The sequence below is a fragment of the Nymphaea colorata genome, chromosome 12 (genome assembly GCF_008831285.2).
Source record: "Nymphaea colorata isolate Beijing-Zhang1983 chromosome 12, ASM883128v2, whole genome shotgun sequence".
Lineage (NCBI taxonomy): Eukaryota > Viridiplantae > Streptophyta > Magnoliopsida > Nymphaeales > Nymphaeaceae > Nymphaea > Nymphaea colorata.
The window spans coordinates 22202580-22273914 of record NC_045149.1 but is presented as its reverse complement, the minus strand read 5'-3'; the positions used below and the strand labels follow the sequence as shown (position 1 = coordinate 22273914).

The 71335-nt window shown below is 38.2% G+C and overlaps 7 protein-coding genes across 7 annotated transcripts; 1 reads left to right on the top strand and 6 right to left on the bottom strand.

The window, feature by feature from the left end:
• The first annotated feature begins 7692 nt into the window (after positions 1-7692).
• On the top strand, positions 7693-8910 carry LOC116265456 (uncharacterized). Its single transcript, XM_031646050.2, has one exon. It carries the CDS (start codon positions 7693-7695, stop codon positions 8908-8910), a length of 1218 nt encoding a protein of 405 aa, XP_031501910.2.
• A 6960-nt stretch (positions 8911-15870) lies between these two features.
• On the bottom strand, positions 15871-19444 carry LOC116265417 (cyclin-U4-1-like). The gene is made up of 2 exons (XM_031646003.2): positions 18957-19444; positions 15871-16207 (listed from the first exon to the last, which is right to left on the bottom strand). Exons 1-2 carry the CDS (start codon positions 19358-19360, stop codon positions 15916-15918), a joined length of 696 nt encoding a protein of 231 aa, XP_031501863.1. The 5' UTR covers positions 19361-19444; the 3' UTR covers positions 15871-15915.
• A 1647-nt stretch (positions 19445-21091) lies between these two features.
• On the bottom strand, positions 21092-24952 carry LOC116266308 (pentatricopeptide repeat-containing protein At1g02150). Its single transcript, XM_031647464.2, has 2 exons — positions 24458-24952; positions 21092-23566 (listed from the first exon to the last, which is right to left on the bottom strand). Exons 1-2 carry the CDS (start codon positions 24815-24817, stop codon positions 22409-22411), a joined length of 1518 nt encoding a protein of 505 aa, XP_031503324.1. The 5' UTR covers positions 24818-24952; the 3' UTR covers positions 21092-22408.
• Positions 24953-26293: 1341 nt separating this feature from the next.
• LOC116266323 (WAT1-related protein At4g19185-like) lies at positions 26294-31505 on the bottom strand. The gene is made up of 7 exons (XM_031647488.2): positions 30993-31505; positions 30417-30479; positions 30217-30333; positions 29826-30111; positions 29073-29228; positions 28642-28793; positions 26294-26739 (listed from the first exon to the last, which is right to left on the bottom strand). The coding sequence occupies exons 1-7, from the start codon at positions 31181-31183 to the stop codon at positions 26544-26546; spliced, it is 1161 nt and encodes a 386-aa protein (XP_031503348.1). The 5' UTR covers positions 31184-31505; the 3' UTR covers positions 26294-26543.
• A 2926-nt stretch (positions 31506-34431) lies between these two features.
• Positions 34432-41652, bottom strand: LOC116266331 (conserved oligomeric Golgi complex subunit 6). Its single transcript, XM_031647497.2, has 11 exons — positions 41087-41652; positions 40884-40936; positions 40065-40212; positions 39864-39971; positions 38543-38610; positions 37188-37311; positions 36933-37079; positions 36588-36851; positions 36231-36515; positions 35708-35860; positions 34432-35155 (listed from the first exon to the last, which is right to left on the bottom strand). Exons 1-11 carry the CDS (start codon positions 41300-41302, stop codon positions 34637-34639), a joined length of 2085 nt encoding a protein of 694 aa, XP_031503357.1. The 5' UTR covers positions 41303-41652; the 3' UTR covers positions 34432-34636.
• Positions 41653-43006: 1354 nt separating this feature from the next.
• Positions 43007-47136, bottom strand: LOC116266101 (NEDD8-conjugating enzyme Ubc12). Its single transcript, XM_031647195.2, has 6 exons — positions 46959-47136; positions 45409-45519; positions 44514-44622; positions 44195-44273; positions 43973-44089; positions 43007-43404 (listed from the first exon to the last, which is right to left on the bottom strand). The coding sequence occupies exons 2-6, from the start codon at positions 45512-45514 to the stop codon at positions 43267-43269; spliced, it is 549 nt and encodes a 182-aa protein (XP_031503055.1). The 5' UTR covers positions 45515-45519; positions 46959-47136; the 3' UTR covers positions 43007-43266.
• Positions 47137-59432: 12296 nt separating this feature from the next.
• Positions 59433-68260, bottom strand: LOC116265971 (GATA transcription factor 26-like). Its single transcript, XM_031646992.2, is given in 9 exon segments — positions 59433-60245; positions 62064-62184; positions 62278-62482; positions 62556-62659; positions 62825-62897; positions 63197-63305; positions 63308-63631; positions 65099-65467; positions 67741-68260. Coding segments are annotated over 9 exon segments (1716 nt in total). The 5' UTR covers positions 67781-68260; the 3' UTR covers positions 59433-59874.
• Between the last annotated feature and the right edge of the window lie 3075 nt (positions 68261-71335).

Here is a 71335-nt window from a genome sequence, read left to right as displayed (position 1 = left end):
TGTCCTGAGACGTTGGGTCGGCGCCGGCGGGTCGCATGAGCCCGTCCGGCGACATCGAGGTCACCGGTGGCAGCCCTTCGACGGCCGTCGCACCTTCCTTTCGTCGCCCGCCCCTGCTGCTCCTGTTCCTTTCCCTTCATGGCTGCGACGGAAGCAAGGGAGCCATCGGCGGGCCGCCAGCGGGACGAGCGAGGACGGCCGGCCGTCGCCTTCTAGCGACGGACGCCCGCCGAAGACCGGTCGTCCTTTGCCATACCCCCTACGTCTCAGGCGACTGCAGCGGAAGCCCGACGGCTTCCGTTGCTTGCCCACTCGAAGGTTTTTTTTTTTTTTTTTTGAAAACCAAAAATTGCAGTCGAAGGAAAGGAACATCCAAATGGGAAGAACGCCAAAAGATCAACGATTCAACAACAAGCATAGGCTCTGATACCAAATGTTGGGATTTCTCCCCATATCGCATATACAAAACCAAACGTATATATCCTAAAACAAGATCATGCTCATGCTAAATCATTGAATCAAACATAACCTTAAACTTAAAGCGGAAGCGTACCTGAATCCATCTGATCTGGTGCACAGGAAGATCGCAGCAGAGTCTTCCAGGGTACGTGCGGCGCACTTGAGGTCTCTCTCAGATGGGGAAGAGGAAAACCCTAGAAACTAATGTTTCTAGCAACCATTGCACGACCCCAGGGACCACTACCATTTTATAATAAGAACAATTACGGATTCCACCCATCAAAGAGTCCGTAATTCCGTACTGATATATATACATTTTAGAATTACCTCATACCATCTAAAATGACGTAATATCCAAAAATGCAATCACTTAAGCAGATATTTATGTTAAGACAGCCATAATGTCTGAAATTCCTCATAGACATATGCCGATCCACCAAATGATCTTACAGAGACATCCTTTTCTTGAAGCTTGGACCTTATTTCTCCACGAACACCCACAATTTGGAGGCGATCGTGCTCGACCTGGTCTTGCAAAGGAAGAAAAGGAGCGAAGTGGAGATTGTTCATGCCGTAACAAATGTTGCAATGGAGGCGAGGAACTGTTATGAAGGGGTGAACAGCCCATTTTACAAACTTCCAGGCATCGATGAACTCGTGAGGACGCTGGTAAGAGATGGGTGCTTGGTGTTGGAGTTAATGCACATCATGACAACGGATGACCGTCCCTTTCGCACCATGAGCACCAAGTTCTCCCCCACCATATATCCCATCAACAACACCATTTGCCGCCATATCTTGTTAGATCTGCTGGCGATCAAGAAGCAGATCCCCTTGGCTTTTCTTCAACACCTTTATGAGCAGCTACAGTATGAAGATGCACCGTTCGAAAGGATGCTGGACAAGTTCTTAGATTTCCATTTCATGCGAACGTTTGAGGTGCAAAACTTGGCCGGTGCTCGCCATCTCCTCGACGCTGCGAGGATGAAGTTTCTGCCCATGATGGTAGGGCAAAGAGACGAAGCTGGCTCAGCATTAGCAGCGTGCTTCTCTCCCCACAACTTTGGAGAAATGAGCGTACGCTACAGCGCTATCGATCTCGAGGACTCGGGCGTTACCATCCCGCTGGCCGCCGAAGGAATGATGATATGGGATCCCAGACTGGCGTGGAGACCGTTTCTCAAGCTCCCGCGTATCCTCATCAACAGGGACTCCGACTACATTTTCAGGAACATGGTGGCTTACGGGCAACGCGTTGTGGAAGATGACGACCTGCAGCCGGTGTCGTCCTACCTTCGCCTTCTCAGTGACCTTCTACTCACTGCCGCCGACGCCCGAGCCTTGACTTCCCAGGGGATCATCGACAATCAGCTCGGCAGCCTGGAAGATGTCGTTGACTTCTTCAAGGATCTAAAGCTAGGAGACACGTATGGAATCGACATGCTGTCTAAGGTTCGGAAGGACATCAACACGCACAGTGAGAGAGAAGGGATCTCAAATGGGCTGATCTGAGACGCACCTTTTTCAGGAGCCCGTGGTCGTACTGCTCCCTCGCTGCTGCGCTCATTCTACTTATTTTCACTTTGCTCCAAGTGTTGTATGCCATGTTAGCCTATCACCTCCCCAAACTTGAGGCTAGAACGGCAAGGTTCAGCTTCCCGATGGAAGGTCACTTTTCACAACCGCTTCCCTTTTTATTTAGGGGTTCATAAAGTGAAATGTTGGAATGTAAAGTTTGATCTACGCTTAATAAGATTGCATGATTTGTGTGAATAGATGGGAGCATACTACCCTAGCTAGCTAGCAGTTTTGCAGTAGAATAGAAACAACTACAAGGAGATTAATTAAGGAAGGGAGACAAAAGGACACTTCTTCAAAAATGATTTACTTATAATTAATATGGGCACAATGACATCAATGGTTTAGTTACGTCTATTCCAGAAAAAAGTTGAATCCCATAAGAAAATTCACATCCCAAAATGGAATCAGATTTTGGTGCCTGGTTTGTTCTTTCCAAATATTATGGGCATCTCTGATTTTGATAGACGTCCAAGCCTAGCATTTCATGTAAAACTTTGATGTGGTTTTGTATCATCTATATTTGAATTGGCTTTGTCCAGAAATTTGATCAAGTAATATCCAATTAGTTGGGTATGGTAAGCTATGTTCAGGCGAACACGACAGAACCGCCCATTCGTTCCAATTGAATTGGTCGTTGTTCAAATAATTAGTCATCCAGCAACATCCGGCGCAGCTGATTTCAATTCTTATAACTTAATTTTTTGTTTATCACTGCTTGTCATCTATTTTTATTTACTAAGAAATTCATTTAATTGAAGTTCCCACGAAAATGTTCACCCCTCATTTATATTCCATCGCTTTTAATTTGGACCTAATCTTTTAACTGTAGTACTATATAATGCCGATTTCCAAGAATTACAAGAATTGATATTGTTTAAATGTTGGAATTTGGATGAACAAATATAATTTGGACCTAATCATTTAACTGTAGTACACCATTTATATTCCACCACTTTTAATTTGGACCTAATATTTTAAATGTTCACCCTACATTTATAGGTTGGTCTGGGCAATTCTTTAATGTTTTCTAATTTTATTTAACATTTTTGAATATTTGTTCTGTTATATGCAGAGTACACTTTCAGATATAAAAATCTGATAATGTTTCATTTTTTTTAGGTGTCCTATGCTGTTCGAAGTTCAATTCGGAGTTGCAAGGCCGACACCGAGTCAACCAATGGTAATTGAATCAGTGGCAAAGCGATTATATGTATTGGCCAATAATGTGGTGTCATGTGTCACTTCGTTCGTGTTTATTCTATAAATATTTTAAAGTTTCTATTTTTAATTATTCTATTTTTAAAAAAAGTGAATACAATAATTTTTTGTTTTTGTTTTTGTTGGTTCATAGTTTTATTCAAGTGAATTGCTGAATATACACATATACATATGTAAGAGTTTATGAGACATTGATTAGGCAGAGCATTTCCCAAATAAAGACAATCTAGACGCTGAGATGAACTGATTTTTGGACTTAAAATACCAGTTAGAATGTTCCACATGCGGTGTTACGAGACAACCCATCCCAAATATGTGCTTATGAGATAGAATGTCTCGAAGGCATCCTCTCTTTCCTGCTTTGCCGTTGAGAGTGGCAGACTTTAAAATTCATTTTCAGATGAACGGGGATTAACCATCCCAAGCTGTGTCACCTGGGTGCGTTTTTTATGGTCTCGCACCCGCGTCGATGCGGTGTGGGTGCTGGTGCGGGTGCGCCCCCAGTACCTTCGACGTCTTCGTCCCTTCTTCTTTTGAATTCCTCTTCCTCGACCTTCATCCCTTCTTCTTCTGAATCCCTCTTCCTCGACCTTCATCCCTTCTTCTTCTGAATCCCTCTTCCTCGACCTTCATCCTCTTCGTCCTTTTTTCTTCTGAATCCCTCTTCTATACGTCGCATTTGGTGGTCAGTGGAGCCGGCGAAGTCGTCGATTGCAGCCTGCCCTGCAGGGTGACCTCCATTCGAGGTAAGTAGCAATCTCTCTTGTCGCTTATAATTTCTTGAAATGAATGGTCCAATACGTAGTCGAATAGGGCATTTTATTATTTTAATAAAAATAATAAAATACTCTCACCGCACCGCTGCACCTAAATTTTTTGAGATGTGCCGCACCGGCACCCGCACCCCGCACTCAGGTAACATAGATCCCAAGAAATTCGGGCTATATTTGAAACTGATCCTGTATTTGGCACATTATATTTTAAGACATTCTGCCAAGCGATTCAAGCATTTAGATTTTGTACCAATGGTAGAGCCAGAAATAATTTTTCGTGGAACAGCAGTTATAAGAGTCTCGGCCCCAAGACAGGGTCTGACCTACAACCCAAATTTGGGTTCAGAATCAAGTTTGCCAATCCAGATCCGGCAAGCACATGCAAGAGCCAAATTTTGAATTAGCTAGCTAGATCTGAGCTCGGTTTCAAGCTGCTTCTTAACCTGAGAAAGTGAGTAAGAAAAGAGAGTAGAAGAAAAGAGGGGGATTGATTTCCAAAGTCTCCTTTATTTACACAGAATTGTGCAAACTGTTGGCTCTGAGAGGTTGGCCTCTTCATCAGAACCAGAAGGTGAAGAAGCATGACAGCCATGGATCCTGACTTGTCTCTGTATGTTGCAGTACTAAAACTCCAGCATCTTCCTCTGCAGATACATGCAGTACTCAAACACAATGCCAAATAATAATTTATGAATAGGGACGATAAACTGTATATAATTTATAAATTATATACAATATGCTGTAAATTTTATGTAAACTAAAAAATTTAAAAACATGTAAAGATATATAACATGTATAAAAAGAAAAACCCTTCACATTAGCTCTTCAAGACTAAAATCTACTCCATGCATTCAATGTAGAAAGCCAATCCTATTGTTACAAAGAAGAATACGCTTCAAGATAGAGTCACAAAGCAGAGTGGTAAATCAGATTATTACTCTTGATGTGATATCGTTATTAGTGCACATATAGCCATTCATCCCCAATTCCCCTCCTAAAATGCAGAAACAGCAGATACAGACAAAGTGCCGATAAAATGGGAATATATAAACAAAATTTGGGGATAAAAGGTCCCCTAAATACAAAAACAATCCGTAAAAAAGCAGACAAAGTGAAGGATCCTTAATTTTGGATGAGAGAGGCTAGATGAAGGATCCTTAGCTTATAGATTGCGGCAGATAGTGGTCAGTTTCAGTCGAATCAGAATCTCATTTTTCCTCCTTTAATGTGCAGGTAAGCTGCTTATGATATAAACAGAACACAGACTATTGATGTACAGCCGAAAGCACTACCATCATACATGCACATACAGCAGCATAACTGTATAAGGATGACTATAGTTAGCGATTTGGAAAATGAAAATAACAGCTGAAGTAGTAATAAATATGTTATTGCACAGAAAGCATAAAATGGTCTCAAAGTATAAGCAAATTTATGCATATCAAAGCTCCAATCACCTCAAACCCTCTCACAGAATTTGCATTTGGATCTGCATTCTTCTCTCCAGCGAAAGTTGGGGTATGAACAAGAAGAATAGAGCCATCACAATCCTACAGCACATAAGCAAAATGCAATCAGTAAATTTGTTAATGTATGAGAAAAAGACAGAGTGTTGGCCAGATAAAATAAACTCATGTTGTGATGATATCTAATGGTATCCGAGGACAGTGGATACAAAACGAAGTTTCATATCCTTATATCGTCCAATCTACACATTGAAAAAATGTTATTTCTAAACAACTTCTTGGCTAGATTTATGCAGTTAATTTTGCAAAGAGGAAAAACGATCGTGGATGTGAAAAACAGCTAGCATCTCTCATGCAACCCACAGCTGTGAATACAACAGAAACAAAAAGTTGCTGTTCTCAATCTCGGCAGAATCCAAAGAACAGAGTTGCATTGTTCAGAGCCCTAAGGCGCTGTTCTCAATCAGTTTCTCACTCTATCTGTTACTGCATTTCCGAAATCTGCTATCATTCTTCTCAGTGGCTCCTCCATCCATGCTGTTTTTATTTATATAGTTTATTTGGCAGACTGTATTTTATCATGTGACATTGAAGTTTCTGTAACATAAAACATTAAAGAAAACCAAAAAAAAAAAAAAAAGCATAAGGAGAAGCTGTAATCTCAGTCTGACCTGCTACGCATGCCGACTGCCATTTTCAAGCGCAGCACGGCAGAAATACCAATTGAATGTGTGCTAACTGCAAAGATTCTACGGCCATACTGAATGCACTAATTTGTGCATTAATATGGTTAATAACTAAAATATCATTAATTATATTGAAAAAGAAAACTTTTTGCTAAAAGATTTTTTTAAAAATAGAAAAATATCTCTTTCTCTTTTACTCGATACCATGTGCCGTTGTGCACGCAACTTTCTCTAGGGGTAGGCACTGGCAGAAGCCATGCCTACTACTTAAATTTAAGAAAATAAATTACTATACAGGATTTTTAAAAAATTTACATTTGACATAAAAAGTTTTATAAATTATACAGTAACCCCCCTCAAAAATAAAAAAATATATATATATACTTTGTTTCTTGTCTTCTGATGGTGGTCTTTTGTTTGCTTGGTGACTACTTGTCGCGTGCACGCTCGTCGGTCTTTTTTTCTATTTCTTCATTTTTAAGCATGCGCCTTTCCCTTCCTCCTGCGTCGCTGTGATGGAATGGAGTTCCGCCTCCCACGCCCTGCTGAACAAGCTCTCTTGCTCGGCAATCGTCGCCACCTCCGTCGTGCTCATCTTCCTCTCTACCACCCATGACCCACCCACTCACCTTCTGCAGTAACCCACACCGCCACCACCGCCTCCCCACTTCCTCCCGCTCCAATCTCCCCTTCTTCGATTCACCGCCCCTCGTCAGCGACGCCGACCCTCACAACCTCCCCTTTTTCTCGTCTTGCCGATGCGCTTTTCCCGGCCAGGTTCGTGAAGGAGATGGAGCGGACGGTCAGGCCCGGTGGGATAGTCGTCGTGACATTAGAGAGGCCATGCTCCGGAGAGACGATCGGGGCTGTCAAGCTGCTGTTTGGGAAATCGGAGGTGGTCAATATTACTAATGCCACGTTGATTCGGAGTGGACGTGGTGGAGATTGTGTTCAGGAAGAAGATGCATCCTTGAAACGGGAGGAACTTCTGTTTGTAAACGGCATTCCGATTCCTTGTTCATCTTATTCATTATTTGATTTCCATAAACAGAAAATTAGTTCGAATTTGTGCAATTGGAATGGTTTTCTTTGTCAACCTGAAATTAACCTGATTCGTGCAAGTCATCTGAAATTCTATGATAGGTTAATCGATTTCAGTCCACTTTGAAGTGAATGCATTCTTCGAACAGTGAAAATGCAGAGACACATTCACGCACATAAGAAACTAAGAAACAAGTTTCCTTGTTTCCAATCCATCAAATTAAGAATTAGTTTCAAACAAATTTGGTTTTCAGTCATCATACACTCACCAAAGTAAGCTATTCCTTTATTTCCAGAAACTTATTTTCAAAAACTTTTTTTTCAATTCCAAGTTTCCAATCCTCCTTTAAATGTTTAAAATTTCGTGTGCATTTTTTTCTTACATGTAATCAGTCCTATCAAAGTTCAGCGGCGAGAGAGAGAGAGAGAGAGAGAGAAAGAATGTGTCCAAAGCCTTGCATCTTCATGATGTACGAGAACGATAGAGCATACAAGCCAAAGATGCCTTTGTTCCTGTGCATTGGACCTTACTACGTCAGTAACGCCCACTCGTTGGAGGATACCGTGCTCAATTTGGTCCTGTTGAGGACGCAAATTAGTAGCACAGATGATGTCGTTAATGCCCTAAGAAACGATGCTCTGGAGGTGAGAGAATGTTACGAGGGGGCGAATAGCCCATTCTTCACACTTCCAGACAACGATGAATTTGTCAAGCTGCTGGTAAGAGATGGATGCTTCGTGTTGGAGTTGATGCACATCATGACAACAGAGCCGCATCCCTTTCGCACCAGGTTTTCCCCCACCTTATTTCCATTGAACAACATCATGCTCCGCCATATTCTGCTTGATGTGTTGGTGGTCAAGAACCAAATCCCCATGGCCTTTCTTCAACGCCTTTATAGCCACCTACAGTACAGAGATCCGCCATTCGAAATTATGCTCAACAAGTTCTTAGATTTCTATCTCATGCAAACATTTGAGGTGCCAAACCTGGCCGGCGCTTGCCATCTCCTCGACGCTGCAAGGATGAAATTTCTGCCCATTATGGTTGGGCAAAGCCGCGTAGCAGGCTCGGCAACAGGAGCGTGTCTCTCTCCCCATAACTTTGGCGAAATGAGCGTACGCTACAGTGCTATTGATCTCGAGGATTCGGGCGTTACCATCTCGCCGGCGGCAGAAGGAATGGTGATATGGGATCCCAGGCCGTCGTGGAGACCGTTTCTTAAGCTCCCGCATATCCTCATCAACAGGGACTCCGACTACATTTTCAGGAACATGGTGGCTTACGAGCAACGTCTTGTGGAAGATGACAACCAACCTGTGCAGCCGGTGTCGTCCTACCTTCGCCTTCTCAGTGACCTTCTACTCACTGCCGCCGACGCCCGAGCCTTGACTTCCCAGGGGATCATCGACAATCAGCTCGGCAGCCTGGAAGATGTCGTTGACTTCTTCAAGGATCTAAAGCTAGGAGACACGTATGGAATCGACATGCTGTCTAAGGTTCGGAAGGACATCAACGAGCATTGCAAGAGCAAAGGGATATCGTGCTGGGCTGACCTGAGACGCACCTTTTTCAGGAGCCCGTGGTCGTACTGCTCCCTCGTTGCTGTCCTCATTCTGCTTACTCTCACTGTACTGCAAGTGCTGTATGCCATGTTAGCCTATCACCTCCCCAAATCAACTTGACGCTGGAACGCCAAGATCCAGCTTCCCCATGGGCGATGGCTTTTCTCTCTCTTTTTTGTTTAGTTAAGAATTTATAGAGTGACTTGTTGAAATGTGGAGTCTGATCTATGGTTAATAAGTTTTCCTAATTCTTGTGGATCTTTTTACAGGTTTACGCTAATTCTCATGTTTAAGAAGGAGCGGTTCTTTATACTTGGATATAAGAGAACCTTGTGTCTTTTTCTTCTTCATTTTCTTATCTTGATGTTGTAAGAGAGAGAAAAACAGAGAACCTTGTTCCTAACATTTATCTCACTCTTCCGCCATAGTTCTAGATACAGGTTACTAACTTTTGAAGAATATTTCTTGTGAAAATGGCCTCTGAATCAATGCATTACTGGATCAGTTCATTGGGATGTTCAGATGAACTTTTGAAATCTATAGATTTTTAAAAGATATCTTCACTGCAAATCACATTTATGCATCTGAAAAGGCCAATCTCTTTCCTGTTTTCAAAAATGCAAAATCACATGTGCAACAAAAATCTTGTGTAGATACATTTCACCCAATCTGCTCTTTTCGAAAACCACTAGACATGCACAATGTTTGAATTCCAGGAACAAAGGAAAAGCAGAATCGAAATTTACTAGCTATTGAACCCATTCTTTATGACAGATTGCTGGCTAATTACTTGAAGGAACAGCAATGCCACCATCTTTAAGTAGCAACTAGTAGTTTTCAAACGGAGAATTTTGTTCCTTATATTTAAGACTGTTACTGTTTTCAACACTTAACTATCAATTTGGCGAGTTACTTCTTAGCCTACAATGGTAAAGGTTTCATCTAAATGTCATTAATCTCCTTCGTCTACCCTGTTTATTTATTAACTGCATGTATTAAAACTTTCTGCAATCTTTTATCGTCTTCCTGCCACTGTTTATTTCTTATTGCACATGTTGAGACTTTTTTTATTACCTCTTTGCCCTGCTTTTTTAATGGTTCCTTTCTGAAAATAGACTCTATCTGCTCTCAGGATTGTGCATGTTCAAACTTCCTCTGCCTTTGGATGGTTTCTGCTTCTACTGCCTGCTTCTGTGTGTTTCACAGTCTGCCAAATGCGCTTAAAAAAAATCTGTCTCATTGCGGCCACTGCTTCTGTTATTTGTTGTGGACTGCTTTGTGCAAACAGGGAGATGGTGATGCAGTAGTTGACATGCAAGCACGGTTCATCGCCGGTGGCACCAGTGCAGCCCTATGCGCTGGGGGCAGGAAAAAAATGATGGGGAGGTTTAGGTTCTCTCTCTCACATAAGGCTGCACAACGAGCCAAGCCAAGCCAACTTGAGTTCGACTCGAACTCATCGAAAAAGTCGGCTCGTGCTTGATATGATGAAGCAAATTGAGTTTGAACTGGCAAAGATACTCGAAATGAGATGACTCGAGCTCGAGTTTCAGAAACTCGACTCGGCTTGTAACCATGTACTCTATATTAACGTTTAGGGTAAAAATAAATTTTCACAAGTTACACAAGTTAAACGTTCACGAGTTAAACGAGTTACATTAACGCTTACACGAGTTAAACGACTTAACACCAAGCGAGTTAACTCTAAACAAGTTAAATGGGTTAAACAAGTCGAGTTCAAGCTCGAGTTTTTTTAGCCGAGTCAAGCTCGAGCTGAAACAAGCTCGGGCTCTGCTCCACTCGTGTGCAGCCTTATGCTCGGATGGTGGAATTGGTCAATTCCACTTCACTGATCAGCTTTATAGGCTTATGTAATCTCTCGTCTGCATCCTTCACCAAAAAATGAATAAGTAAATAAATAAATCTCCAGTAGATCCTCATGACATGAAAGTTTGTAACAACAACTTGGTTCTTAAAATTTTCACATTGGCGTCGTTATTCACAAGCATCTAAGCATGTGCCTTGTGATTGTTGAAGGTCATTTTTATGTAAGATCCTACTGTCCATATAGCCTGAGTGAGACAACTCTAATTGAATATTCAGTGGCAAACCGATTGCCCACTCTGACTTCCTGCTCCTTTTTTTTTTACAAATATTTCAAAGTTTTGTTTTTAATTACTAGTACATTTTTCCGATAAAAGTGAATACAATATTTTTTTATTCACAACTGATTCAACTTGAATCGAACGATTCAGCAGCTTGGGTTCTCTAATTTTATCACCAGAGTTTAATTATCACGCCCCGGTTTCCTCTCGAGAGAGAGGTTTGGTGGACAGAGACTAGAGTGTTATTGGTGGATACAGACAAATTTTAATCGCCGTATACTTTTTCCCTGCTCGAATTATGTGGGTTTAAAAGTAAGGCTATGACAATTAAGTTTGAAATATTTTTGCACAATCTATGGTATTTAGTGATTTCGTATAGTTTTAGAAACATATAGATTTAAGCATACCACATTCATTATGATTGCGCTTTCTCAAATTCAAGTACAAAATATTGGGTTCGGCCAAACGCCGGATCTAAAACTCCCGACACTAGACAATGAATGGCTTGTCACAACTCTAACAACCCTTTTCAATTTACCTTTCTTTTCATGTTAAAGTTTATTTAATAAAAGAGAGTTGGAAAGATAAATAAATAAATAAGTTCAAATCAATAAAATTGTGAGAAATTAATACAAGTCTTTTGACTAGGTACTTTGTTTACCTCGTGTTTGTGTGTATGTTTAATTATCCCATCATTTGTTTTCTTGTTTGCAAATAATAAGGTCACACTGTGATATATCATAAGCTAGGTAGCCTTTTTTGCTATATGTCAGGTTGGTTTATGTAGTCAGTTTTTTCCTGAGCGCTGTTGAAGCATCTGCTAATATGATGATATTGCTGTTTTCTCCTCATCATTTGTGTCATTGTTTGCAAGTTGAAAGTTTCATTCTTTTTGGGTGTTTGGTAGACTGTCTCGCCTACTTGTTTCATTCCCTTGCTCAACAAAGGAGCTGTCCGGTATGATTGATCACAATTCTTTGTTGTTTAAGTTTCCACACCAAATTACAGGACTTTCAGTCGTTTCGGGTGGGCAAAAGGAGTATTTCATTATACCATACGGCTGCAACATTCAATATGAAACTAATTGCAACTAAACCTAGGCATCGGGCCGGCCTGACCTGATAATAAGCCCGAGCTCTGCCAGAACCCAGCCCAATCAAATTTAAAAATATATTTTAAATTAAAAAATATAAATATAATTAGTCATAATAAAATATTATATATATATATAATTTAATAAGAAATTTTAAAAACTCATTATAGAGCCCAGTCCACCCGAGCTTATCGGGTTGACCCGGGCCAGCTAGATAAATTATAAAACCAGCCTGGGTTCCTTTTTTTTGAACCTCGGCCCGACTTGAGCCGGGTACTGCATGCCCCAGTAGCGGCCAAGGCTTAATTGCAACGTTGCAAAGTTTAGCCAACTACTTCTTTTAGTTCAAAAAACGGTGATGGTGTTTTGCTCTCATTATCTCTACCTTAGATTTTACAAAAAAAAAAAACAATTAATGGAGTGCCATAATTACTTCAAATTTTCGACGCACAGATCTATCTGGCATTATTTCTCAGATGTGGTAATAATTTTCTTTATTTTTAAATGATTTTATAATTTTTTTTATATTTTTCATTTGTCAGAACCTATTTAGTGGCGGCGGATTCACAGGATCAGCATTTTGGCCGACTCAATTCAGAAACTGTTTTTTGTGATCTGATTTTGTAACACTGGTCCACGGTTTCAATTCCTGCTTAATTAGTAAATGCCAACTTAATTAGTAAATGCCAACTTAAATGTGCACGTAAAGATATTAAGCAGACATGCTATGGATGTCAATGGAACACGAATTTGATATACTCTTCTACAAAATTAACTTTTTGATTGTCCATTATTTGGATTCAAATATGAACGAAGAAGAACATATGCCATATCTAAATCTGATATTTAGATTAACATCTGACTCTATGCAAACCCTATTAATTGCCATATGTTAAGATACAACTTTCAAAATATTTGGATTTGTGATATAGGATATTTATTTCAAACTATATCTAATCGGAATCTGAATCTGATCAGGTATTTACTTAAGTCCAAATTTGGGTCCAAATTCAATGGGACGTTATTTTTAAATGTAATTCCAAATTGATTTCTTAATGGGACATCAAATTTTTTTCATACTAATTTTTTGAAGCTGTTAAGTTGGATATGCATCTAAATTGGATCTACTGATATCCCTAAACATGGTACCCCATTTGTGCTGGTGAATCAAATCAAATATCTCTAAACATGCGCAAAGCTTTAGCTTCCCTTGAGTCAAAGCACTCGCAAAGCCAACAATGTCATGAGCAAAATGGTTCTTGGAACCAAAGCTGTTTTTGTGTGTTTGGGTGGGCAGGCAGCTGGCGTTATAGAGTCTGTCGAACCAAAAGCCCGAACCTGATGTAAGAGTGGGACGAATAGTTACTAGATTTGCCTTCAATTTTATTCAAGTCTTCCTATTCAATCCTATTTTACAATGCAATTTGAGATTTTGGGGAAACACAGGAAACAACTACAGGACGATTAAGAAAGCCAGATGAAGAGAACTTCTTGGAAAAAGGTTTACAAAAATGGCAGAATGATATCAACAGTTCGAGGGACTTTTCTTTCAGGCCCAAGCGGAAGAATTTGAATCCAATAAGAAAATGAACATCCCAAATTGGATTCACATGTGATAGGGAGGTTCTTTTCCTACCAAATCTGATTGATATCTCTGATTTTGACAGATACCCAATATATATATATATATAATTGAGTCTGAGTACCACCAGTTGCGTTAAGCAATATCTAATTAGCTGGATATGGAAAGAACTATGTTCGATCCTCCTTGTTGGGGACTTCCACAAGCAAAATTTTTTGGATGACAACAGAAATCAATAAGTTTTTGTCTGTCGTGCACTAGATTAAGACATGGCCATGGACTGCTCACTGCCCAATTTTATATATATATATATATATATATATATATATATATATATATATATATATATAGTGGATCTACTGCTCTATATGTATGTATATGTAGTGGATCTACTGCTCAGTATCTCCATGTTGGATAAAGTATAGTATTCTAGTTGTCTTTGAAAGGGTTGGTGTAATGGACAATATATATATTTGAAAGGGTTGGTGTAATGGACAATATATATATATAGTGAATCTACTGCTCAGTATCCTATGTTGGATCGAGTACAGTGTTCTAGTTGTCCTTGAAATGGTTGGTGCGATGAACGGAACAATGGCTGGTAGGTAATCAGTATCCATTTTAAATTTTGCAACTGTCTGTGAAGCAAAAAGAAGACCATCAAAGTGCAAGTTGAACTACAGTGTGGGTAGCATCTTGAGGTACGAACAGAGCAGACTCTATATTCTATAGAGACGAGGGGTTGGATAAAAACTTCGCCTTTTGCCAGGTGATGGGTCTCCTTCTCCTCTAACCTGAAAGTACAGGATTTAGTTATATGCATTTTTGCATCGTTTTTAGTGTACTCATTTTCCTTATGTGAGCGACTTAATAGGCTGAGAACTTAGATGAGCCTTCTCTTATTTTTTATTCCTTGCTTCTGGACTCCGTCTTCTTATCCCCAATAAATAAAAATCTCCAGTAGGTCGCCTTGCCATTGGCATCTTTGTTCACAAGCATCTAGGCATGTGCTTTGTGGTGGTCTCTGGTCCTCAATTTTCTTTTTACCTTTTTTTCTTTGTTGTCCAAAGTTCAATTCAGTGTTGCAAGACCCAGCCCGAGTCGACCTGTGTCACTCCCTTTCTTTTTATTTTATAAATATCATAATGTTTTTATTTTTAGGTATTATATTTAAAAAAAATGAATACAATAATTTTCTCTTTTTTTGGTCGGTTCATAGTTGATTCAAGTGAGTTGTATATATATATATATATATATATATATATAATCAGAAGGAACCTATTGCTGTTTTTGAAATTGTTCTTATTTTTTGCGCATGCAACGTATCTGAATGAAGGGTGCATTAGGCATCCATGTTTGAATGCTGCACATGTGGTGTTACGAGACAACCCATTTCAAGATCACCGGACATCCCACGGTTATGAGATAGAATGTCTCAAAGGCAACCTCTGTTTTCTGCTTTACCATTGAGAGTGTATATGACTTACGAGCGTTTGCTATACCAAGAATCACGTAATTTTTTAATCAAAATGCTTAATTTTTAAAAAATTAGAATTATTGAACAAACAAGGTTTTTTTGTTTCCAAAATTAGGAAAATGAAACCAGAAATTTTGGTTTCATTCTAGTTTGAAGAGGAATTATGATTCTGAAATTTTCATTATTAAAATAAAATTCCAAACCATCAAATGCCCTAAATTCATTATCAGATGAATGGGGATTAACCATCCCAAGAGATTAAGTTTTATATTTGAAACTGATCATGTACTTTTGGGACAGCATATTTTAAGACACTCTACCTAGACATTCAACTATTCAGATTTTGTATCACACGCCGAGCCAAAAAAAATTTCACACAATGACACTTGTAAGACTTTCAGCCCAAAATCCAGCCATTGTTACAAAAAACGTGTACGAGTATTATACGGCGAGGAAAAAGATGGGTATAATACGGCAAAGTTGTTTATCTTAAGAATAAAGCGAGAAAATTTCGACAAATTTTTAAAAAATTTAAAACATTTAATAAAAATCCTAAAAATTATAAAAAATCATAAAAAATATGAAAAAACGAAAAAAAAAAAGGTCTAATACGAGTTTTATACATGTTTTTTTAGTTTCTAACGTTTTTTTTTAAGATGAGAATAAAACGGGTATTATATAGTTGACTGTGTTTTTCAGTATTATACGCATCTTTTTCTAATAAGACTGTTTTTTGTAATAGTGGATCCAGCAAACACATGCAAGAGCCAAATTTTGAATTAAAGCTGCTTCTTAACCTGAGAAAGTGAGTAAGAAAAGAGAGTAGAAGAAAAGGGGGGGGTGGATTGATTTCCATAGTCTCCTATATTTACACAGAATTGTCTGTACAACAAACAGCAAACTGTTGATTCTGAGAGGTGGCCTCATCAGAAGAACCAGAAGGTGAAGAAGCATAACAGCCATGGATCCTGAGTGGTCTCTGTATGTTGCAGTACTCAAACTCCAGCATCCCCCTCTGCAGATACATGCAGTAAGCATGGAACGTCGGCGGCGTGACGTTCAGTTGGAATCCGAGGCTGAAAAGGAAATCAATCTCCAAACAGTTCATCTCAGTGGTGCTAACCCCACCGACTTTGGCATAATAAGCATTGTTGTAGTACCTGTAATAAGCACAACTTGTTTAATTATGAAATCAATCACAATAGCACAACTAACACTTAATTATCAAACCCTTTGATGTGACACTATACCAACTTAAATTTTTGTCACATTATTGTCATATGAAAAGGATATTGCATAATTCAACTTGCTTGCCTGCTCAACTGTGATTAGAATCAAAAGAACACTGAATTTTAGCCCATAAATTATTTATTTAGTATTTTAACTCTTATAAACGACAGGATAATTAAGCATGATGGTTTAAACTAGTATTACAGACTCGGGCCCGTAATCAAGCCGAGCCATTCTTTAGGATTGCTCATAATTAAGGATGATATGAACTAAGCCAAGCCCAGGCTCAATCTTTTACGACCCGAGTAAGAGTGAGATGTTTGTTTTGAGATTTTGGTAATATAACTGCATATGAAAACATAGAAAAGATGTTCAGAGTCTATTAAATGTATATACATGTGTATAAAGTACATATAACAAGTATATAAACATGTTCAGAGCTTGCTGTTTGCTTCATTTAATACACCTAATGGGCTCCAATTTGGTGGTGCTCACGTTCATCTATGCAAGATTTGGTCAAGTGGCAGGCCAAATCGTGCAGAATTGACCCCACGTTTTGATCACCTAACATGAACACGATATGAATTTTGTTTTGTTGGGGAGGTTGAAAGAACTGAGTATTCCGTATGCATTTGGTGATTATATTATTGGCAAGGGGAAGAAAAGATTCCAGGATTCTTCAGCTGAAAGTTTTCCTAAAATTCTAACTAACTTTGCATTGGATTCTAGAACAATAAATGACCAGAGGTTTGTTGGCTTAGGATGAGTTTGCTTCAACGTTCAAGGTTCTAAATTTTCTGGATCTGATTGGCCTCAGGAAAAGTTAAGGAATTGTCTTTCTGGATCTCTCAATAAGTTGTGGGGATGTCAAATTGGTGGAACGGATTCGAATCTAAGCCACAAGGAACCTGGAGGGACTGCAAGGGTATGAGGCATCAACGATTGCTGCCAAGTGACTGTCTTGAATGAACTATGTGAATGTCTCATGAATCTGTTCAAAAAATTGAAGTAGGTTCATGGAACAATAGTTGTAGTATCCAATGAATTTATACCAATCTTTTGGGCAAATTCATGAAACATTCACAAAATGTGTCTCTGCAGTCAAACGACTCCTATAAGACCTAGCACTGGCACCTTATACTCATATCCAATCCAACACTCTAGGGGCCGATGAAGAACCAAGTAGAGATACATGTATGTCTACCTCCTGCTGAAATCTATAAAGTATGGGAGATATGAGATCCATTGTTTTAAAAGGTCACCGATTAGAGGTTCAATACACATCTATAATTCAATGACACTCAATGCATGTCGTTGCATATTATTCCACATGAGATCGAATATATAACTAATTCGGCGAGGCTTTCGGCGCAACTGCCGCACCCATAGGCAACTATAGAGAAGGCTACAAACCAGCCTGCTTCAAGGCTCAAAGTATTAAGAAATATTTATGTACCATGGAACAATAGCATATAGCTGGACAGAACATGAAAGCAGGTTGGAGCATTGATTGCTCAATTTAATGGCCTCCAATTGATGGAGAACAAGCGTGCCTCTTCTACTTTAAATTGCACGTTAAAGTAGCATTGTACTTGGTGAATTCATTCAAGAAGCAAGTGTATAAAGCATAGGAAAAATGGACCCAAGAGGTATAGCGCAGTTGGTCATGGCGGCCGACTTATGAAAGCATGGTCATTGTTCAATTTTCATGAGTACTACTTCTCTAAACTGCAAACAAAATGATGACAATGCTACACCCTCGTTGATGGATTTCATTCAGTTTAGATTAAAAATTAGAATGACTCACGGTGATGACTGGCTGGATAACAGCCACAAGCGGGTCCAATGGACCAACCCTCATTATTTGACTACTACTACTCATATTATTTTTTCAGCAGGAACTACTCTCCACTTGACCCGCTTTAAAAATGGTACAAGGCTGCAATCCCAATAATTCCCAACTATGTTACGCCTTCCAATAAATGAAATCCACCATATCTAGAATTGACTTGTGCATTTGGGAATCAACAAACAAAGACCTCCGGGACCAAAACCCAGATGGTGGCAGACCCGTCATGGTGAAGGCAGCGGAAAACTCCCATCAGGAATATGCTTTGGCCGGGTTTCCGGCAGGTCAATTTTTTTTTATTCTAAAAACGTGATGGGTATTAAGGCCATTCAGGCCAGAAACCTGGCTTGTCAGTAGTGAAATTTTACAAATTCATGCTCAATGTTTGAAGGACTAACAGTGAACATGCTACGTTTAAAATACTAAATTACATAAAAAGTAAGTAGTTAAATAAAAGAGAATTAAACTGATATCACCTAAAAGAAAACGTTATAGATCATGGGTATGTTCGGTAAGTCCTCCTTCATCTAGTTTGATAAAGAAATTCTCCTGTCATCACGCCGGCAGACCTCCGGCTGCTAATTAAGTTTTATCCCCAATTCCTCCAACTCCATGGCTAGACTATACACTTTGACAAGGAACATCAACAACAGATTTCCTTTCTCAACCTAGTGACGTAGCTAAGAGAGGAACCTCAATCACGATATGGTTCATGTGATTTAATCGAACCAAGTGTAGACTCGATCTGTCTAGCACCACCTAGCCCGGCGTCCATTAAGCAGGAGGAGAAAATTTTGAAGAGATCAGAGAACGGAAGGTCGGCAGCTTACAGGTCATCCAAGAATTTTGCGGCGACCATGACGCTGGTGATGAGGAGACGGTGGACGTTGTAGGAGGTGATGGGCGTCGCCGGCTGCTTGCTCGCGAACCGGTCGAGGTAGATGTAGGCGACCACAAAGCAAGAGGGGCTGCAATTGGCGTACCGGAAGATCCGCTCTAGGTAGCTGCGGATTGAGATGGTGGGTCTGGTGAGTCCATGGAACACGGAAGTCCTCTGCGGGAAAGAAAACGGCGGTAGGGCAGAAGACGGCGATGGCGGTGATGATGACAATGGCGGCGACCCAGAAAAGAAGGCAGCTTCAGCAATATCATTAGACTCTGCTACTCTCTCCAACAGAGAAGAGAGGAAGGTGACCACCTTGGGGATGACCTGTGGATGGTGGATCTCCCCCATCTCTTCCTCAGTTTCTGCCCTCTCCTCTGTCTCTCTTGTATAAGAGAGACAGTAGAGAGAGAGTCACAGCTACGTGAAAGCTACCTTGTTGGGGGCAAGTAGTTTAAGAATTTTCTTATATAACCGAAATATTTTTATATGAACCTAATTTGACTTTTTAATATGCACAGTATTTACCTCTCAATATCTACCTGTTAACAAGTAGATTTTTAAAAAAATGAGCACATTTAATTCTTTTCCAATAGGGGTCATTGGCCATGGCTGGCCATGCAATTTGTATAGTAATAATTGAATGATGATGTATGCAATCTTCATTGCAATGACGAAATTTAGTTGAGGTTTGTTGAGCTTTGGGCCAATTTAATCCGATTCCTTTGTGCCCATATCCACCTAAATCTCATAATAATTGAGCTCCAAATTCGGCGATTTCTTTTTTGTTGAACTGAAATCATGAAATAATCAGATGGTTAATATTTCGTATACAGATTAGCATCCTGTTGCTTCCGAATCGGTTTCTGTATAACTGAGCATCCGAATTAGATAACTTAATCGGTTAACATGGTTCACAAAAGAGTCTTCACACTCCCATTGTGGCAACAAGCATGGTCGACTAAATGAAACTTGATGGCATCATCACTCCTCGCTGGTCCAGTGTCGAGGCGGGACCTCCGGCGGTAATGGCTGGTGCCGGTGTCTCTATCACCAGCAGATGGTGATATAGCTTGCAACCTAATCCACACATTTATCATATCATCTAAATTAACCTCTAACTCTGGTTACTGAGTGCTATCATGTAAGAATTGGTAATGCCATGTTTACGTCTCTACCAGATAGCCTTCATTTATAAGCACATCGGTTAGGGTCAGATCTCAAATTGTCAAACATTCTCACCAAATGCCAGTTTAGCAGCACAGTATCTTGGTAACCTTTGCTCTTCTGCTTCATGATACTGATGATTAGCAGAGGGGGTCAAGTGAAGAACCATGTAAGAAACAGAGGTTGCTGCAAGTTAGGACATGATGGTCATCTTCTTAGAAACTGTGAAAAGAGCGAACAGATAGAGGGGTGTGTAGGCCTGCCTGTTACAGCGAAGGTGAATCCGTAATAAGCGGGGAGTGCCAGCTGAGGCTTTTCCTAATATTACGAATCACATGTCAACGAGAAAAAATTTAACCATGCTCTATTTATTCACCCGCGGTATGTGACAAAAACAAATTGGCTGCGAGAGACCATGAAAACGACTTGTCGGGATCATAATTCCCATGCTTATTGTAGCAGCAGCAAAGGCTAAAAGGCAAAACAAATTGGGCTTGGACAATTTGCCTGCACTTGATGCGGTAGGCTCCAAACCACTGGCTATGCAGCAGATCCCGAAATGTAAATCAAACCTCATTCAGCATCTTAAGTTGATGGTTTAAATAATGGTAAGCGACAAAAACATTTTAAGAGGCTAATAATGATCTGTAGCGATCAGGATATCAGTGGTGGTGCTGTCTGAGTCCTGAATTATTGCTTTTCAAAACAACAAAGCTGTCAGTAACCAATTTGGCAGCTAATTCTTTAACCAAAAGAAATGTCTTGGCCAAATCTCACGGCAGCTTTAGCCTGAGAAGCTACTGTTTAGTAGAGACTCCGCAAATTTTACCCTGCCTACAACAGCTAAAGTCCATAAGAAAGTCACCTTCAAGTAACTTCCCGCCTCCCTTGCTCCCTCATTAAAGACATACCAGCTAAATTGATCTGTTGTCCATTGATAAAATAGCAATTAGTACAGATGCAAGGTGGACTCTGTTACGGAAACATTAGGACAAGCCCCCGGTTTTTTTTTTCACCACTGTGGCTCTACGCATTTTACAGACGAGCACCTAGGGAACAGAAGATCTACGCACTTTGTTGAGCTGTCAATGTGTGCATCGAACAGAGGAATATGAAACTAGGAGGTGATATAGCTTTCAATACGAGCTTTGAGTCGGGCAAGAAAGAGGCATGTGATGCCCATGTGAGGCCTTCCTGGCTGCCCTTAATACCAATAAAATATGCCGTCATTAAGAGCCAACGAAACCAGCTTCGGTTCATATCACCAATCAGTGGAACTTATCTCCCCAACATGGCGCAGCAGGAACTTTCCACCATGGCTATTATGCAAGACATATCAGCATCAGGTGGGGTGATCTGCTTCGCTGCCACCAGATACACCAGATTCTTGCGCAGGAGAGTCCACACAAGCATTGGATTTGCTTGTTGTACAGTTGGCTTTTCTCTATTACCTCTACTATTCCATTCATCATGCTTTTTGGTTTTCTTGAACTCATCGACCTCCTACAAACTTACCAACGTTGAGATTAAATATCACCAAGATCAGGGTGGATGGGTAGCTACAACGTCACAGAACCAGGTTCTAGGTACCCCGTTTTCCACTGAACCTGAGTGCAGCGAAACATCAGCTTCTTGTTATCCACCAACACCATTATACCATCTTCGATCATCGGTACCAGTACCACGGAAGTCGAAGTTGTTTACATCTCCTAGAAACCCAACCCCAAAAACAAACAAGAATGAGCTCTACTCCCCCATAGGGCCACATGCGTGAGCAGCTAGCTTGATCTCCAATCCAATACCTGGTTTCCAATATGTTGGATCATTTGTAGAGGTCTCGAGCTTCAACTCACATGCGCCACTCCTTTACAAAACACTAAAAAGGTATGCACATGCATGTGAAAAAGTGTGGGACCAGTGTATGAATGACAGTTGTCCAACATTGCTGTTTGCTGGAACCCATTCAAGAACGTAAGGAACAGAATGGCCAGTTGCTGGAATCCAGTCATGAATCTAAGGAACACAACAGCTAGGACACGGTGAGGCTTCATTTCCAGCACCCTAGCCATGTTCCACTAACATAGTTCCTGTCATCGATAGCAGATCTTCGACAAATTTCAGGCATCAGATGGTATAACCTTTAGCAAAGAGTATAACCTTTAGCAGACTGCATCGTAAGTATCATCATCATCCCTATCAACCTTTTCTTTTTCCATACACAAACTGGAACCATCAAACAGGCTTGCCTGACTTATTACAAGCTCTAGTCAATGAATCGTATGTTTCAGTATCTAAATATTTCACCTTCCTCAGGATCTCTATTAGCAATTCAGCACTGGTTGCATCACCTTTCTCCTTACACAACTCTGCTATGGATTCAACGTTCTTGGGTTTTGGTTGCCAATGCCGGAATTTCTTGATGGATGCTGCCTCACTCATGGCTGACAATGCTTTCTCTATTTCTTGCTGTTTGATAAATCCTTCTGCAAGGATCTCCCATGTGGTTGGGTTCGAACGTCCACCTCTTGTGCAGAAATGCTCGACAAACATTTCAGCCTTCTCCAACATCCCTTCTCTGACATAAGAAGCCAATAAAACATTGCAAATTCTGGGATCATAGGTTGATTTACTTAACTCCCACTCCTCATAAACCTCTTCAGCACCATTAAGGTCTCCCAATCGAACCAACGAAGACATCATAGAGTGATAGCTTGAATTGGGTATGCTTTCAAAACTTGTTTTGTAGGATTTCCAGATACGATAAACCTCTTCCTTTTTGCCAATATTTGCATACAGGCTAATAAGATGATTATAGGGTTTCCTGTCACGACCAGAAATTCGACTTTCAAGCTCCTTAAGGCAGTTATCAGCTTTCTGAAACAGGCCGAGTCTTGCATACATCGCAGCTAATGTACTATATGTAGTCCAATTGATACTAACATTCTTATCGAGTTTCATTTGGTTAAACACTTCTTCCATCTTCTCTGTGTTGGCCGTGGCAGCACATGTTGTTATCCAAATATTGTATGAATAAATATCCAAGGCTATATTCCTCTTTCTCATTTCCTGGATCATAGAATCCACCTTTTCAAATTCATTTGTTTTCATATATAGAGTCATTATGTCATTAAAAGGAAGAGCGTGAGAAAGATAACCTTCTGATCTCATTTCCTTTATGAGAACCTCAGCCTTGTCCTTTGCTTTTGCATTGACATAAGCATTCAGAAGAGCACCGTAAGTTTTTTCATTTTTAGAATTTTCTGCCAAACTCATAAAGAACTCCTCAGCATCGGAAATACCATACACTTTAGATATCAAATCTAACTGAATTGCAATATCACTTGAGGATACTTTAAAATCTTTATAATGTTCGAATATCCAGTCATATACCTGAAAGAAATTCCAGAAATGAAGATAAGCATTCCCGTAACTGAGATAAATCAAAATCATAGTGATGATAGAAATGGCACAAAAAAAATCAGGTGTTCCAAAGTTATTTGAACAATAAAAACTACCCTGTTTATTTTAGCAAAGTTACTTCCATGTAGTCCACCTTCAAAGCGTCCCCATTTTATTTGTTATGATCTAAAAGGAAATTTTCAAGAAAAAAAAAATCGTTACTAAAATCTATACATGCACATACATACATTTGCCTTACATGCATCACTTTCACAAATCAGAGCCACTCTCTCTCTCTCTCTCTCTCTCTCTCTCTGCGAAAGTTGTCATAGGTCAGATTTGAGGTGAAATGAAGTCATACCAAACCCCGTAATGTTCCAATTTATGGACGTCCAACTAAAATTCGAGTCTGCTAGAGGTCGGACTTGCTACACCTGCTACAGCCAGCCAGCTGAGATCATCTGGCCCATTGAGTATAAATTCAAGCAAGTGATTTGAATCTATTTTTAACTTTTTAAGACAGAAAATTCCAAGTAAATTATTATACAAGGCAGCTCATTGGTAATAATTATTTATGAAAAGTCTTTTTTATAAACGTAAAAAATGCAGGATTTACTCAATGGCCCATGTGAGATCTCTCTCTCTCAAAAAAAAAAAAAAAAAAAAAAAGGAAATGGGAAGAAAGACAAAAGAACATAATTGAACAAAAAGCCGGAATAAATTATACAGACAAACCATCCAGGACGAAGACGCCACAAGATGAAGGAAGAAAGTGAACTAATCAGGAAGAACTGCTCCCCACCAAACATATACGGATGATAAAAAAATCCACAACCAAAAGTGATGAGAAGCAAATTTTAAAAATGGAATATATGAACCGACCTCGAGAGCGAGTTTGAAACGTCGAAATTTCCTGAGCTCCTTAATGATTCTGCGTAGCTCCCAGGAAGAGACCTTCCTCCCCTCTTTTCTCCACCAATTCAGGACGGATGACGAACCAAAGTTGGGGTCTCGCATGGTCGCAATTCGTCGGTAGAGAGACCTCCAATTCCACGCCTCTCTGCTCTCATAATCAATGGTGCCATAGTTGTGAACTTGGGTAAATGAAGAGTTGAGAGAGAGGGGAAATGGGTTGCGACGAAGCGCGTGAGAGAAGGAGAGAAGCGTCACAAGCGGGAACCTGGGTGCGCAAGAAGGGAATTGCAGAGGATTGAAGGAGGGTTTATGGGATTGGCAGTTCATGGTTGTGTCCCAGAGAGAGAGAGAGAGAGAGAGCGGATCTTCCGACGCGTCGCAATGTAGATAGCAAGAAGCAGTGATGACGATGGTCTCGAATTGCAAATGGCTCTGGTTTAGAGAGAGAGAGAGAGAGTGGCGCTGAACTGGGTCTATCCAGATCCTATTCAGAGAGGCTGCGCTGAACCAGGTCTATCCAGGTTTGCTGAACCGGGTCTATCCGTATCCAATTAGAGTAGATTTATGAGCTACTTGGAATATTGTTTCATAATCTGCTTCAACATTAGAGAAGATACATAAGATTGTAACATATTGTTACTGTTAGCTAAGAGCATTTAATCTCACAAAAAAAGACAGTGGGTTTCGAGGTTCGGCTGCAAAATATGGATGGGCAATTTTGAGAGTCTCATGATCCGAACTAGTCACCTAGAAGACACCAACTCGTCGCCCCCTTGTATTCAAGAACCCGCCAACAGTCCTGGCCCACACTATCCTTACATCTAATGAGGTGCCGGCCTACCCTATCAATGCACAAGGGCTAACTCTCTTACCCTGACTAGAAGAAAAGCAGATCAGACCACCTATAGTTTTGGATCTCAAAGCATCCTGATCCAACAGCTTAACTCCGAGTCTTGTTTTATCCTCTCAAAAGAACCAGACTAATAAAGTATAAATGCAGCAGTCGGTCAAAGTTTCTGCCGATCTTGTCAGAAGCGCCCAACATCCAATCGGTGGCAAACTGATTTGATTCCATACCCACTAATTTTCAGAATATCTGTAGTCTTTTGTACTTTTTCTTTTCTTTTTTTTGAGTTTTATATGTTATTTATTTCAATATTTTTAGCCGATTCACAACTGATTCAGGACCTGCCGATTTGGGCCGTATGGAAATCAGTTTTCACAACATTGCTTTGAGCAGATCACGCTGGCTTACCTCAAGTCAGGGCAGAGACCAAGGTTGTTGGTGGATCCGGTTCATTTGGTTCACTAATGCATAGTCATTTTCATGCATGAATATCTCTCCTTCCATAAATCAATTTGGTGCAAAAGAGACTCACATCTATATATGCATATAGTCACTCTCTTGAACAGTGGAAAACTCCAAATCAAAGGCACGTTAAGATTAAAACTCTCTGCCAAGGCAAGTAGGACAAGATTCCATATAAGAAACCAAAAAAATTTGTTTAGATCGAAGTACTAAACGTTCAATCTTAGTTTAGAGAAAAGGGTACCATTAATTTGATAAGTATTATACTCATAAAAGGGATAATATACTCAAATCCAATTAGGACCATGCCCCTGGTTTGAATAACTTCATAACCATAAATTCTAAGATTCGAACTTCCTTAATTTCATAAGATATTGTTATCGCAACTCCTCTAAAAGAAGAAGAAATTCACATGAAAAGCATAAAGCAAATAAAGAGAACAAAAAACCGCGAGTCAAAGAATCAACGTAATAACCACAATTGTTTCCCTTGAATGCGACTTTGACCTTTTGTGCAAGAGCATCTATTATATGCAGATTTTTTACAAGTTAATAATAACAAGAATGTAGGTTGAATTTCTCATATGAACAAGTGGACTACAAATAGAGCTTCTTAAAGAAGCAAATAGCTTCCAAGTTCACAGAGCGCTTAAGGGAACCTCCGTTTTCCTATATTTTCAGAAGCTCCAAGTAACTGGAACATATGTAGGATGGGCATGAAGTAAAGGAAAATAAAATTTACACTTTAACATTCATGTGGTTGTTTTGACGACTTCGTTGTTGACCATTGCAATGAACTATTAAGAAGTGGTGCGTCCTCATGCATATGTGATTCAGATTCTCTGTTCGTGAGTGCAGCACAGACAGCTGCCACCCTCTCTCTGTGCCGTGCCCATGTTACAATATACAAACCAGCAATTATGAGAGCCCCACCAGCAATACTGTCAGAACCAGATACAGCCATCAGTTTCCTTCTTTTTTGATTTCCCCTTACATCTATCTTGATTCTTGACACAATATTGAGATGAATAATGGATCATGACCAAGAGAAAAGCAAGTAAAGCAGTGGTGTGGCATGTAATGTGAGCAACTTCTGCTTTAAGCAGAAGACAACAATACAAAAGAGCATGCTTGATAAGGTCAAAAACTGAAGACCACCTTATGAACCAATCTGATCTCTCTCAACATGCAGCATGTGTCGTGTTACCGTAACCCAGAAATGTCTTTTTCTCATCAAGGAGTCTCTTACCATCAGAGAGAACAAGATTTTTGAGAAGAAAAAGAGGAATCCCCAAAGAGAAGCAACTAGCAAGGATAGCCAGAATTTGTCATGTCAACCATGCATGTAATCTAACAGAGTTGAAAAAAAGGTCACGAGGCAAGTGCAATTTATCCAGCCTATGGTTTCATTTGATTGGATATCCAGAAAATCAAGTGTGTCTCACCTGCACAATCTGATGAGGAAAGACCCCCTATGAATCTAGAAGCAGAGCAAAATAATGGGGGTACTCTATCTGGGTTGAATGTGTTCTAATTGTTTCCATGGACAAAAAATCTCATCAAAGCATATGGGCTTTGCCCATTGATCCCAGTTAAAAGCAGTCAAGACACTGTTCATCCTCAGACCCTATACAAAATTTTCCATAGTTTGTAAGGTAACTTTGCTGCCCATATGAAAGGAATGAAGAAAAGTTTGAAGAAGACAAGGAAAAGATGAATCACTGCCACAAATAATAGCTTAACAGATTGGGGAAGGTATTACTGCATAACGCTGTTGTCACGGACAGGATGATACAGGTGCTGAATAGGTTCAGCAGTTTTGACAAAAACTTTGTTAGTACTATAACGCAGTACACGGCCTGACTAGGGTGACAAGAGTAACACTGGATTTTAAAAACAGGTACTCAGAACACCTAGCAGTGCGCAATGTAATACAAGCTATCCCAAGATATCAGGACTTATTTCTTAATGACAAATGAAGACATTCATCATAACCTACACTCATAGAGTATAATGTGCATCTCTTCTGCCCTATGCACCAACTTCAGTGATATACGACTACAGATTATGTAATATCTTTTACATTCCAAAACCATGAACATTGTATGCCCTTCTGCCTGACCATCCTTTATAATGTAGCAAGGAAATTGTAACACCAAACACAACTATCATAAAAGTAGCTGATGAGCCTACAAGGAAACTCTCTCTCAAACAAGAATCATAGCCATGATTTGTCCATATATATAAGGTTGTCTTTACATACAGATATGTTGGTGTCATGTCAGATACGATATGATACCAATGAGGGAGATATTTATCCTAATCACATGATGAACTAATTGTGCAGTTTAATACGCTCAATAAACTCATGGAACTAGATGTAGATTTAGATCTCAAAGAATCTCAAAACACAATTAGCTGAACGGATCAGAATATGGGTCTTCACTATTGAGAGAACGAAAATGTGGTTGCAAGAATCCTATGTCAAGTGGGCGCTTAGCACATATCCTGCATTGACACAACATACTTCACAAATACACCAGGACATCTCATAGACACGGTCCAACAATTGTCAGACACAATCAATCCTTCATGATGAACTTCATATATTTTCTTTGTATGGTCATAATTCCTTATTTGAGTTTTACAGGTGCATTTTAAGAGTTTGTCATCAATTTTATATGCGCATTTGCACACCTCCTGTCCCAGATCCTAACTTTTGAAAATGTTGTCATACCAAGTTTTTTTTTTTTTTTTTGGTGCTGCCTGTTCATGCATCCAAATCATGGACACAATAAGAAGACAATTAAAGTTGCATGAAGTAATTGGTGCTGAAGTCTTACCTTCCCAAATATAAAGTGCTTCCAAGAAAAATCCGTGACAGAAAAGCAGATGCCAGAGGTTGGAGTGGGTTATATAATGCTACTAACGTCGGACCAATTATTTTATTGGACCAAGTCAGAAGCGAATAGTTGAGAGCAGATGCAACAACTCCCTAAAAAATAAATTCTCTTAGTATATTAGCACAGGGTGAGAAGGAAACTAAAATATCTAACAGTTAGAAGAGTCTAGAATCATTTGCCAGAAAAATGTAAGTAATTGAAATACAAGGAAAGCACACATCAATGGGATTCAGAAGATATAAATTTTAACATAAAAATCTTTTATTAAATTTCCTCCTGTTGGACCCAATGAGAAGGAAAGCTTAGTAAATGTTTGAAGCGGTCATGCATCAGACATAATGATTACAGATGAAACATAAGTAAGGACTTACTGCAAATATAACAGCCAGCACCTCAGACTTTGATAAAGTCCAATCTGTATTGCCACTGGTTGTAAACAATCCAGTAAATCCCATTAGCAGTGCACCAAAGAAATATGAATATGCAGTCAGTGACAGATTGGCAGGATACTTCACTAAAACTGGAGCCTGCAATCATTGCTAAAGCCTTCAGGGGAAACAAAGTGAAAGAAAGAAAATAAGCCATCCACATCAGCCAAAAAAAACTCCCAATTCTCATAACCATGTCTCCAAACACAACCAACTTTTGGCAGCTAGCAATAATATACATCACCCTTTTGTGTAGCTAAGGTTTATTGCGACCAAGACAAGCATATGAGAAACAGGACAACAGAAAACTAACTTATGCAGATGAGCATGGAATGGAAAAGGGTAAAGAATTTAGGCAAAAGAAAATGTCATATTACATACACAAAGATAGTGATCATGCCTTGTATAGTAGCCCGAGCTAATTTCAGAACACACATTCAAATATTCATGTAAAATCTACCTATTGACTGTTGACGCATACCAAAAGGTGCAGAAAAGCAAAAAGAGAAGGTAAGAACCAATGTCAACGCAAAGGAAGCATCATACTTCCAAGCAGCCAAAAACAATGAAAACCAATAAATTGCTCCATTCAGCCAGTGTGGAGGGTAGTTTGATGTTTTTTCTCATTCAATTTAAAAATCTTAGATCTACACAGTGACACAAAAAAAGACACTGGGAACATAAAATGCAACTTACCTGTAAAGCCAGGTATATGGCCATGCATAGGCAGTTAGCTATGAGACAAATGACACCAATATGCCATCTTTCAAGCCCAAATACCAACAAGCCATGACTCGACCACCCAACTGTCTCTATTTGGGATACTGCACTTGTATCACTGTGGGCATCAAGGTCCAGGACTCCATCACCAATTACTGCTGGACCCCTAAAGGTCGCCATCAGTACAGCTCCAGAAATACAGATCATCGTGCCAGAGACCTTCATCTTCCCCTCATTTGTAAGTAAGTTAACAGTCTCTGTGCTGCGGCAACAAAGGTTTGTGAGATGACAATCGAATTGGTGGCAGCATAGAGGTCCTAAGGGCTAACACAATCAGCCAAAAGAGATGAACATTTGCAGTCTTTACCCCATTAATGTAGCCAATATAAACGTAAACACAGGGATGGCTGGCTGTGTAGCTGCAGCATAAGCTGGGCTCGTGTATCCAAGGCCAAGGAGAAACAGAAGCTGGTTTCCAAATATCCTATACAGGCATTAACAAATTAATATGTTTCACAGCCCAGACACGAAAAATTGTTTGGGGACAATAGAAGCATAAATTCTTACCCAGTTAGACCAAGAAAGAAGAATGACACAAGAAGCTGACGAGTTAAGGGCGGTCGTGTCCTTCTGCATATAAAATAATAAGCATGTGATTTCATTCTTCCTTCTAACTCCATTTCTTAGCTACCAATTATTAACAGCAACATAATATAATCAAAAGTACATTTAAAATGATGTTAGGAGACACACCACACACTTTGCTGCAACAATTTAGAAAATAGGCATCCTGAATTACAAGGGCATTCCACAAATACCCCCCTTTTGGGATAGTAGCATCACCTAAATCATACAAACTACAGAAGTGCGTGTATAAGATGAAAATTCAAACATGAAAATTTCTTCTCATGCTTTTATTATCAATTACCAAAAACTAAATTCACACACTAAGCTCCCAAAATGACTAACCAAATAAGCAAATCAGCTAACATCTTCAAATGAGCAACCAATTAAGCAAATCAGCAAAATCCGGATTGCACAAGGTTGGGCGCGGCACAGGTTTCTCTTTCGAAGGTCAACAAAAAAACAAGGCAAACCTAACCCAAAAAAAAAAATGCAAGTAGAACTTGAAAGAGGTCATACTTTTCTCTGTAATAAGCGAATGGGGCGAGAAGGAACAGCGCTAACATATCTCTGTAGACGCAGAAGACCACCTGATTCATGCCGACGTTAAGCGCCAACTTCGTGATAACATGGTACACGCCGTTGTTAACCTGAATAAGAACCATGGCTGCATGAGCCTTCCAAACATCGCCGCCCACCATCAAATTCATGCTTCCTAAGCCGATCCCCTCGTTACCCTTCTGCTAATTCATTTTTGAACCGTTTCTTCAATGCCGGCCTCCTCTCTCTCTCTCTCTCTCTCTCTCTTATATTTGGTGACTGTATCGCGTGGTACATGATTTGGTCGTCGGACTAGTCATCAACGTCACCCTACTAATTTAGATTGTAATTCGCCGACTAATTGAGTTTATAATTCGCCGAACTTTCACCGTGGTAGGAGCAACATCGTCCTCCCCGAACGTTTAACCAGGTGAGATCCGCTCATCTCTCGTCTCAGCAGAGAGATCCCCTTGTCTCTAATCCTCGTTCTCTTGCTTTTGCTTCTGACCGACTCAACACTCGGATCTACGGCGTTTTCATTTTCATGTAAATTCAAATAAACATTAAAAAAAAAACTTTAAACTTACTTTTATTAAAGTTCACATTTCCTGGTATAAACGAGCCCAATTTTTTGTATTACCAGAAAAGCGTATGTTTGTAAGTAGGATGCAGCAACTAGCGTGGATCTTGCTGCTCTGATAACGGATGCTTACTAAAATGTAAATCTCTCAGACCAGCTGAAAAATCCATTTTAAGAATCCCCACTTTAACATTTAACATGTCAAACGAAGCTGATATAAGATCGAACCTTAAATTTCATTGACATCAAGTTAAGGAGCTTGAGGGAGAAACATTTAGAAGCTCTTCTTGTAAAGAAATTCAAATATTTTCCCCTTCAACTTCTTTTAAAATTTATTATTTTACAGCAAAACTGCAGGTTTAAATCTGAGTTACATGCTCAAAAATAGTAAAGAGTATGAGAATTATAAGAGGAGCTCCCAAGTTATTAAACTACATATTTTACTTATCCTTTATTTTCTAGATTTGTTTAAATTGATTGCAATCAGTTATGATATGCTCCTTGAAATAGTTTAAATTAATTGTAAATTATTCTTAAAATTGGAAAACAAGATGATTCAGCCCAATTCAATAGAATTTGAACCCAATGCAGTCTGATTCTCTGTATCATTTTATATAATGATTCACCTTCAAAACCGATGTTGACAGTATTAGTTGTTGCTGATGGTGATTGTGCAACTCATAAGCTTCATAACATTATACCCTATGAACATAGAAATTTCTGTGGCTTTTCCATATTTTCAATCAATCAAAATATGTTTGGAACCTTTCCTGTTTCTAAAATTTGGCAAAGGGAAGAGTGAGAATGCTGAAGCCACTGCAACCCCAAAAGAATCAGTGAGTTTACTAGAGGCGAACCACCTAGAAAACATGTGGGTAGTTTTCTTCGCTTCTGTGTTTTTGTTGCTTGACAAAAAAAGAAGAACAGAAGAAAAGGACATCAGGCTAACTTAACTTCAGAACTACCAGAAGCGTTATTCTAAGCTCTTTGTTACTCAATTGATTGCTTGAATTGCAAACAATTGAACGCTGAAAAGCAAGTTTTATGTTCTTCAAATTTAGTTGTTTGACTCGATGTTACCAAAAAGCAAATTCTGAATCGAATCCGAAACCAAACAATTCAGTGAATCGGCTGAACGTCATCGAAATCAAAATCGTCTATGAATCAGAAAAAAGAAACGCATCTTTCAAAAAACCAAAAGGAAAAATTTTCAAGATGAATTCATGGAAGGTGGACGATATGGCACTGACTTGAGCCGAGCAGTTCAGGCAGGCTGACCACACAGCACGTCAAAATTTACTGTAAATGAAGCTGGCCTCTGGTCCGGATCGGTGACTCAACTGCCCCTCAACCAAAAAAGTGCAGGCCAAATATTTTACGGCACCGGTAACTGCAACAACCCAATCTTATAAGTATCATTGAAAAGCAGGCTTAATACTTGAGGGATGGAGAAAATTATAAGAGCTGCTATGAACTATGAGGTCTGGAAGCGGACGAACATGGGACGGACAATGGTCGCGGCCGGTCAGAACCGAAAGGTGAATCCGGACCACTAAAAATGTATTTTAACCACAGAAAACTGGGTACCTGAAATTACCATTTCGTTTATCGCTATTTGAACGACCCCATGTCGACAAATCCATTGGTGGCTGTAATATTGTATCAGAATTTATATGTACATGCAACATTATTTGTTTGATGCCATTCAAACACCAAAAAAACATGTAATGCCAAGCCAAAAAAAGTTAGCATATTGTGGTAGACTTATTTTTCAAGATATTAAGATGCCTATATGACAACGTGATATACAACTTCTTTTCTACTAGAAGAATATATATATATATATATATATATATATATATATATATATATATATATATATATATATTGAAAAGAAGTTGTATATATAAGATTGAACGGAAAAAATAAAACATATTATTTTACAAGCAATAAACGTTTTGTAAGTGGTGCAGGTGCTCTGTGATTACCTTATTATAGTATTATTGCTCTCTAATATGTACATAGTTTGAGAATTTTTTTGGACTCCATGATGACACAATATGCAAAAAAAAAAAAAAAAGTACTGAATAGAAAACTTACCCTTTTACCTTAACTGTAATTACTATTAATAAGCGAGACATGTCAAGTATTTTCTGCTAAGCATTTCGATAGAAACCCTATCTGTATAAGCATACTAAAATATGACAATATACTGAATATGCATTTAGCCAGTTGGATAGGGCACTCCCACCCTTCTCATTTTCCGCTGGCTAGTCTAGTCGGAAGGTAAATGGTGCAAGGCCAATTGAAAGGTGATGTATATGTTTGAGCAAAATGCTATTCCTTCCCAACCCAGATGTCCAAATGAAGGCTGTCGCTATGCGTGGGGATGGAATTCCGATAGATTGCTTCGTCACTACAGCGACTCTAAATTCATAGTGCTTTGGGTCATCATAGAGATTCCTTCCAACCAAGAGGCCAGGTATGAAAATTTTAATATCTTGATGGGGTAAACAAAAGTATGACAGCCACTCAGTCCAATTATTGCTTTGTTGGGATTTTAGTGAGCTGCATGTTTTAATTTAATTCAAGGAATTGAGTTGAAATAATGTGTTGTTAATCTTTCATGCACTCGAAAAAACAGATTAGCTAAGTGGATACTTATTCTGAAATGTAATAAAACGGTACGACCTGCTCACCAAACTGGTGACCAAAGCAAATGAAAATAGAGATGCAGTAGTGATCATGTTTCATCTCGTTTTATTCATAGAATAAATTTCAGATTAATGTCGGAACGTGAGCACATGCATGAAAATTTGAAGGAGGAGCTGACGAAGATAAAGAGAACAAAGAAAGACGAATTGACCTTATAGTTTGAAATTGGTATAAAAACACTGGTGCAACCCGAATTGCTATTTTACTCAGTGGGGTCTCACTCTCAGGCAATCCAGAAGAAAATTACAACTGATTGGAAGGAAGTCTGCAATACCACCTTTCAGCAAGACATGCTGGATTCAGGGGGCCATCAACATGTGAAGGACACTCATATTCCTAAGATGGTCCGCACCTGACCTGGTGGATGCCTCAGTAATGACTTAGGTTCAGGATACTGGTTCCGTGGATCAACTATAGCACCATATATACGTTCATACACTTCTGCAAGGGCCTTTGCCACACCAACGCTAGCCTTTGACCTAAGTTGTGGAACCTGCATCTGCTCAAATTCCGGAAGGGAGCCCTCACTGCCAGTGATAATGGCAAAGAAAACTCTAAGACTCTCTGAAATTACAGGAGGCGATGTTTCCTCCATTGTTGCTAGAGGCAATGAACTGTCACTGGTTTGCTCTTCATTGATTAATCGCTGAATATAGGACATCTTGTCAGACAGACTACAAGCCCTGAGAATAGCATCCACTTCGTTGTCCACAAGAATGTTTAGCTGGGCCCCAATCATAGATGCAAGACGGCTTACATATTTCTCAGCAACTTCACGACCCAACAATGGCTGTTGAATGGCTGACAAACAGTTGATGAGGAAAATCGTCGAAGGGGTTTCAGCATGCTGCAAGTAAAGGACAGTTATCACCATGAATTTCTGGATCAATTGGGTCCATTCAAAATTCTGGACCACCATCTTCCAAACTCGAGAAAAGGAACAAAACCACATTAAGATACCAAATGCCCCATGGGAATTTTACATGCAAAAGAACAGAAACATGTTGACATGAATATGGATACTCTATCTGGAAAGAAAGACAAAGTAAAAAACAGCTTAACTCTATAGCAGCTCTCATTTATCAATCTTTGAAGGTCTGACACAAGATACCTTTATTAACTAAATTGAAAATACATGAATAAACTCAAATTTCATTTCGTGTCACTAAGTATGGTTAAATTTTTTCACTTCCACAGTGGATTTCTCATCAAAGTGTTCCAGTAAGAAGAAAATTAAGTAAATTAAGTTGATTAATTCAATATCATTCAGTGCATAAAAGAGGGGTGAAAAGAGAGGTGCACAGCATCAAATACCAACAGTGAGAAAATGGTGCTGAAAGACTATTAATATCCCTAAAAGGAAAATAACAATACTGCAGTAATACAACATTCAACTGACCTGAAGAGAGGAAGCCAAACTGTTGTTCAGAATTGCATCCACTGAAGAAGATGCGGATCGATTTAAATGACGTGAATCTGAGCCCAGTTTGTTCCGTCTGGATGACAAAGTTGTCCCTTTTGATTTTTGGGCATCTGCAGCCTTTTGGCACATCTGCAACAGGCTCCAGCAATTCAGTGAATGCCGTATCTTCAACCTTTTCTTATGCATTAAAAAATATTAACAGATGCAGCTACTTTATGATTTTGCATGGTCAGTTCAACTCTATTTATTCCAAATTCTTTCTGCTGGACGTATGGACAAGTACAAAATATCAAACAGAGTTCTCCTGTGAAAGCATGGACCTGATCCTCCAACGTTTTCCTCTCATTGGCATGAATATATGTACTGAAAATCTTCCACTTAATATAGATTTTCAGTAGCTAAAGAATAAATGCTTCAGATGTACATATCTAAGATGTCCAATTCAAAAGAGCAAGATAAAGGGAAAAATAATTTGACAATAAAGACAAGATTACATTACCTGGACTATGGGATCCAACAATGCAGATATCACTGGTTCAAAATCTGGCTTTTTCCCTGATGCAGGAACCATCATGCTGTTGTATGTATCAATTATTTCTAGCAGAACCAGAACACCTTCACTTACAAATGGTGGTGGGGATAGGTCAACTGTTATTATTGAAGGATACTTTAGGATCTTATCTCCTCTAGTTTTTAAGATGTCAAAGAAGGTCTGCTGAGCAGCATCTTTTAGAATCAACAATGTATTAGAAAGAGCGGTATCTTTTCCAAGCAAATCTTGTACCTGTGGGAGGAGAAAACTGTTTAGACAAAAATAAATAGAAAAGCATACAGAGGTAGAGACAAAGAAGCTTACGGTGTAGCTGTAAAATTCCAGGGTATTGCTGAGTTTATATGAAAGTATAAGGCTCGGCTGTGATTGCAGAACTTGCTCAACTCTCACTTTAAAAGGACGGCATACCCCTTCAAATATCCGATCAAGAACAAATGTTAGGTCAGTCTCCAATCTTGTTGAATTGTTTGCACCATCTTTAGAGAATCGTCGTGCAGTAGGACCAGTGTCAAGTGCAGCATCAGGATCAAAAAGAACCAGTACAAGCTCCCGTTCTGAAGCTAGAGCCTTACAACAAGCAAAAAACAACTCAATATGGCTGCAAACAAATGACCAAACAGAAAAGCAGAAAATAAAAAGTCAACAAACCTGGTGCAGCCATCCCAACATGTCTCCTACATAACGCAAAGGATCATGAGCATGCACTTCAATAGGCCTAGGCAGTCCACCAGGTCCACCCCGAGTCAAAGCACTTATGAACCGTCTAAATAGTGCATTATGCCTCATATTTGCCACCTAAATGGATAACATATCATGAGAGAAACTGGATGAGGCTTTGTCAAAGCTTGGTAAGGGCACTATTTTATTACCTTAAGTAATTGTTGGACTATTAGAAAACGTTACCTCTTCAGCACAGTATTTGAAAAGAACAGGTCTCTCCTTCAAACAACGAACAGCTTTCTTTAAAAGATCGCTAACTTCAGTGTTGTCACTGTCACCCAATTTCCTGCATTCGGCTTGCACCCACCTACCACCAGTGGATTTTGTTTTGGTAAGGCAGAACATAATTTGTGTTTACAAAAATAGCAAGACTTTAATAAATCAGATATTGACCATGAACTCTATAGGCAAACCATAAATTCTGTGTTGAGTAGAGGCAAGACATCCACAAATCCGACATTGACCATGAATTCCAAGTAAGAAGAGAATCAATAAATGTGGAACAGTTTTGAGCCAGCCAAGTAGCCTTTTCTAGGAAGGCTATGTATTTAAATGGACACTGGGAAACCAGACGAGCCAGTAAAGAGCATTGCTCTAACGTACTACGATTTACGTTCTGGGTAATGTATAACTGGTCCACATTTTTGCATATCAATACCTTATGCATGAAAGAGAAGAAAAGATAACAATTTAACAGTGTGACCCTGTATTCTTAAACATTACATCAACAAATAAATAAATATATATATATATATATATAAGTCAAACTGCATGATCATGAATTTATGTAAAACAAAGCAAACAGTTAAGTGCTCCACAAACAAAATTCCTATTAAAGTTTCTTTGCATGGCTTCACTTTTTTCTTGCTTTAGTCTGCTTTATACCTTCCCATTGACAGTAGTAAATTTATGTCTGGTTCCTACCAGAAAATTGATGATAGAAGGCTTACTTTAGTAACATTTCATTCCAAAATTAATTGCATTTGGTGGCAAATGTATAGTTTTCTAAAATAATCAAATATAATATATGTCATGATAAAACATCATTTTTCTGAATATAGGTGCATCCAATATTAATAATTCTTAATAGTACACAATTATAAGATGATGCGAGGCCTGTCTGGCATAGGTTCTTCTTAGAAATAGATGAGTTGACATCTAGAGGTGTGCATCTGTCTTGTTGACATAGCATACCAATTGACCACAAAAAGGATCCAAAAAAAATTAATAGAAAACGAAACAGTTATTATTGGTCATTGCCATGCTGATCATGCTTTATCTCATGTTTTACAGTGAAAGGTCAACTAATTTGAAGAACTGCCTTGCCATTCCCCATGCATGTTGCCAATTGCTGCTGTGTAAAAGTGATAAGTTGCTGCAGTCCATCCACAAACAGAATTCATGGTTTAAAGTCTGATCAAATCATTTAACAAGACCATCTTAGTCTAGAAAATGGCCGTATTCCTTCTTACATATACCTCAAAAGGCAGCAAAGCTGCAATTAAGAAGCACATTTTCTAATATGGAGAAAGCTTTACCTGCACAAACGCTCATAAGCACCTTCCTGGTAAACAGCCATCATATCCATCAACTCCAAACCTGCACGCTGTAACAAAGAGAGTGTTGACATTACACCACCACCATATAGTATTCATCTCTACTTGATTGATTTAAAAAGAAAAAATATACATTCCCCAGGTATAGGCGCTCAAGCCATTAAAACAACTGAAATGATTACTGAGCTACCCAGAGAAAGAAAAGTTTTTCTCAGAACTAAATGATCTATACAATGTACCGACCACAAAATCAACAAATGCTTAAAAAGAAAGGATTAATATTCTTCAGAGTAAAAGAATAACATCTCAAGGAGATAAAAGAACTAAATGAAAGGAGAGAATTGAGGACCTTCTTACAAGAAACTAAATAGAATTAGCCTCATATTTAAAGCTCATATTAGCAGAAACTTTAATCCTCATTAACCAAGTTAAACATGTAAAACCACATATTTAGGACCATATCAAGTAAATACCAATAAAACCAGTATGGAATTTCAAAGATAAGAAAAGGGAAAAAAATAAAAGCAACATGTTCTCACTAACATAGCATCCACAAATCTTTTCATATTTATCATGGATTCTAGCCCTAATGCCAATTGTCTGAGAAGGGAAGCACTGGTGCATGAACTTTTCCGATTAGTCCAACTTACATTATATGCAGGGGCGTAGCCAAGGTAGGGCCCGCTTGGGCCTTGGCCCCACCTCAAAAACTTTTTTCTTTTAAATTTACATGTAAATTTTAAAAAATTTCACTTGTTCTATATAAAAATTTTGAAAAATGATATTTCGGCCCTAGTCAAAATTTAGAAACTTTAATTCGGCCCGCCTAATGAAAAATTTCTGGTTCCGCCCCTGATTACAGGGACACACAAATGTGTTATGAGCCTAACCAAACAAAAACTGCCTCATATAAAGATAAACAAACCTCAAAGATCTAGGAATTATGATAACTCTATATAAGCTACATAGGCTGCATCTTCACAACCCAGAGATTTCCATCCCAATATCAAATTTTGAAAATTAAACCATGATCAGAACATTCCCATCACAGGAGTTCTTTCATGATGCTGATAGTTGAATAGTGTTTTGCATTGTGAAACCATACCAACATTAAAAGAGCACCAAGACCTTGATAAACACCGAAATTAACCCATGAAAGAAAAAAACACCAGAGACAGATCTGTGAGATAGAAAGTGCCCACGTCTTTGTAGATGATCATCAGATTATTGAATGTATGACGATCCATGCATATATAGGCACATTACTAATATGCATTAACAATAAAGAAAGGAAGATAAATACCTGATGATGTGTTCTAAGCAGTATCTTGCAGTTGGTATGGATCTCCTGAACACGAGAAAGTGCTTTGAAGAAATTCTCATTCAAATTTTCCTCCCTTAATGCAATTATCTGTAGTTGAATTGATGGCCTTAGGTAAGAACCAGATCTTAGTCAAATTATGCTAAAGACTCTGAAAATTTTACAGCTGAATAAATCTCAAACCTCCTCATTGGAAAGCTGATAATCACGAAGAAAACAAGAAACTATCTCCTGCCTTTGAGTGGTACTCTCAAGCTCCTGCTCAAGTCTCTCAGTGGTACTAATAATATCTCCGGTTATTATGTTACAGTTGCTCAACGCCTTTGCGATCCTGTAAAATTTGCAATATATATGATCAGACACAAAAAGTCATTTTACTGTTTTAAATTTCAAAAACTTGAATAATAACAGTACAATTACAATTGCAAGGCAGTTTAACGATCATATATTTCAAGTTCCAACCCTGGTGGGTGAGAACTCAAGGTATCCTTTGGATGATCTTTTCTTAAGGGTCCAAAATATCATTGCCTGGATGTCATTATCAGAGGTGCTGATATGTGACTTCCAGAGATATCCAAAACAATCCTTGCTTAGCTCTGCAAAAATGAACTGTTCTCAAAATGAATCTCAAACAGACACAGCCTCAAAATGATCACTAAGGCTGCATCAGCCATCTAAAGCAACCATATGTCTCAGAAATGAGAAACAGAGATCAAGGGCACCTCAATCAGGAGCCAGAACCATCAGTTACAACAATAAGGATCCAAATGAGAGATAGAAATCAAATGCACCGCAATCAAGCACCAGAAGCATTAGTTAGAACAATAAAAATCACATGTGGGAAACCTTTGCACTGATGTAGGCGATTTTTCTTAATTATTCAATCACCATGGACACTTAAATACAACAAAATCCAAGCGTTATCACCAACAATTCAGAATCACAACAACCAAAACTACAAAAAGAACTGGGAACGGAAAGAGCACGGAAAAGAAGACATACTTATCGCAACATTCGGCCAATCCGTTAACGTCTTCCTCCACACGATCCAGTGCCTGCACCAACGACATCGAGATCAGAAAAGAATTTCAAGCACAGCCCACGAATTCGACTTCTATATCCTTCTCAACGCCAAAAATGACGGCCCCAAGAAGATCGAATTACGACATTGGCAACGATTTTCACGGGATGATTTATTTCCATGCCTCTAATGCGGGGGACGCAGCGAGAAGAAACTCCTGGTTGATGGAAAGGGAGCGCTTCTCGATGGTGGATCTGAGGTGCCTGCGGTCGTGCGGGGTGTTGGTGGTATAGAAGGTGTCGAGGGTGGCGAGCGACGCTGCCACCTCCGGCGAGTCAGTCCGGCATTCCAGCACCTTCTTCAGCTTCCGGGACAATCCCGGCGCCAGATCCACCGCCATCGCCCTTCTCTCTCTCTCTCTCTCTCTCTCTCTATGCTACGCTGATAGGGGGCCGGGTCTGCCCTTCATCGGCTCGTCCCCTTCTCTTCTGTACGGGCACAGAGGAGTGCACAAAGCACCGGTATTTCCTCAATTTTCTCGCTCCTTTTCGTTTCCTTTTTCTGGTTTTCTTACATCTGCAGGAAATCGTAAGCCGCCCCAGACAACAGGATCCACTGGAGTTTGGGTGGATATCCAAGGATTAGTTACGTTATATTGTTCAATTCGAGTGGGAAAAGAGCCACAGCTCCCTTCCCTTCCCTATGCCTTTGCTCTGAAACTCAAGTGGAGACTGGAGAGCCGTGTTCATCATTTGCCGTTTACATAAATAGCTTATGAAAATCAAACTGACGGTTAAACTTTTATTTGCCATCAATTGGATCAACTATGCTACGCTATGCCCTTCAAGTGAGCCGAGACACAAGCTGTCTGGCTCGAGCACCATCCCTGTCTATTTTGGAGGTTGGAACAAACTATTTCTGTGGCAAATCGTGGATAGGATATTAATGCATCCATTCCTACCCATTTTCTCCAGCTCACAACCACTACCAAGGAATGGAAATGCGTTTTTGGAGTTACCGATTGTTAATTAGTGAGACCAAGTTCAAATTGGAACCAACGTGCTTTGGATTTGAGTACATCTGGATCATTTGGAACAAATGATTTCAGAAGCTGCACAGAAGCCAAGCGGAGAATTTTTTTTTTTCAGTACATTAGAGAGGAGCAACTCTTCATACTAAAAACATTTGACCAACTTGATTTTAATTTGAGAAGCTGGGCGAAGAAGTGCAACTCTGACGAGAAGAAAAATTTTCACCGTTTTGGAGATGTAGTGATTCACGTTGACAATTTGCTCACCTTGTTTGATTACTTCTCGGCGATTGAAAACCTTCCTCTGGAAAAATCCACTTATCTGTGCAATCAAACATCAATTGATGGCTTGGTTACGAAAACAATTTTTAAGTCATCGATTGAACTTGGATGAGTTACATAACTTGCACATTCATATATTACATGCGAGCATTTTGTGTGAAGCAGATTTTATACGTAGGACGAGATGGATCGCGAAGTTTGAAGGGAAAATCAAAACGGAAATCTGCTGAAGAAGAACGCCCGATCATGCTGTCCCATGTACCTTTTAGACCTGCGGATTGCAGCTGAATAGCTAGATGTGATAGAAAACTTAAGTCTCAAAATTGCAAAAACGTTATTTTCAAGTGTCGGGAAAATGCAGACTTCAGACGACTAATCAGCTCTCTTAGTCCAGATTCATGATGAGTTTGCAAGAAACAATGGTTGGTTTCATGTGACAGTCAAGTAAGCGGCCTTCTAAAAATGAAATACCACCAACAACCACCTGTTATACTAGTGCAGATACACTTCCCCACCTAGCAATCAGCAGAGCTGCCTTAGTATGAGAATTAACCTGCTTACACTCAACAACAGCAAGGACAATGCACTGCCTAACAATAGACTAAGAACTGGATTTCCTGTCCTGATAAGCCAGCTTATCTACATTGATCAATTTGTCCAGTTCCTGATACAAACAAGATGTGTGGGTGTGAAAATGATTTTCAGCTCACAGTCAAAAATCATTTAGGTCGTTGGAATCCGTAAATACACGAGGGGACCAGAAAAGATGATGAAAAGAGGAAACACAGCACAGACTGAATCGATGAATAAAAATAGACCATAAAGATCATCCCAGTTATACACCAAACAAAGGAGACAAACACCGTCCGCACGATGTGTCACAAATCAGTTTGAAATGCACGAGTGCCCGAAGACCCATTATGGGCTTTTTTTTATGTATGGAGGCATCAGATTCAGCAGTTCTCGAACTGGACGCACAAGCAGGAAAGCACCCCACAAGATGGAAAGGAGTAGCCGAAGATCTATAGGGGCCAAGAGCACCAACAAGCACACTATATGCACCTCGGGAAGAAGGTTTGGCCTACATAACCGCCTGCCATGGCCCTTCTTACATTTGCTTCGAATAGCCTAGGATTGTCTCTCAGAACAACAGCAGCGTCGTGGTTCAAGGGATCTTCATGATTGGGTTGCTGCATGCAAAAAAAAAAAACAGTGGCAACGGTTCAGATCACCCTCTACAGAATTTTGAAGGTAATTCAGAATAAAGAACGAGATAACAGACTGATATCCATGCAGCAAAATGCACACATTAAAACATGAAAAATTAGAAACTTTCAGAGCAACAGCTGCTTGGCAAACAAGAAAACAATTATCAAGCAGATCCCAAAGCCAGTTAGCCCATCTAAACAGTGCTTCATCGTTAATAAGCAAGAAACAGGGGAAACAAGATTTCAAACTTCCTCAGTTCAGCGGTGAAGACCTGTCAAGATCACTGTAATGGTAATATGAAAAGATTAGTTTCATCTGCACCAACAACAAGCGTAGGCTAAAAATAATGCTGCCACTCAAGCGTCATGAACACACCACAAACACTATGACTAAAGTTCACAAATACAAGTGGCATTTTAAAAACTTGCAAAATTATAATCACAGGAAACAGGAATAAAATAGTTTAACACAACCAGAGGTCCAGAAGGCAACACTTGTAAACACAAAACAAATTCTCAGCTGATGGAAAAAATAGAGGACTAAAATTACCGTGAAAAGATGGTTCAGGCCATAAATTATTGTATTTATATTAAGAACTGGTTTCCAATCTTCACGCAGTATGTTGAGGCACACATTTCCCTCTAGGTCAATATTTGGATGGTAAACCTGCAAATATTTTGAGAATGATACTGTTATAACTTATAAGCTAAGAATATGCTTGACAAACAAAAAACATAACAAAAGTGTTGCATCAATAGTCAAGAAAAGTACCTTAGTTCTACATTTGACTTTTGGCGCCTCGTGTGGATATATTGGAGAAACCTGAAAAGTAAACAAAAATGTACCACCTCTGGCACACAAACTTAATGTCACACATACATCACCTTAAGAGAAACTTACTGGTGCATCAGATGGAAGTTTTAGCTAGTTCAGCATGTTCAAATATACATGGTCCGTTTATGGAGTTTATGGAAGGATTGGATTTTGCAGAGAATATTCATACTCTAGTACTAACAAACTGACAGAAGATGATAGAGATTTGAACGGATGCAAGTCACATGAAATTGATAAGGCAGATAATATATCTTACTGATAATATCCCTCATCAGGCCTGATGCTGATCTCAAAGTTCATCAAATCATCCTTCCCATTGGGAAATGATATACTAGTCGTTTTTGGCAGGTTAAGCTCACTAATATCTGCACATTGCAAAGTCAAGCGATAAGAAATCTTCCAAAGAAAACAAATATTTGCAAAAATATAAACTCAGATGCACCTATCAAAATATTTTGAGAGTCGCAATATTCAGGAAGAAATAATTAATATTTGCTTAACATAAAGCTCAGATATATCTATCTGTATAATTGCAAAATTCCAAGGCTCATCTTGTTCAAATTTTATTTCATGACTCAACTGTAATCCATGGGAGGGAAATGAGACGTCCAAAAGCTACATATGATATCACAACCTAAAAAAGAAACAGAGATGTCACCCAGCCCCTTGATCATTAACAATAAACACAGGCAACAGGATACCGAAGAGTTCAACAATGTAAACAGATGGCAGCATGCTGAAACATCTGAAACCAATATCAGGCAAATGGCAATACAGCTTTTACACCAAAGTTTTAGAAGGCTGCTAGCATATCCATAGGACAGCATATTAGTTTGCTGCATAAGCTCATGTTTAGCCTATCCAATCCAAGTAAAGCATGTGTATCTAAAAAGGTTTACTTCTAACAGGTAAAGAACTCCACCGCTCGTTTTTTAGCTCTATCGCACCTTATTCAATATGGTAGCTTACCATCGTCTCCTAACTAGATATATTGAGTATCGAAGTTAAAGACAAAACCAGCAATCATTTTGCAGAGAAACAGCCATGCCGTCTACCTACTCCAAAACAACAGCCCATTTATTTTCTATATCAACTACTGAAAAACAGTATTAAACATTGTGAGCATCAGTATGTTCATTGAAAGTAGAAACCTTTATGAAGCCGTAACTCCCCAGCCGTTTGCTTCTTAATTGGCCTGCCATTGGCATTCTCGGCAGCTTCTCTTTGTTTCTCCTTTACTTTGAAAAGCTTAATCATTTTACCTACATATTCAGTTTCCCAGAGTCATTCATCAACGATAAAATATCAGAAAATATAACACACAGAGAACATAGAATAAAGAACAGTATAAAAAAAAACAGTGGAGGCAGTAAAACAAACGCCTGATACAATTCAATCGAATATGATGAAAGATTCAATTTGGCCGAACATGCTAAAGACAGAATGCTAGAAATATTTACAGTTTACACAAACAATGCAATTTCGGCACTATGAATGCTCTTTTACTTTATCATGAGGAGTTCAGGATGCCCATAATGTGACCAACTGAAGTAAGTTTAAACTAGCTTTCATGGCAGCTCTGTGTTTCCAGTAGCTTGCCTGTTATTTTAGCATCAAAACATCGTTAATATCTTTATTTTTGGGGAAACCTCTCTCTCTCTCTCTCTCTCTCTCTCTCTCTCTCTTTTATATGTACTTCACTGTTGAAAGGGGGTCAGGCCAGTGTCCAGATCGTTCAACTTTATACAATGGATATGCAAAAGATAAAACTCCTAAATTTTAAACCATGACTAGAGCTCCCTTGAAATTATATGAGAATGAAACCAAGGTTGGCATGTGGATAGTGTCAATGAACTCGAAACAGCGGAAGATTGAGGACATCAAAACATGGCACCTAAACATATTTATGTTCTACGAAAAACTAAACTCAGTATGGAAATTTCATCGAATAGCGTCCACTGTGATTAGGTTCCACCAAATCAGTATACCATATAGAAAAACAGGCGTGGACCACGCCATCCCAGTCCCTCCAAAAAGTAAAAGGAAGAATATCGCCAACAGCACCACCAACAATCCAAAAGTTCAAAACAAGAAGCCCCTTCATCCATAGGCAATTTTAAGCAGGACATAGTCCGATTCAATCATCATTAAGATCCTTCCAGTTCTGTAGCTCTTTCAAATTCTAATTCAACCATGCATGAAAGAAGATACACCACCAACAAAGCAAATCAACGACACAGTCCACCAAAGGACCCCATAAAATTCAAGCCATACACTCAAAGAAAGAAAGGAAGAAAAAAAAAAAAAAAAAAACTTTCTGAGAACCTAAAACAGAGCTTCTTGAAGCCCCAAAAAAACCTTGACACGGAAATCAAGGGCCACCCAACTCTAAAAAACCGGGAGGACCCTTACCAAAGATGCAAAAGAACCTCTTCGCTGTTCTCTACTACTATCCCCTTCACACAAACAACTTAAGCAGTAATCCTCCCCACCCCCCGGGCAGAAAGGAGAAAAAAAACTGGAAAAAAAAAATTATGCGGCACCAAACAAGTTTAGAAAGCAAAAGGAAGCCAGATGAAGAAAAATCAGACAACCAAGCGACACGGAAGAGGAAGAAATAAGACGTAACAAAGGAAGAGAAAACAAAAATCGAGAGATAAGAAATAAAACAAGAGCGGAAGAAGAAAGGAATGAAATTTACAATCGTATTTTACGGCGAAAGAGCGATCGGTTTATGAATCAATCGGCCGGAATTTTTTGCCCCTTTTATCTCTCTAACTTAGCGTTGGGTTAGGGCTTCCCCTGTCTTCCTCTCCTCCAACGCGACGCTTCCCCTACAAGCTTTACAGCTCTCTCTCTCTCCCGTTCAGGCCATGCGGATCGTGGGCCTTTTATACCCTCTCTGTTTACCACCAGGATGACCCACCCAAATAGCGGCTCGTCTCGGGTCCGGTCCCTCATTGAGTACTGAACCCGCAATTAATCCAATACCCATAATCCTGTTTTATTAAAAACTTTATTTACAAATTAATCCTCTTTTTTTTTTTTTTTTTTACAGCCGAAGTTTCATCTTTACGGTTAAGAATTGCTTTGTCATTAATTGTCAACTTGCACATAGATCTTACTTTTTATAGTGTAAATCTTTTATCTTGTTTTAAAAGTAAAGAATTGTGTTCGTGAAATCTCCACAATGCTTCACCTTGCTTGTAAATCTCTTTCCTTCATAAGTGTAGACCTGCATCCAATAAATGACGAAGTTTTTTTTGGTACAATATGACCAGCTTGGAAAAAAAATAATAAATGTGATAAATTTTTAAAAAGTTTTAAAAAACTAAAAATTTGGGGGAATAAAATAAGTTTAAAAAAATAATAAATGTGATAAATTTTTAAAAAGTTTTAAAAAACTAAAAGTTTGGGGGGAATAAAATAAGTTTAGACATTAATAACAAAAACATGTAGATTTGCAACAAATGAAAAATGAAAAATGAAATAAAGAAAACTATTTGGCATTAAAAAAGTAAAAAAAAAAAACACGAAAAAAATGTTAAAAACGTTTTTTAATGTTTAAAAAACATGTTTTTTAAGTTTTAAATAACCGTTTAATTCATCGTTTTTTCACATTTTTTTAAAAATGTTTTTTGTGACTATAATTTGAACTATGCTTTCAGGGTTTTTTTTTATTTTATGAACGACTTATTTACCTTTAAGTGTTACATTTTTAATTAATTTTTACCCCCGTTTTTAGTGTTCACTATAATAACTGTAGAAAGAGGAGTATTTAAGAATAGATGGAACTTGAATATTGTATTTAACTGTTTTGTTATTAGATTCAACTATTGACTTTGATACAGATAACAACAATCTTATACCATATCTGAATTTGATTATTAATTGAGTATCTAATTTAACTAGTTCAAATTTAGATTTGTAGGTGGATTTTTCTCCTGTAAAAACAGTTAAATGTTGTTGTATCAGCACTTTCTATTTTTATTGTCTAAAAGCAATTAATGATTATTTTTAACGAGTTTATATTTAAAAAGCGATACGACCAGGAGGGACCTGTCGTGTACCGACAATACCGCGTGTGCCGTTGGTTTTATGAGGAGAAAAAGAAAAAGCGCAACTTGGATCTGCAATCTGGATCCCGCGGGATCCAGACATGTACTGTCGGGATTCGGGAACGGCCGTGGATTCCAGTTGGTGCAAGCTGTACCCGGATCGTGAGTTGGACTCAAGTCCGCCAAGAATCGGACATCACATCCACTTGTACCTCTATAAGTAATAATTTTAATAATTAAAGAATAAATAAAGAAAAAAAAATTAAAAGTGGAACAAAATATCTTGAGGATTTTAACGCGTGAAAATCATTATTTAAAGCAAACCCGGACATCACATCCACTTGTACCTCTATAAGTAATAATTTTAATAATTAAAAAATCAATAAAGAAAAAAAATAAAAGTTGAACAAAAATATCTTGAGGATTTTAACGCGTGAAATTCTGTATTTAAAGCAAACTGTAGTCGAATGTCTATCCGATAAGCTGAGGTGGCACAGGACATGTTGATGTGACGCACAACCCGAAGTTTCTATATTGAAATTTTTTTTTGCCGACACGGCTTTTTTTTTTTTTAGTTTCATACAGTATAAAACCATATATTCTAAAACCGTATTTTTCTTATTGAAAAACACGTTTAAGGGCTTATCTTTAATAATGGAGCACAATAAGCGTGCACGGAGGTTTACATTCCCAAGTAAATATGTACTCAAAAAGTACATGCTTTACAGATATGACATAGAGTAAGAGGGAGAGTTCCTTTGTCCTATACTTATTTTCTTAAAACATATATGTGCCTCATCAATGGTTTAAAATGGAAATTAGATAAAAAATGTGAACATAATTGTAATATATATATATATATATATATATATATATATATATATAACTTAATTAAGTGATTGTTAACTCTGGTTGTTTAGGGTATTATGACGATAACTAAAGAAAACCAATGAAAAAAATGAACATTTTTATAATCTAATATTAATTTACAATTTTTTTTATTTTTCTCTTAACTATTTATCAGGCAAGCTTAGCAACTCTTAATAACAACAAAGTAGCCATTCATATATATATATATATATATATATATATATATATATATATATATAGTGCAAATTCTCTGCACGTTGAGAGATGAGACACATTTGGATGTGGTACATTACCCTTTCCTGATTTGCATTAGTTGGACTTCTTGTAAAAAATTGGATATGAAAAAAAAAATAGCATCCAATTTTTTATGATGTTTTGGATTTAAAAAGTGACATAGGATAGTATTCATATTCAGATCAAATTTTGTTTCAAAAGTATTCATGCAATTTGAAAGTGGGCTCTTAATGTGGTTGGACTCAATTTAACTCATATTCTTATAAATTTAAAAATTAGACACGGATTAGATTTTGATTGTGAACGCAGGTGCATATTAGGATATGGTATTAGACTTTCATATCTAAATATAAAACATAAGTCTGATTCAAATTAGATCTGTTGACAGATCTAACACGCAAGAGCTAGCTAAGCTTCAGTCCAAGCATAGCTACACAGGTGTGAATAAAATATGCAAATCATATAATAAAACATTTGCATGATATTGTAAGGAAACGTAACATTTTATGGAGGTATTTAGATTTAAAAACTTAAACCTCCATGTTATCACAAACCAGGTCTCTAAACCTCATTAATTTTTTTTTGTTTTTAAACAGTTTTCACAAAACTGGATTAAGTAAACCAATGCACAATATCTAGTTTTCAATTTGTATTTAATTCTCTCTCTCTAAGATGGCGATCTGTAACCTTATTTTTTTTTATATAATTTGAGATCCAGTGAGGATATGGAGCATCCTTGATGATAAGATTCAGGGACATGCCAAGCTGCTAGCGGTACTGTTAACTATTCATATTATTGTGTCAAATTCAATTTTGCCAACGTAGGATTGAAGCCAGAAATTTTTTATGAGATGACTGTTTCTAAATTTTGACTATGGCTGAAATATCATTTTTTTAAATTTTGATATAAAATAAGTAAAATTTTCTAAAATTTATATATAAATTTAAAAAAAAAATTGAAGTGGGACCAAAGCCCATGCCAACATTGCCTTGGCTTCCTCCCTGACCTTAGACCCATTTGAAATTGAACTAACTTTTTTCACACTACAAATTGGAGTAAAATTAATACAAATACTTTTTTAAAGGTGTTTCATAATAAAAAAAAATGATTAGAGGATTTGAAGTCCCTAATTAAAAAGAAAAAACTTCCGTTAAATTTTTAAAACAACATCAACGTACTTTCATTCGTGTAACATCAAGGTCTCTCATTGGCGCCTTTACAGCGATAAAAGTTTTGTTGAAGTGTCTCTATTCAAAGAATTGAAAGAAAAAGGGGAAAAAAAAATCCCTCACGTCGGAGTCCTTCCACGCAGAACTCCCTCAAAAAACACGTCAGTCGTGTACAAGAGAGGATCTTAAATACGTCAGACACATGATACGGAGCAATCAGTGAAGAGTCCCAAGATCAGTTTCCTCCCTTACTTTCTCTCTCTAGCTCTTCCTAGGGCTCATGTGATCTCTATGTTTGAATCTCAGAGAATACCAACTGTGCCTTCAAAAGGGTCCCAAAGAAAAAGGCCACCCCCAAAGTTTATCTCTCTAAAAACTTAGGGGAAGAGGGCACCTTTCCTTGGGTTTCTCTTTCTAAAAATCGAGAAGAAAAGGGCACCACCTGAGTTTCTCTCTCTAAAGACCCTGAAAAAGGGCACCCTCTCCCAGGTTTCTCTCACTGAAAAACTGGGGAGAAAAAGGCACACCTATGGTTTCTCTCTCTAGAACCGCAAAAGAGAAGGGCGCCTGATCTCTTTAAACTCGTCCTTATCTGGTGAGTGATATTATTCTGCGCTGGGTCGGCTACCCCTGCGTGCAGAATAATCTTGGTGGACCAACATTTGCTTCGGAATTCTACTGTAGTCACCAACTTTTTTAATTTCAGGAACATGCCTTTTGTTTTTTTGTTGTTCGTATTTGATTGGGACTGGCTACGGTTTAGTTCCAATTTTATCGGTTGTCTTTAAAGATTGGATGGTTAATAAAGATGCGTTGTTTCAATGGATTTAGGAGAGTTGGTCAACCTGGAGTGTGGGATGTGGATGCAGGTGCGGGCGTGGGTGTTGGAACGGAACATTTCAAAAAATTTAGGTGTGAAGGTGCGATGAGGGTATTTTATTATTATTATTTATTTTTAATTTATTATATATATAACATAATAAGCATGTATATATTATTATTACAATTTAGTTATTAACATATATAACATATTTGAATAATTGTATTGCACAAAAAAATATCAAAACAATTTAGTAATATGACATTTTAACTAGGTTTGAGTGTGAGTTGGAGTTGCACCCATGTCTGGTGCCCACCCGACTCGATGTGACTTAGGTGAGGCAGTAAAATAAAAGAGTTCGAGTGACTTAGTTCTGATTTGATTATACGGAGCACTTAGTTGTCTATCAAGCTACCATAGCTCCACGGATCTCAAATTCAACCCACTCTCAAATCTATGACAGCTGAAATCTATAATCACATCAAATTACTGATTTTTTCAGCTTAGGTTTTCATTATTTACTAGAATACAAAAAAAGAATTAAAATTTAAACTTCTAAGTTGAAAAAGGTTATAAAGTGGATCCTAGCAAAAATTCATTGTTGAATTAAAAAGTGGATCTGCTAAAATTAAAAAAAAATCAAAATAAATTTTTTTTGTCAGGGAAAGGAAGGCAGTTTTTTTTCTTTTTACAACTGGTCAATAAATAAATTGAAAAAATCACTTTCACTAGCTCGCATTGCTTACAAAAACCGAGCAGCCGGACTCAAGAATTTTGGAAAGAGTTAGGAGCTTTTAAAATAAGAAGTAAACTTTTGGTTTGTAACAGAATCCAGTCCTCTCTTTTCCACGCTGACTCTTTCGTACAGTTCATCTTTTCGTGCACTTATTATTATTATTATTACTTTTTTATTATTATTATTTTCTCTTCTTACGCTATCAATTCAACTCTAGATTCGGCAGCCGTAAGTGCTCTATGATTGGTGATCCCGGAATTTCAGAAAAAAGTGATTATTATCTAAAATTGACATGTTCATCCTCGTTTTCCAAAGTGTTTTAAATTGGCAGTTCGCCTTCAATTGTCGCAACCATTGACCATAAACATAAACAATCTTGTCAAATAAATATCATAATAAACTACCCATGTGTAAAAACAACAACCGAGGTAAACATAAAAAAAGAATTAATATATTTTTAAAGTACTAGTACCAAAAGTGAATAAACATAAGAAAAAATGAATATATTTTGAAAGTGCTACGACCAGAAGTGAATTTGTAAATAGCAACCGAATAATGAACGAACTTGTCATTTGTGCATAAGCCATGGATGCGCAGGGAAACCCATAAAGAAAAGAGACACCACTGAGCTGAAGGAATCCAAACATGGCACATCTGACCATGGGCAATGGCCCTCATGAGCTCTTCTTCTTCAAACGGAGGACACACCTTTTCCCTTTTTCCTTTTCCTGCTACTTTGTCTATTCATTTTTGTCATTGAGAACCGATGCCCTATGTTGCTTCCTATCCTCAACGTACTATCACAATCAGACCAACTTGCTACATTTAATCAAACTTTATAAATTATTTTAGTAATTAGTAATATATATATATATATATATACACTAATAAGCTCAAAGTGTGCAGGTCGATGTATGTATCGAACATGTGCGTTTAATTGGTAAATACCAAACCACTAATGCCAATGTGGTGGGTAGCGCGGGCTTTAGTCTAGGCATCGACGCAACTCTGTACCTTAACACAAGGAGAAGAAGGCCTTAAATTTTGAAGTTTCCGCCAATAATTGGGAGAGGAAAGTGCTACTTTGATTAGGTTAGAATCTCAAAGGAGTCTAGACAACTTTAAAATAGAAAAGCATCACTTCAAATTATTGTGGATTAGAGCCTAAGATGTTGGCATATCTGGGAGGTGCATAGGCTAATAGACAAGTTGGTTATCAGTTTAAGTTTTAATTTATTGGTGGCCTATGTGAAGAGATAGAGAGCTTTGACTTAGGGGTTTTATATGGTCGAGGAGGAGACTTACGTATAATAATAAGAAATTATTAGAATCAATCGTATTGTAAGCTGAATTTTCACTAATTACAACTTGATCCTAACCTTTAAATTACGACCACTATGGTTATTTCGCTTTATTTTGAGTAAAAGTTGATGTTTTTGTAGTGCTTCAATATAATTACTGTATCAGTCATCCTCGAGATTGCTGCAAAGACCTTGGAGGCAGGAGAAATGGGAGCTATTTGAGTCCTTTTCCTAAGGCGGTGGATTGTTAACTAGGGCTGCACACAAGCCGAGTCGAGCACGAGCTTGGCCAGCTCGAGATCGACTCGGCTCAAAAAGCTCGAGCTCGAACTCCTTATAGCAAACTTGAGCTCGACTCGACTACACAAAATCGAGCTCGAACTCAACTCTTTTAGCGTTAACTCGTGTAAGCATAAACTAGTTCAACTCGTGTAAGTGTTAACTTATGTAACTCATTTAACTTGTAACTTGTGAAACCGGTTTTGGCAATATTATAAAGAGTACCGGTTTGCGAGTCGAGTCAAGTTCATGAAACTCGAACTCAACTTGTTTATTGTTTCGAGTATCTTTATAAGCTCGAACCCAACTCGTTTATAAACAAGTCGAGCACGAACCGAGTTTTTCAAGCAAGTTCGAGTCAAGCTAGAATTGGCTCGGCTCATTGTTCAGCCCTATTGTTAACCTTGTGGTCACTTGAAATATAATTATTCTATTTTCTAATTAGCATACAAACAAAAACAAAGGATTGGATCCAGATCTTTGAGCTTTGCATCCGAAATTCAAACAGGTAGGTACCCCAGACCCGGTTGAATCCAAATATGTAATGTATTTGCACATTTTTTAACGTTGTTAAACCGGCAATTGGTGCTGTTTATCTACAGATTCAAACGATATTAAGTTCAGATCCTTCAGGTCGTTATCCAGCAGATCCAATACTTGGACAGAACTGGACCCGTTTGGATCCTGCTCCCAGATCTGAAATCCCAAGCTTCCAAATCTGAAAAGCAACAACAGGAGTCCATGGCCCTGTCTGATGTCCTTTCTAGCAGACAATCCAACAATAGATCCAGACAACTCCACGTGGAGAGCATTTGGGCACACAGACACATGGCGTGTCACCAGCCTCCCTAGTGGATCGGTTTCAATACAGAGACATAAACATATGTGGGCATGTGTGGGCAATTGCCCACCCAAACAAATAAAATTATCTTATTTATTTATTCATTGACCTTAAATTTTTTACACACTAATATAAAAAAAATGCACTCAAGCACATCTATCAGCCAAATATATCTGGTTCCATCATTGTTCTAGACCCATTTGCAAATTGAACAGTTTGTAACTGTTTTATGAATTCACACTAAAGAATGGAGTAAAGTTAATAAAATACTTTTTAAGGTGTTTCTTAAATCAGTCTCAATCTTTAAACTACGTTTTATGAAATGATTATATATTGTTTCGTTTTCCAAATAGCTTGTAAGAGACATTTGGTAATAGAAACAATCTTACCCCAATCTGTGGGACACAGACATCAAACACCGTGTTGTAAAGAAAGAACTCAATGTTCCTGTTACCAAACGCCCCCACAAATGTGCTCATCACCGATCACATGATCCCTTCCAACTAAATTGGAAATGAAATGATCTTCTTATGTGAAATTGTGGAATGTGAGTCCCAACTCAGAAGAGAGGTGTCGTGATCATCATATCCTAATTAGCCAAAATACAAATTGGCTTTTACCTTCTCCTGACTTGAAAATCATTGTTACGAGTAATTTTTTCGCATTGTTGCATTCGACCTGACTTGAATCAGAAAGGTCAGGACTAATAAGAATTATATATCATTAGTACTGACCACCATTGTGAACTATTCTCGTCAATGAATAAAGAAAGCCCTTTCTTTCAAAACATATTCATCGATATATGGATCTTGTTATGAATTTAGCAAGGGCACAAAGAAAGAAGTTAGAAAGTAAAAAAGAAATATCTCTCTTTCTCTCTGTTGTCAGAGTCACCGTGCTATAGAGCAGGAGTTGGAGCGAGAATTTTTTTTCTTAAAAGGGCTGGACAGTGGCCGAGACTCCATTGATCCACTGTCACATAAGCCCATTATATTTTTTCAAAATCAGGCACCGCTGTACAACGCTCATCAAAACTCAACTCGAACTCAAATGTATGCTTTAAATATTAAATGAGTCAGAACTCGACTCAGCTGGACTACATAATAAATGTTGTGTTATAATGAGAAAATAGTTTAGTTAGTCGAGTTAAAAAGGAACATGACATACTCTAAAAAAAAGTTAAATGAATAGAGCTTGGACTCGGAGCTCGAATTTGACTCGAGTTCGAGCTGGCCCAACTCAAGCTTGACTCAGGCCTCTTTTGGCAGGGGCCATCGTCCTCCCTCTCCTTTTTTGGAAAAAAAAATTATACTAATGTTTTAGAAAAAAATTTACTTTGACCTATGTAAAAATTCTGAAAAATATTGTTTGGCTCCCGTATAAATTTAGGAAATACTATTTGACTATTCTAAAATAATGTCTTGCTCCACCCCTGCTGCCAGGATTTTCTTCAGGGGCGGGCCGACAGTCCAACCTCTAGATCTGGGTAGGGCCAAATTGAATTTTAATCCAAAAAATATATGGCACAATTAAAAAATTATATTTTTTTTCAATGTAATTTTTTTTTTCATTGGCCAGGGTGGGGCCATGGCCTAGGCGGACCCCCCTTCCCTCTCCCCTGCTGCTTAGCTATAGGACTAACTTCGCCAGGAGACAATGGACATTTGAGAGCGAACATTTGGAGTTGAGTAGTCAGAAAATTTGGTAGGATGAAGACTCCTTGGCAGGGTATTCAAGCATAGCTGTGATGAAAAGTGGCTCACAAAACGTTGGAAAATCACTTCTCAAATTGCTATATGGAAAATTTGGTTTTGCAAGAATTTGCTTGTTTGTTTCGCCGTGGATCTAATGATCTCAGATTTTGTAGACCTAAGGTCAGACTTCTATGTCATCTGACTTAAATCCACTATTTTTTACATGTAATGTGGATTTAAAATCTATGTTACTTCTTACAATGCAAACTTTTTAATGCAGCCTTGGATCTGAGATCAGAGCTTATCAGATAGTGAGGTAGTATGAAGTTCTTGCAGATTTGGCCGCAGACGGGTATCGTTTGCAGCAATGAAGAGCAAATAGAACAGATGGCGTACACGATTCATACAATCTGCTCAGAAGAAGAGTGGTGATCGCATGCATAAACCACGAGAAGGATGAAGGTATAGTGAGAGAACCAAGAGTAGCAGCTGAAGGTAGTGCATGACACAGCTCAGATGAGCCTTGTGGAACGGGCAATGGAACAAGCAGGAGAAAGAAGGGAAGCCATTCACCTTATAGCCGCACAAACTCTAGCGGAGGGAAGACGCCAAGGACTGCAACAATGGTGTTCTACAGCAAGATATTTAGATACATCACAAGCTGTTGAATTCCAGAGGGAAACCATCAATTTTTGTGGGTAGGTTGATAGTGTCAGGCAGAGTACAGCACGGTAGATATGAATTTGATTGAATCTTTTACCATTTAGAGCTCTGATGTTAGAGGTCTTTTTGGTGTTGGTTTTCTTTTTTGTTTGTTCAAACCAACTGTAGATCCATTTTGTTAACAGAAGAATGCACAGGGGATGCCAACTGCTTTGTAATTGCTGGTGGGTGGAGGCAGGTGGGGTTCCTATGGGGCGAATGTCCCACGGAGCTTACTCTTTGAAATGTTAATTTAGTGTTAAAACTTGGGCGAACATGAGTCCAGTTATATAGAGTAGCCCTACGAGATCCAAGTCACTGCTCTATGGTTAATTGAAAATTTGTTAACCATATAATTAGTGTCTCATGAAAAAAAATTTCTGCTGCTGGGGATGTAGCTTATTAGGCAATCTTTTGTGTTGGCCTTTCCTTACATGTTAGTTGAGCTGAATCCCTTTACCTTTATGTATAGCCATTTTTTTCATAATAAAAAGGTCGGCAGGCCAACTCCCTGCAATTACTTATTGAAACGTCTCGGTAGTTTCCAGGCATTTCATGTCTTTTGACTTGCAAATAATTGCAGTTGAAGGTATGTTCTCTAGACCAAAGAGAAGAAGTAGAATTTGTGTCCTCAAAAGATAATTTCAATGTTGTGCATGTGTATCCTTGATGGGGTTAGTGCAACATATGAGAGAAGGACTGCAGTTAGTTTTCATTTCAAATTCTCGGACATTAGCTTCTTATGCTGTAAAAGAGAAGCACTAATATGCAAATTGAAGCATAGTGGGACACTTCAATACACCAAAAAACAAGTATGTTACTTTGGAGGGATTGGCAGTAGGATGAAATACTCCTACTACTCACTCAACAATGTTTGTGTGTGTGAGAGAGAGAGAGAGAGAGAGAGGGAGAAAGAGAGAGATCTTTAGTAAATTTTATTTGGATCTGATCGTTAATCCCTTGGATTTCCTTCTTCTCTTTTTGTTACCATGGAGATCAGAAGACTTCCTTTCAAAATTGGACAGCCATACCTCAGGTTGCTACCGGTCTGGATCTAGTTTGAGCAATTCCGTTAATTTCTAACATGTTGGATCCAATTCTGACCTGACCACGAACGCATTTTGCTGTCCAAGACCCGATCCGTTTGCAACTCTAGTGATAGCTTGGCAGCCATGAACCTGACTTGAACGGGAACTGGAATTATAAAACTCACATGAATATGGGAAGATGCATTCAAGGACTTTTTCTGCTGCCCTCGTTTAGGTTCATGATTCCCTTCAAGGTGACCTCGAGCTCAAGTCAAGCTTATACAGATGGATTTCGAGGTGCTCAGCTCTCAATAGCTCGTTCTATACTTGTAACATGTTTGTTCATACCAAAAGATTTCAATTGTACTCAAATCGAGATTCAGATCCAAACCAATTCAGATTGAATTTTCTTCTGCATTATAGATCCGATCCTATAGCGACGTGTTCAAATAACCTCAAGAACAGTGAGATCCAGACCTGGACCCGAACAAAACTAGCAGGAATGTGAAACTATGAGGCTGTATTGAGGCAGCTTGATCACACGACTCGGCCATGGGGTGCAAGAGTGAAAGGAATGAGTGCAGAGAAGCTATATCTAGGTCCAGACACGAAGATCAGGATACACAACAAGGCAGAAACATCTCTAGGTCTGGATAGTGAATTACAATCGAAGCTCAGATGGGAACTGCCATCAAATTTCATAAGCCACTACCAATAACATATGTGTACATATAAGACAAAATTAACAGAAGATAATGCCATATAAAGCATTTATGATCAACATTTTAGACCGCACCTAACAAGTGACACAAGAAAACGTTCTTAAGTTTTTCATTTAGCCATCCATAGTGACACTGAAATATGAATGCCAGGACAGTATCACGCCTGCAAAGAACAGATAAGCCTTTTCTTGCAAACTAATTCTGCTTAATATCATGAGAAAAGTATTTAGTTGTTTATAGAAATAGTTCCTACTCCACAGCGAGGGGGGAAAAGATACACAACATGAAAGTTCTGGCTCCTACCAAAAGGCAACATGAAACAATAAGGAGCACAAAAGGAACTGAAAGGAATCCGAATTTAGGTAGCAGGTCAATCACATAATTCATAATTTCATATTGGTAAATGTCTGAGCAGTTAGAATTTCCCCTAAGAGTGCGACATGCATAGCTGAAAGTGCATGGATGCTGGCAACAGATACTTTCAGTTTCCTTGCAGGCCCAAATGCATGCATCCATGTCAGAGTTGATAACTTGTCAGCCTAATTCATCCGACATGGGAGGCATCCGAGCATACAGCCAGCTTGATTGAATGGCTATGGGTTCAGTATGACTAGGATCTAACCATCAACTCTAGTCTAATCCATAATTCGGATCTGCTATTTCAGATTCTGGTACAAGTCTAGATAAGAAAACAATGGAAACTGACAAGTTACATCATCATAAAACTGACCAAGCATGAAACTTTTCCAACTTTTTGCACAAATCAAATGTCAACCATGTAACATTCCAAAGCCTGCTTATAGACAAAATCTGGTTTTCACCTGTAAACAAGTAGACGTAAAATATTTACAAAACTATATCCTCGTGAGAATCCACTTTTCTCAACTTAGTCTAACCTACACTTATGGGAAGGACTTTACAAAATTCGCCCATATCCAGCTCGTATGTGCAGTATGAAATCATAAGCCAGAACTTTCAAAGTGAACAAAAAGAGAAACTATCAAGAATGCACCTGGTGTTGCATGCAAGTATGTACAAAGAGATTTCCAAATTTGAACGCACTTGACATTTTCGATGCTCTGTCTTGGAGCCTATAACATCATTAAGATCCAGGAACACACAAAGCTGCTCCTACATTGGCCAGAAAGAGGACAATTGAGACTCACGGTTGATTTCCTTGCTTATCATGTGACTCTGCTGAGGAATGAGTTGATGACGATTTCTTCCAAAAATTGCAATCAAGCAGCTCAGCCTGCTGCAATGATACATTTGAAGGAACATCTAGTAATAAATCTTGGTCCGATGAGTCATCCAGGAATTGCAAAGGATCCAGTGTCACTGAGCTCCTGTCCAGAGGAGAAACAAACAAGGTTCTTGGACTGAAGCAAGATGCATCATACACAGCAGCTTCATTCTCCTCAAAATTGGCCTTTGCTTGCTTAGCATATGAATTTACATGAGATTTTGCAGATGGCAGATCCACGGATTCACATTTCTGCAACCTATTGGGGCTCTTTATTTTGTGTTTTGGCTCTGGAAGATGCAATTCTTCAGTCAGAAAATTAATAATTCCAGCTAAACAAGTTAAAGGTAAACATAAAGTAGGTTCATTCATCCAATTGATTGATCTTACATCTTGATTTTAGTGAAGTAACTTTTCCAAACCATGTGGAAATTTAAGCACCATGAACCATAAAAAAATAGTCATATTTAAGTTTTACTGTAATGAGGGCGCTTAAATAATGACTTAACCACTGGTCACAGAGGCTGAGAGTGGATTACATCTTTGATAGAAGCTAACACATACTCCAACTAGATAGACATACCTATCAAGTGCTACTAGGATCAATCAGTTGCCATTCAGATTTACAGCTCATTCGAGAGATCAGTCTTAAATGTTTCTGACCTGAAAACTTGTGGTGGTCCAGTCCATTTCTATACACATGTGAGGGGAAAAGGATTGAAGGCCTTGACCTTGATCACTTATCTTTGATATTGAACTGCACCACATTACGTGAACTTCACATCCAACAGAATCAAAACTGGTTCAGCCAGTTGGATCTGAAGAAGTGTACCTGTACCTGACTGGCAGGATGCAGGTCTTTAACTCTTTATTTACAAGATATCATTTAAATGAGATTAAATATGTACATCATTAGGCTATCTTGTTCATAAAGGTTACCATAATAACACATGCATGTATCCACATCTCTAACAGATCTGCAAAATGGGCTGGACCTAGCACAAGGGTTTTGTCTTTTTCTGGTTACTGAATCAAATTTTGATCCAACAACCAGTTTGTCGATCTGGCTTTTTGGCATTCCTACCTTCTAAACACGAATGGAGGAAGATATAGTATTTATCTGGCGACCACAAGCGATATAATTTTTTTGAAGTACAACAGCTTCTCTGCCAAGCTTAGACTTAAATTTGGAAAAGGTGCCAAATAAAGCTTAATCTTGAAAGTTGAAAACAATACAAAGCAACAGCATCAGAAGCATACAAACAACTATAAATGTCACAACTATAGTTCGGGGCATGCGAGAGAGAGAGAGAGAGAAGCAGCAGAATAAGCAATTAGCACAAGATCGATGGTATTTGTCACATTTATCGTAACAAGGAATGAATATCTGTTCACTAGTCATGACGAGTCCATTTTTTCTGAATTATGGTCACTGGTGAGGCTTGACCACCAAGCCTACAAGGCCAACAAGGAGAACACAAGGGAAAGCTGAGGCAACAGAATGGCAGGGTTGGGACTTCATCCAGGGCTTTCAATTTGACACCCTTCACATTCCCTTCTTATCACTTTCTCACCACCTATGAACTTGAGGTGTCTACTGTTATGTACAACATAAAATGAACATATATAAGCCCTTTTCTTCTTTTCACAAAACTCTCTAACAAGGTTCGTGGATGATGACCTTGTTGACTTAGGAATGTCAACATTGGTACCCCAATCTGATGTACAAGACATGCTAGTTGATCCTTCCATATCTCATTTCAAGTCTAAAGCACATGATAAAGGAGCAAATGGTATAGTACTGTATATGGAAAAAAAAAATCAACATAGATTAAAATTTCCATCTTCCATTTTATTTGGTCTAAGTTGCCAAAGACCCAATTACATGCAATGAAAATCTCCAAAACCTTAAAAAGGAATTCCTGTGAACTAAATGATAAATTGCTGAAAAAGAATCCAAACTTTACTATAGTCCCAGTGAAAATACACCTCTTCAGAATCCAGCAAACATCTGAAAGTGCTTTAAGAATACTAGCAATTGAACATTTGAATGTCTGAGAGGCTAATCACTTCCTGTAATTTCAGATTATGGCAGAAAATTTTCATACCTGAAAAATTTTGATACAGTTTGCCATCATTTGGTTGCTTCATGAGCACTGATTTGCCATATTCAAAGGAACCATGTTGCAAGTTTGTATCCTTTCCAATAGCTTGTTTATTTTTTGAGTCCTAATGAATGAACCACAACGGTCACATATTATGTTGTCATATTAGTAAAATACCAAAAGAGGTAAAAATTTAGAAAAATTTTGGGAAACCTACAGATGCTGTGGCACTGTCTTTGAACCGAGTATACAGTTCAAGCCATCTGGCTTTTGTTGCTTCTATCAAAAGAAGCCTCTTTAAAGCCTTACAAGCTTCAATATTCGCCCCTGAGAAAGAGAGGTCAAAGACACCATCCGAAAGGAGCCGCTGATAGGTATCTAAGGTCTCCCTAAAAGAGGGACTGTCAAACATTTTCCTAAGGCTGCACAGAGAGATATCAGAAAGGAAACAACAAGAGAAAAGCAGCAATCATGTAAAGGATTTATGTAAATAACCTGGAAGGGAATTTTGAACTATCAACTGAAGGAAGGTATCTGATCAACTGCTCTTGCTCTTCACGAGTCAAATGTTCCATGAACTCTTCATAATTAATAATATCCTAGTCCATAAGAAATAATTACAGTTCAATAAGAGATAATTACCTCAGATATAAATGCTCAACTAAAGTAGCTATAGCCCCTAAATGAATGGAGAATCTATAAAAAAAGGACCTTAATATGTTGACACATGAAAGCATGAAAAAGGAAAATGGACTCATGGATACCTTCAAGTCTACAAGTCGGAGAGGTGATGAACTGCTTTGTAGAATGTGGAACTTGTCATAGGAGACTTTGTCCCTACAAACTCAGAATTAAAAGAGGTACACAAGCTAGGTCATTTCCAGGCACTTATAAGGGCATAAAGATGGTATATCATACCACAGTATCTCAAGGAAAGAAGAATACATGGATCACCACCCATGTTACTTCATCATTTCAAACTAGATATCCGAAAACAATGTTGCAAGAGTACTGGAAGCACGTGAGGTGGAAAACATATATCGACTGAATTTTTTCAGGAAATACGAAAAAGAAACCTAATTGTGTGGAGAGAATCATGCCAGTTAATTTTCATCAGGTTAAAGACAGAAAAGCACCTTTTTGCATGGTCATATGGCCCACGGTCCATGGCACTCTTCATTTTATCAGTGCTAATTTCAGTGCAATCTGCTCCTTTGTTTTGAGCATATATGGGGAGGGCGAGGATGTTGAATAAGATTCACTAACAGTGCAACCTTTGTTTTCTATAACATGTGAGCTTGCCTCCGATTCCTCTTCTAGAGCTGATGAACGTGGATGCTTAATAAGAACACCACCATGGCCAATCTCAACAGAAACCATGGGTTTTCCATTTCCAAGAAGCAGATCTTCCCCTGAGGAGACAGAAAGATGGGATGACTCTTGCTCATGCAATATACTACATAGATCCTTTGTCAGTTTCTCAACAGGGGAAGGCTTTGGCTTTCGTCGATTGAGACATGTCCTCTTTCGGGAGGGAATAAGTGAATCCCATACAATGGACTGTGATGTACCTGAACACAATCAAGGACATCAAGATAATGTGCATCATTGACTGCATTCCCAATTATCGGATTATACTGGAAAACACGAGGCAAATTGAATATATAATATTAATGTCATGCATCTAAATTATCCATTCATTTACATACATAAGAAATCATGAAGGTAAAGCCCTCAGACTCAAGTCTGGAAAATTGTTGGCAGTTCTTTCTTGTGGAAAAAGCTCACTTATATAATCAGACAAGCATGACCCATGTTGGTGAATATTAAGACAAGCTGCATCATAGTCTCTTTGCATCCCACACATGATTGGGTAATCAAAGAAGATGATTATGAAATCATAAGATATATGCACCAGCATCTATGTGTTTTCCTTAAACTCCCAAAACTTGCTTGTGTGTACTCCATATCTCAAGGCCCTTAGCTGAAAAGCATTAAAATTCATCATGATGTCTGCAAAGTTATGTGATACTGTTTTAATTTTGACAAGCACTAGATACATCAAATTCCCCAGTTCTTGTATAAGAAATGGGTGTGAAGACTGTGGAGAAAGGTGTAGATTAAAAAAGATACAGGACATGGTTCCACATTTTTTAACTGCAAGAAATCCCCATCCTGCAATCACAAAGTAATCTACAAGTTGCAGTACCTCATTTTAAGAGTTTACTTGTACTATGCAACTGCGCACATTAAAATGAGACCACTCATTTGCTTTCACTGCCAAATTCAGCTATTTCATATTATGCACTTAAAAAGCATGCAACGTCGGGAACTATAACATAACTGAAAAGGAATTTTTGTGAGCCTAGGTGACAAATAAATGGAGTAGTTCCAGCCTTCCAGGGACCGATGGACATTGGAACCAAAATGACATAAATTTTTTTCTTTGTCATTCACTAAAAGAAGTATTGCAAATATGTCCTAATATTTCTTTTATTTGGATTTTCAAAAAACTAAAGTTTTAGCGGACATGAACCACAAATAATTCAAAAAGGATATAGAGTAATCCAAGGAACATGAACTGCTTTCTGTCCATTCACCAGATAGGGATTGCTGAGGCACGCATCTTTTGGTCACAAAGATATTTATGCAGCTATCCACATGTATTCATGTCTTTTACATGTGCCATCTGAGTGAATGTGCACTTGCATGTGCATGTGAGTCTTTGTGCCCTTATAGGTCAAGCCTGAGAACATAAACTAAATTTAGTTCCATTCATGAAATAACAAAATAGTGCAATAACTAGAAACAAGCTACATTTTTAGCTTTCTTCCAGAAAATGAGCAAAGAACATGACAGCAATGCTGATCTTCATGAACTGCAATTCAATACAAAGCATGACATTATATGATCACAAAAAATTCAGGAATAAAATAGTTAAAATAATAGTCACCCAGAATTTCCGGGTAATTAATGGGCTGTAGAAATTTATGAATGCACAAGAAGCCTAGTATAGGAGAAAGAAAGCAAAGAAGAACCTGCATAGTCGATTGCATCTGCGCTACCAAATTGAGCACAGCTTTCAGAACATGATATAGCAGATCCAGAACTAGACCGGTTACTAGAATCTTCCTCCAAGTTCTTTTCAGTAGGGGGTTCATAATCACTACTTCCATCTTCACTTTCTTCCTCAACTTCATTCAACTTTCTTTTGTGCAATTTCTTCTCTTTAGTCTCAAGTAGAACAAGCTTCATCTTAGGAATTGTGCATTGCACTGGTTCTGCAGCTTCTCCACGACAATGCAATGGTCTGTAGTTTGTAAGTGAACCCTTTGTTCTCCATCTTGAACCACATGCATTGCATAATACTGGTTTGTCTGGCGGTCCATTTCTCCAGAGAGGAGTACCTAAAGCATCAACCAAGCTTCAATCTTTATGAACAGAAGGCCACCAATATATACATATTAGTAGAAAGATATACCATTGAATTCTTTTTGTTTTGAATGGAATTATGAGGTCTGTTAAATAACCAGGAAAATCAGTACTGAATACAGCTATAATAGGTAGTCATGAAACTGAACATTCTGATTATCTCATGAAAATTCAACAGACAAGAAGCTAAAAGGTATATGTCCAGTCATATTTCTTGATACCTATGGGTTCATAAAGCACACAGCACATGTGATAACCAAAAAGCATGCAGATAGGACTAGATCTGGCTTCACCAGGTTGCTCGGCTGAGTTAATAAACAAAACATGAAGCAGATCACGTGCTCCAGACAACAAGATCTTACGGATTTGACAGATCCTAAGGTACTTGATTTGAACAGAAACTTTAAAAAGGATTCACTTAAACATACATATTCTGTGAACGAATTCCCAGCATATAGCAGTTTTGAAACTAAATGATACAGAGGAAAAACAACTTTCTTAATGGATTCATCACTCAAGTCAAGTTGATATATCGTTTCAGTTTAGGAGTAGAGCAAAATATGCAATTCTTTTGCAGAACTAGAGTCTACATTTGTGCATCTTCTTTTCAAATTAAAAACAAAATCTGGTCCATAACTGGAAAGACCACAGCGAATTAAGCATGATATGAGGAAGCAACTGACAGAATATGACAAAGGATAAACAAAAAAGAAGACAAAGGTACCTAACATAGGGAATAAATAATTAGAAAGTAGCCTTTCCACAATCATAGTATTACTTAAAAGAATAGTACTGGAAAATTCTCATTTGGGAATTAACTTCTTAGATAAAGTGGGGCATATAAAGTCAGTTACTAATTTAACCTTCTGTTTGAGATGGAAGAGATATTTCACACTGCCAGACAAGAAAGAAGTTTAAGGGTTCTGTTCATTAGGTTAAATTAGGCAAACTAGATGCTATACCATTCACACAGTGATAACAGCCCACATTCTCCCCAATATAGAACTGCACTTCTTCAAGTAATCGTTTAAAGCAATAAACATTCAACTTCACAGGCATGCAGGTAATGTTTCAGAAAGTTGGTAGTGAAGTGATCATCACACTCTGTCAATGCTACAATTTTCAGCTTCCCTTCCAAAAGAGCCATGAATAAACATACAGAACTTCAAACCTATGGTTTTAGCATGTCTAATCAATGCAAATCTAAATGTTCATGCTGAAGGTTCTGGGTCTAGCTGCTCTACTGTCGTCATTTGTTGGGCACAAATAAATGATAACTGGAAAAAATCCAATGGAAACCGCTCAGGTCCTAGTCGTGAAACAGATGATCGACTGAAAACCCTTAAAACTTAGAAAGTGAAGCTTCAGTCGCTGCTTTTAGCAAGGTATGGTCGAATATATAGAAAATGACTTGAAAGCAGAAGGTCGAAAAGAACTTCCAATGGAAATAACGTGAAGGACTAAAGCAGAAGTCTGGAAAATAGCAGTGAAAAAATGACAACTCAAGTGCTGCAGAAAATTGTCCACGCGTAAAATTTCTAAATAGGTAATCCACGTGGAATGCTGTGATAGTACTGAAAAACAGAAAGATCCCCAAAATACATTCGGAGATGAAACACGAACGATTACAAAAAGAAGCATGAGGATGGTGCTGCTGAATTTGCAGTTCAGAATGCTCAACGGAAACCCATAAAAGCACAATGGGTAATGCATCACCCACGTGAAAAAATACAAAGTCCAATCTTTGACTTGAACATAAACGAGAACAATCACTTTGCAAAAACAGAGGAACAAATTGCTGATGTTCGTTTACATAATTCAAATAACAAAGCATTAGCAATTCCATAAGGCAACTGAACCACAAAGTTACAAACCAATGCAAAAATAGACATTACAAACCCAGAGAACAAATTTAATAACAGGAAAATAGAAACAAAATCGACGTCAGAAAATTTCTAATACTGTTAAATCAAAACAAATATCACTCTGCAAATTTTGTTTGCATTCAAATGGCATGGAAGAACTCGTTCCTTATCCCCTCATTTTTTTTCACTCGTTCTAATATCAATTAGACGAACTTAACATGAATAATAAATAAGTAGTAATGCTTCCTTCTTTATGCCAAAGGACAGAACCAAAATAAGAATAACCCGGTACTTTGTATTCATCAAAAGCAGGAGAAAGTTATATGTAATAATACCATTTCAAAAACAGAAAAAAAAAAAGAAAAAAAGAAAGATAGACTCACTTGTAACACCACAATGGTAGCAAGGCCCCTGCTTACCCATACGCAGCTACGCTTCTTCCCCCTCAATCTCTAAAAGGATATACAATTTTTATCAAGAAGAAGAGCTACCCACTAAATTCCTTTACCAATAAAATTGAAAAAAGAAGGCCTCAAAATATTCAACAATCCCAAGAAACTCAACAATCCACTGTTCTTCGTTCTTTTCTTTTCTTCGTTAGTTACAGAAAAACGCGAACAACTACAGATAGAAGAAGGAAAAAGACCACCAACCAATAGGAAAACGAAAAAGAAGGAAAAAGTTTTGCTGCCGTGAAAAAAAAAGAAGAAAAATCCAAAAGGACAGGAAGAGGAGTGAATGCAAAACTACAGATTGAATTGGGTTCCGTTAGAACTCTCCGAACAATCCATTGAAGCTAAAAATCAAACAAAATTTGCCGTGAATTCGTCGGGAAAGTGGGTTGAAAATGGAGGCAAAGGAAGAGGGGCGCATGACCTCTGTTTTGGTGTAGTAAATATTTAGCTTTGCATTGCCTTTTCTTTTTTTGTTGTAACTTTTTGCAATATAGAAAATATTTAATGTTGATATTTATTTTTCACCTGCAGTAGATGGCTAAATTCTAAAGGGATATTTGATGTCACAAATCGTTGTAGATCCCCCACTGCCTCCTCATTCTCTTTTTCATTTCTGAAAAAAACATAAGAAATATTTTTTTAAAAAAAATGAAGTAAAAAGAAAAAAGTGAGTTCAGTGTGTGAATACACATCATATATATAAATCAGAAACGAGAATGACTATTCTGCCCTTTTCCTCGATGTCTTGTTCCGAGAGAATGGCGTGTCCTGATGGTTGAAATGACACTTCTGCCCCCTTTCTCCCTGCAAGTCTCAATAAAATTGACTCATATAATAAGCCAAAGTTGGTTGAACTTTTGCATTCTTCTAAATGCCAGTAAATGACATGTATGACCACTTGGGAACATAAATTTCCTTATAATGGATGTTAAATTGTTTCATAGTATGGTTAGTATTTTGTGTTTGGTCAGTGCAAGGGCTACAAAAGTAATTTTCTAAATCTCACCATTGAACATTTTACATATTTTCAATATAACTTCCCATGTCTAACCGAGAAAAAATGAAACGATTAGGTCAACCAAGAGTTTATTATGCCTAATGAAACACATTAATTTTGTGATTGCCTTTTCTTTTAACACATGCAATAACATCTCTTGATCAATGTTGGACACTTCAATGCAATTGCATTTTGTTATATTACCGAACTACCCATGTGCTAGAAAAAATATTTGATTATATATGGAACACTTTTTAGTTAATAAATGCAAATGATACTGTCATTTTTTTTTGTCTTAAACAACATTTCTTCAAATTATAATAAAATTGGTAAAGTCATTAGTCAAGCATATATGAGGAACCTGTACCAGATGATGAAAGAGTTTCTAGGAATAAATTGTCCTGTTTGCATACGTGGCAAAGTTTCCGATTGGGACTTGTTTTATGAGAACAAACAACATGCAGGACCATGGTGAGGGTATTTTCGTAGATGTGCTTGTGACCAGGACAATCTAAGCATCCCACTACTAAAAAGTTTTTTTTTTTTTTTTTTTTTGAGAATTGAAAACAATGTACTTAGAAGCGAGTCATAAGCACATGTTGGGGTGGGCCCCCAAGATCCCTAATCCCTAACTCTTCCATCATATTCACCACTTGATTATTATGCTAGATCATGCAGACTATCTCTCATCATCTTGATGCCATCCATCTTTTTCCAAGCCGTCCATATCTCTCTCTCTCTCTCTCTCTCTCTCTCTCTATATATATATATATATATATATATATATATATATATATATATATATATAAAGAGAGAGAGAAAGATAGAAAGAGAAGAAAAAAGGGTTACCAGGATCTCGAAATCTAAACTTTTTTCATTTTCATATTTTGAGCTTCTTTCCTAGTATTTTTGAGCATATATATATCTCTCTCTCCTACACACACACATATATATATATAGGGTTATTTGATTCCTCTAACAATTTTTTCATATGGATGTCACACACACTCAACCCAATAGATTGATATATATAGGGTTATTTGATTCCTCTAACAATTTTTTCATATGGATGTCACACACACTCAACCCAATAGATTGATTGGAGGATTCCTATATATATATATATATATATATATAACTTGGAGTTTAGTGGATGCTTTGTTTTTTCTTTGGTATTTGAGGATCTGAAGTCCTTATTTTGTAGGACCCATTGTTTAAAGATACAGGTCCATTGCTCCCCTCTCTGAAAAAAAAGGAACTCTTGGTATCAGGTCCCACTGCAGAGGTGTTGGACCTCAAATCTACGGATTTGAAATCCTTGGTGATGTCAGCAGATAAAATCTGAAAAACCAATGCGCAAGGATCCATTTAATGTTGATGAAACTTTTCACTTGACAAAGAAAAGCAAAATAAAAAGATTCTAGATAGTGTTTGGATGACACACTAAAAAAATGGTATTGTAAAATCTAGCTTTCGAACAAATAGTTTTTTTAATCAGTTTTGTTAAACTGGTTTTTGCATTCAAATAATAGAACAAAAACACTTTTTTTTGTGTGTGAAAAACCTGAGTTATTCACTCCTTTTTAAAAAATAGTTTTTGCCAAAAGCTAATTTTTACAAAACTCTTTTTCAAACAATGTTTTTGAAGTAAAATCATTTTAATTTCAAAAAATGAGTTCTGGGTGTCATCCAAAACCCCCCTCAGGGTTTGAGTTCTAGTTGAAACTCAAACTTAAGCACCCATAGTTTCATGAACCATAAATTTTAGTCGGAAACAAATCACCTGAAAGCTTCAGAGAGATTGGCGCAACAGTCAGAGCGAGAGAGCTGATAGGTAAGTTAACAATTCAAACTCATATATTATCAATTCTCAGTGTTTGGAAAAGAAAAATATGTATGCAAGTCGAAGCATAACAACGGCACAAGAGCTTCTGGTTCAATCCGATTGTGGGATTTTCTTCCATTCGCTCGAAAATAAATTACCTCAAATTTATGAATTTAAATTCAATGGTAATCAAACGCCCTAAAACGGTTTTCGTCACTTCTCATTTATAAAGGAGACCCAAAAAGAGCCAATCGATCTGGTGGGGTCCACTAAAACAAGGCAAAGGCCTTTTCCCATCGACGCCAATTTAACGGAAAAGGGGAAAAAATCGGACACGGGAGGTTGGCTCTCTTTAATTAACTCAAGGGGGCGAAAGGGACGTCAGTTCCATTTCGGGGAATCTCAGGGACAAAACGGGAATTCAATGAGGAATCAAGCCCCTTCCCGGTGGGGCCCAGTTAGCTCTAGTGGCTTCCTTCTCTCCGGCCGGCTTGACAGTGTCGCCCAACCAATGACAAGACCGTCGGCCTCGTGCCTCAATTACCGAAGGGCCCACTCCTCGTCAGTCAAGGACGAATTAGAACCTCTCGTGGCTTGCGGGAAACGGCAGCGGGTTTGTGAGGAAAGTGAAGGTTGAAACGTCAAACTTTTCACTTTTTCTTTGTTTGCTTGATTGGACTTTTAATTCCGATTAAGGGGAA

Coding starts and splice junctions, on each gene's coding strand:
- LOC116266308 (XM_031647464.2), bottom strand. CDS start 24,817: ATGAACTGCCAATCCCATAAACCCTCCTTCAATCCTCTGCAATTCCCT. Junction 23,567..24,457: donor GTTTCAAACTCGCTCTCGAG/GTCGGTTCATAT, acceptor AATTTCTTTCAG/GTATATGACTGGATATTCGA.
- LOC116266323 (XM_031647488.2), bottom strand. CDS start 31,183: ATGAATTTGATGGTGGGCGGCGATGTTTGGAAGGCTCATGCAGCCATG. Junction 30,112..30,216: donor ATATTGGCTACATTAATGGG/GTAAAGACTGCA, acceptor TTGTTGCCGCAG/CACAGAGACTGTTAACTTAC. Junction 26,740..28,641: donor AGCACTTTATATTTGGGAAG/GTAAGACTTCAG, acceptor TGGTTCTGACAG/TATTGCTGGTGGGGCTCTCA.
- LOC116265417 (XM_031646003.2), bottom strand. CDS start 19,360: ATGGGGGAGATCCACCATCCACAGGTCATCCCCAAGGTGGTCACCTTC. Junction 16,208..18,956: donor GCAAAATTCTTGGATGACCT/GTAAGCTGCCGA, acceptor TGCTTATTACAG/GTACTACAACAATGCTTATT.
- LOC116266331 (XM_031647497.2), bottom strand. CDS start 41,302: ATGGCGGTGGATCTGGCGCCGGGATTGTCCCGGAAGCTGAAGAAGGTG. Junction 40,937..41,086: donor CTGCGTCCCCCGCATTAGAG/GCATGGAAATAA, acceptor TCGTTGGTGCAG/GCACTGGATCGTGTGGAGGA. Junction 36,852..36,932: donor TGTTGGGATGGCTGCACCAG/GTTTGTTGACTT, acceptor GCTTGTTGTAAG/GCTCTAGCTTCAGAACGGGA.
- LOC116266101 (XM_031647195.2), bottom strand. CDS start 45,514: ATGATTAAGCTTTTCAAAGTAAAGGAGAAACAAAGAGAAGCTGCCGAG. Junction 44,623..45,408: donor GGAGTTACGGCTTCATAAAG/GTTTCTACTTTC, acceptor TGCAATGTGCAG/ATATTAGTGAGCTTAACCTG. Junction 44,090..44,194: donor AAGTCAAATGTAGAACTAAG/GTACTTTTCTTG, acceptor AAATATTTGCAG/GTTTACCATCCAAATATTGA.
- LOC116265456 (XM_031646050.2), top strand. CDS start 7,693: ATGTACGAGAACGATAGAGCATACAAGCCAAAGATGCCTTTGTTCCTG.